The 60,948-nt window shown below is 44.4% G+C and overlaps 1 protein-coding gene across 1 annotated transcript; it reads right to left on the minus strand.

Annotated features, from left to right (window-relative positions):
- Window positions 1-31,691: 31,691 nt before the first annotated feature.
- SPP2 (secreted phosphoprotein 2) lies at window positions 31,692-59,884 on the minus strand. The gene is made up of 8 exons (XM_055403660.1): window positions 59,812-59,884; window positions 59,589-59,713; window positions 51,764-51,886; window positions 50,568-50,675; window positions 43,551-43,605; window positions 42,287-42,337; window positions 39,640-39,732; window positions 31,692-31,796 (listed from the first exon to the last, which is right to left on the minus strand). Exons 1-7 carry the CDS (start codon window positions 59,876-59,878, stop codon window positions 39,650-39,652), a joined length of 612 nt encoding a protein of 203 aa, XP_055259635.1. The 5' UTR covers window positions 59,879-59,884; the 3' UTR covers window positions 31,692-31,796; window positions 39,640-39,649.
- Between the last annotated feature and the right edge of the window lie 1,064 nt (window positions 59,885-60,948).

The raw sequence follows: 60,948 nt of genomic DNA on the forward strand, positions 1-60,948 counted from the left end.
AGTCAGTAGGGTAAGAGAAAATGGAAAACATTCATGGAGAGGGTTGTACCCAAATAGTGGAGGCAACTCAAAACATTTGAAATCAGTACATATTTCAATACAATCAGTACCAATGTTCGGATACTTACTGTAAAACTAAATTTTACATTTTAAGATAACTTTCTGAAAAAAAGAAAAACATTTATAATTATATTTAAACAAAAGCAGCCAATAGATGAGGCAAAAATTTTACAAATTCATTGTGAAATACAGTGCTAGAAATGCAATATACATAGAACTCTCTAATCACTTCTCTGTTGCTGTCTAAGTATTAATAATATTAGCTGTTTGTTATATGGTGTCTTCAAAAGAAAGTTACTCGGTTGTCAGCACTATTAGATTCGAGGTTGACCAAGTCCATCACTGCAGTAAGGACAAAGGGCTCATTTTCAACTCTACTTCCCAAAAATAAATTTACACAACTCATGGAGGAACAGAGGCTAGCAGCTTACTGATCTGACAGATTCCTATGGAGTGGAAATTATAATCAAGTTCATGGAGCTTGAAGGATTCACTGTTGGTGTACAAAACTGAGAAAAGGTGACGGTTTATTAACTTAATTTCCCCATGAGAGCTTTATACTTGAAGTTTAGAAATATAAACTAGAATTCTAAGATTACTCTTGTAGTTGTAATTATGTCTTTATTTCTTTGAAGTAAAATTTTAAAAATTAAAAATTCATTTTATGAAATATTTTTATACTATCCAGAACAATTACTGGACATTTCTAGCCAAGATGGATTAACAGAGACCTTCCTGCCTCAAACAGCTAAAGGATGGTCATAATACATGACATAATGTACTTTTAGAGAGTAGGTAATTGAAACCACAGTTTCCCTGAGTGGAAGAAAACAAATAAAATAAGCCCTAAGATTGTCCCATGGACGGAGAAGCCTGGTAGGCTACAGTCCACGGGGTCGCAAAGAGTCGGACATGACTGAGCGATGGAACGGAACGGAAGATTGTCCCAGTTTATGAGTTGCAAACAGTTTCTAGGCTGCAGGACAGAAGTGAAAGTTACTCAGTCGTGTCTGACTCTTTGCGACCCCATGGACTATACAGTCCATGGAATTTTCCAGGCCAGAATACTGGAGTGGGTAGCCACTCCCTTTCTCCTGAAGATCTTCCCAACCCAGGGATTGAACCAGGGTCTCCTGCATTGCAGGCAGATTCTTTACCAGCTGAGCCATCAGGGAAACACAAGAATACTGGAGTGGGTAGCCTATCCCGTCTCCAGGTGATCTTCCTGACCTAGGAATCGAACTAGGGTCTCTTGCATTATAGGCAGATTCTTTTTCAGCTGAGCAACCAGCAGGATCAAAGGGGGAATCCCAAAGAAGTTCAGTGTCTCCCTGAGTAGAGGAAAAAGACATCGAAGCTTGGAAAGGCAAAAGTGGCTAGAATTTTCCTGGTAAAATACTAGAGGGAAATAGTTACTGAGAGAAAGAGAATTCTGAAGACTGCCAGGGAAGAGCCTTCAAACTGGGCTGAATGTTGACCAGTGGGGGTTTCCCAGGTGGTGCTAGTGGTGAAGAACCTGCCTGATGTGGGAGATGTAAAAGATGTAGGTTTGATCACTGGGTTGGGAAGGTCCCCTGGAGGAGGGCATGGCAACCCACTCCAGTATTCTTGCCTAGAGAATCCCATGGACGGAGGAGCCTGGCGGGCTACAGTCTGTGGGGTGCAAAGAGTTGGACATGACTGAAGTGACTTAGCACACATGCACGTTGACCTGTGAATATGTGAGAAGAAACTGAGTCCAGGATAAGAATCACCAAAGTGGAGGCAGGAGGATTCCCCAAGTCCACAGAGTTGGGACTAGCTTTGTCCCCCCATCTCATGCAGAATGGAAAGACTTTGTGACGTATGGGGCCTTGGTAAAATTCTCAGAGTGTTGCTTTAGTAGTGGGGCTACTAGTCTGGGCATTAGCTCTAAACTTAAAGTTTCCTGGATGACCCCTAACAAAGCTTAAAAGCAGGCTCAGAAACATCTAACCAATCCCAAGTAATCTAACGAACTGATAGAATAAAACGCAGCACTAAGAATGGAATACAGAAAAAAAATCTAGCACTCAAGAACAAAAAAATGATAATGTCCTGTGACCATCAGAAGCTAACAGACAAACAAAGAGTATGAGAAAATGTAGTCCGCATATGAGCCAGAAATGAGAGCCATACTAAAACTAGCAAAAAGGATGATAAAATGGCTATCATCAAAAGTCTACACATGTTCAAGAAGGTATTAGAAAACAAGAGCGTGATGAGGCGAGAGCTATAACACATCAAAAGACCCAAATAGAACATCTGGAGGTGAAAAATAAAATATCTGAAACGAAAAACGCACTAGACAGAATTAATATCAAATAGGTGCTACAGAAGAAAGGATAAATGAAAGTGAATACAAAGCAACAAAAACTATTCAAAGTGAAACAAAAAGGGACAGGAAAAAAAAAGTTCAGGCCAGCATTTACTATGGAACAAAACTAGCTGATTTAATACACAGGCATGGAATCCCAATAGAAAATGGCAGAGGACAGAAAAGATATTTGAAGAAAAAATGGCTATCTATGTTTTCCAAATTTGATGAATATTATAAACCTTGATAAAACCAAGCAAAATTAACTTGAAGAAAACCATAACAAGGTACATAAAGGTGGGAGGGGGGTTCAGGAGGGGGAACTCATGTACACCTGGGGCAGATTCATGTCAATGCATGGCAAAACTAATCAATATAATATTGCAAAATAATTAGCCTCCAATAAAAATTAAAATTAAAAATAAATAAAAAACGAAAAAAAAATTTCTAATGACAAAGAAAAATACATATTAAAAAACTGCCTAAAAGAAAAGATAGGACTTCCTAGGAGGCCCAGTGTTAAAGAATCTGCCTGCTGATGCAGGAGACACAAGAGACACAGGTTCAATCCCTGGGTCAGGAAGATCCTCTGGAGGAGGAAATGGCAACCCACTCTGGTATTCTTGCCTGTAAAATTCCATGGACAGCAGAGCTTGGCAGGCTACAGACCATGGGGTCACAAAGAATCAGACACAACTGAGCAACTGAGCTCTACCACCAAGTGGAAAGATACTTTATGATCAGAGAGAAACAGATAATAATGACATCAGACTTCCCATCTGAAGTTATACAAGCCAGATGACAGTGAGGCAGTATTTTTATAAAGCACTGTAAGAAAAAAACTCTCAACCCAGAATTTTTCACTCAGTAAAAAAAATAAATAAAATAAAGATATTTTCAGAAAAACAAATGCTTAGTGAATATATTTCTATCAGAATTCTATTGCAAGAAATATTAAAGGAAGTTGTTTGTACAGAAGGTACCAGGTGAACACTTGGTTTTATTGAAAGGAGAACAGAGCACTGAATATGATCATTACTTGAGTAAGCATAAAAGACATTTTTCTATCTTTAAAATATAATTACCCATTTATTAAAATTAATGACATGCTATTGGCTTGATAGCATATCTGAAAGTAAAATGGATGAAAATGACAACACAAAGTGTAAGAGAGGGACTTCCCTGGTGGTCCAGTGGTTAAGAATCCATCTTCTCATGTAGGGGACATGACTTCTATCCCTGGATGGGGAACTAGGATCCCACGTGCCACTGGGCAACTAAGCCCGCACCCCACAGCTACAGAGAAGCCTGCACACTGCAACTGGAGAAGCCCAGGCCCTGCAACAAGAGCATGCGTAGCAAAACAAAAGATCTCCCACGACACAGCGAGACCCCTCATGCTGCAGCTAAGACCCGACGCAGACAAATAAATCCGTATTTTTAAATGAAAAAAAAAGTGCAAGAGACAATGGAAATACACTGTTGTAAGTTCTTGCTTATATGTAAAGAGTGTGCATGCATGCTAAGTAGCTTCAGTCGTGTCCGACTCTGCGATACCACGGACTGTAGCCTGTCAGGTTCCTCTGTCCATGGGGTTTCTCCCGGCAAGAATAGTGAAATGGGTTGTCATGCCCTCCTCCAGGGGATCTTCCTGACCCAGGGATTGGACCCAGGTCTCCCGCACTGGCAGGCAGGTTCTTTAACACTAGCGCCATCTGGGAAGTCTCATATGTAAAGAGTATAATATTACACATGTTTACTCATATTGCATATTTTTATACGTGTATAAATGTATACACGTGTATTTTTACTTAAGAGAGTGGGCATGTGTGTCAGTTCATTTGAAAGGCAGAACCACTGCAGGTCTATATATCTGCATGTCTGTATTTGTCTCCATGTATTTCTAAGATGCTGTCTTCGTGTTTGATATGAAGGTTGAGTCAGAAAGGCAGACTGACTTAAAACGGAAGTGATCAAGGCTGCAACCCCACAAAGGTAGACATGGAGAGTCTTCAGAGAGCAGCGGAGGTCTGCAAGTCATAGACTCACAACATTCTCGATGTGCTAACTTGTGAGAAGCTGGAGTCCTGCAAAAGCCAGAGCCCCACCTAACTGAACACGCACCCAGCCCAGGGGTTGGAGAAGCTGAAGGAGGATCTCAGGGAAGGTGAAGGGCTTGCAGCCCAGCATCCCTCATGCCAACAAAGTGAGAGGTGAGCCTGATGCTCAGGGAGGACACGCAGGACCTACAGCATGACTGCTGCATCCTTCCACCTTCAGAGCCTCCAAGAATGTCCTCTGTGGTCTCCCCTAGCCAGAAACCTAGGAAAGGGAATTCTGGGAAGCACAGATCAACTGAGCCAAGTTGACACATTACAAAGCCCCCACTTCAAATTATTTTTAAATGTTTACCTCTAAATACTTCAACTTCCAAATTCCATTCTTTTTTTCTTTTAATAGAGATCTCCTGATAACTAGTTATCTCTTTTTATTTGTCTAGATATACATTTAATTTGCCTCCATTTCTGAAGTACATTTTTGCTAGGTATAGAATTCGAGGTAGACAGTTACTTTTTTTCAGTATATCACAGATGCCTTACTGTCTTCTGGTTTCCATTTTCCTACTGAGGTTCATTTGTAAGCCTTATTGTCATTCTTTTTTTTTTTTCTATTTTAAATATTTTAATTGGAGGCTAACTACTTTACAATATTGTGGTGGTTTTTGCATACATTGACATGAATCAGCCATGGGTGTACATGTGTTCCCCATCCTGACCCTCCCTCCCACCTCCCTCCCCATCCCATCTCTCAGGGTCATCAAAGAAAACAGCCATATGAGGAATTATGAAGACAAATGCTCAGCTTCCCTGTGTCATATGGATTTAAAAGTCTGAAACAAGCCCCATGAACTGATACAGTCTGATTTTACTCTTATTTAATCAAATATCTGTGCTTTAAAAAAAGTTTGTTCAATTTATCTGGCCTAGTCTAGCATTGATTTTTATTTTGCTCCATCTAACAGAGATTAAGATTATCAGGACCACTTTGACAACAGCTAACCTTGTTTTCTTCAGGAAAAAAAACAACATAAAATTTCTAATGGGGAGACTGCTGCCCAGCTAACAGCTTGAGTTTTAAAAATGAGTCCATTGACAAATGGCTTTTTCTTTCACTCTCAAGCTGTTACAACAAAAATTTCCATCCCTCACAGAGAAAGCATTCCAAATCATTCTTCTTAAAGATCTGTGTTGGTGCACTTACGAGATAGCTCTGTTTCCAGTTTTGTTTTCATCTCTTGGCACTCCTTGGATAGGCTTTGCTATAGTGAAGATTAAAACCATTAAAAAAAATTTCGTATGGTCGCCTTGTCTCTCAGTAGAGTCAGAATGTCCCTTCAGTCACTGAAACTTCAGCTGAACTAGGAGCAGCAGATGAAGAATTTGGAAGCAAGCAAAACTTCATAGCAACAAGTAATTAAAGTTGATTATAATTGTAAGACATTTACTTGGTTGTTGTTGTTGTTATTCTTAAGAAAAATACAGCATGAAAGAATGTCTCAGAGTTTGGAGGCAGTTGGTGATGGACAGGGAGGCCTGGTGTGCTGTGGTTCAAGTGGTCGCAAAGAGTCGGACACGACTGAGCGACTGAACTGAACCGAACTGAAGGTGGCAATAAGACACATTCACATTACAGTCAGTCATTCAAAAAGTGGGTGCATGTGTTACATTTTATTGAAAACTTTGCTTTGAGAATGACAGCAGAATCAGCTCTTCAGTTAAGCCTCGGTTGAACTCCACACGTGTGCATCTAGTCTGCATGCACCCCGGGTGGATTCTCCCCTAATGATCCTCTCCTCTATCCCTGGTGGCATGGTTTCCGGAATAGATCACAAAAGCTTCTTTTACCCCCAAACATCCAAATTATAGCTGTAATCATACTATTTCAACTACATTTAGCTGTGTTGTTTTGCAGAAAGTGAATTCTGAATTCCACGTTTGATGCCAAGAGCACATCTTCCCCAAACCCAAAAGCCAAACAGGCAACTGTAGAGGGTTTAAATTTTACTTAGTAAAATATGACTCTAGGTCAGCACTTCCCAAAGCTTCCTCTATGAAGCCTCCCAAATGAGTGGGGGAAGGTGAAGACTGACCAGATAAACTTGGGAAAATGCAGAGAAGGAAAAATCACTTGCCCTCTACTCATCTGAGTTGAGACCCCTGTAATAAAAGACAGATCAACAAGGGAAGAACAAACTGAAGTCTATTAATACATCTATCTCATATATATTGTGTTGGCCAAAAAGTTGGGGTTTTCCATCAGTTCAGTTCACTCGCTCAGTCGTGTCTGACTCTTTTTGACCCCAAGGACTGCAGCACACCTGGCCTCCCTGTCCGTCACCAACTACCAGAGCTTACTCAAACTCATGTGCCTTGAGTCAGTGATGCCATCCAACCATCTTATCCTCTGTCATCCCCTTCTCCTCCTGCCTTCAATCTTTCCCAGCGTCAGGGTCTTTTCAAATGAGTCAATTCTTCACATCAGGTGACCAAAGTATTAGAGCTTCAGCATCAGTCCTTCCAGTGAATATTCAAGACTGATTTCCTTTAGGATGGACTGGTTGGATCTTCTTGCAGTCCAAGGGACTCTCCAGAGTCTTCTCAAACACCACAGTTCAAAAACATCAATTCTTCAGCACTCAGCTTTCTTTAGAGTCCAACTCTCCCATCCATACATGACTACAGGAAAAACCACAGCTTTGACTATACGGACCTTTGTCAGCAAAATAATGTCTCTGCTTTTTAACATACTATCTGGGTTGGTCATAACTTCTTCCAAGGTGCAATCATCTTTTAATTTCATGGCTGCAGTCACCATCTGCAGTGATTTTGGAGCCCAAAAAAATAAAGTCTTTCACTCTTTCTATTATTTCCCCATCTATTTGCCATGAAGTGATGGGATCGGATGCCATGATCTTTGTTTTCTGAATGTGGAGTTTTAAGCCAACTTTTTCACTCTCCTCTTTCACTTTCATCAAGAGGCCCTTTAGTTCCTCTTCACTTTCTGCCAAAAGGGTGGTGTCATCTTCATATCTGAGGTTACTGATATTTCTCCTGGAAATCTTGATTTCAGCTTGTGCTTCCTCCAGCCCAGCGTTTCTCATGATGTACTCTGCATATAAGTCAAATAAGCAGGTTGACAATACACAGCCTCAACGTACTCCTTTCCCAATTTGGAACCAGTCTGTTGTTCCATGTCTGGTTCTAGCTGTTGCTTCTTGACCTGCATACAGATTTCTCAGAAGCCAGGTAAGGTGGTATGGTATTCCTGTCTCTTTAAGAATTGTCCAGTTTGTTGTGATCCACACAGCCAAAGACTTTAGTGTAGTCAATGAAGCAGAAGTAGATGTTTTTCTGGAATTCTCTTGCTTTTCCTATGATCCAACGGATGTTGGGAATTTGATCTCTGGTTCCTCTGCCTTTTCTAAATCCAGCTTGAACATCTGCAAGTTCTCAGTTCATGTACTGTTGAAGCCTAGTTTGGAGAATTTTGAGCATTACTTTGCTAGCGTGTGAAATGAGTGTAATTGTGTGGTAGGTTGAACATTCTTTGGCATTGTCTTTGGGACTGGAATGAAAACTGACCTTTTCCAGTCCTGTGGCCACTGCTGAGTTTTCCAAATTTGCTGGCATACTGAGTGTAGCACTTTCACAGCATAAGCTGTTGAAGAAATATAGATGTATATATGAGTTGTGCGTGTGCTCGGTTGCTCAGCCGTGTCCAACTCTTTGCAACCCCATGGTCTCTAGCCCACCAGACTCCTCTGTCCATGAGATTTTTCAGGCAAGAATATTGGAGTAGGTTGCTGTTTGCTCCTGCAGGGGATCTTCCCAAACCAGAGATCAAACCCCCATCTCCTCCATCTTCTGCATTGGCAGGTGGATTCTTGACCTCTGAGCCACCTGGGAAGCCTCAGATGTGAGATATTTGCTGTCGTTGTTCAGTCTCAAAGTCGTGTCCGACTCTCTGCAGCCCCACGTACTACACCAGGCCTCCTTGTCCCTCACTATCTCCTGGAGTTTGCTCAGTGTTCAGTGGGTCGGTGATGCTATCTAACCACCTCATCCTCCGGCACCTTCTTCCCCCTCTGCCCTCAATCTTTCTCAGCATCAGGGTCTTTTTCAATAAGTCAGCTGTTCACATCAGGTTGCCAAATATTGGAGCTTCAGCTTCAGCATCAGTCCTTCCAATGGGGTTGATTTCATTTAGGAATATGAAATACACATGTTACATTTACACACCCAGGGAAAAGTAATTTCTCAAGGTGGCCTAAGCCACTAGCTTAAATACCATCTGTAGTTAAAGAAAGGGTGTGTGGGGTGGGGAAGGCTAGTTACAGAGAAGGTCCTAGTTATTTTGACTATTCAGCTCAGAGCCTTCTCCACTGATAGAAGTTTCCTGTGAAAGGTTTAAAGCCATCTCTCTCTTCCTGGTAGAAAAAGCGAGACAAATTTATAAGTAGCAATTTCCTTTATACATGGAAATTTCCCTTTCAAAAGGATAACTTCCATTCCATTTTCAGAACTTCTGCTGTATCTGCTCTTTCTCAAAATACTCAACTCAAAATAATCCTTATGCCAAAGAGAAATATTTTGGGGTAGAATATTTTGCTACTCTTCAAAATGCTGCATACCCTCTCTCAGGAAATTTCAGTTCATATTAGTAAGTGGTAAAAAGTGATTAAAGAAGACAGTTACATGATACAAGCAAACTTTATTCATGATGCAGACAGTTTCCTTTTGGAGAACTGAAAAATGAGCAGAGGGCAGGAAGCTTTCATGGGATAAAGGATGAAGAACAAGAAAGAGGAAATTAGATAATATCTGATTGACAAAGGCCGTATAGTAACCTTGTTTGAGGTGAGAAGGTACAGGAAAATTAGAGCTAAGAATGCGCTTGGCTTTGGGAGTTGACTGACCAGATACATTGCTCTTTGGTCCAGTGGGGTGCTTACAGAGACATTAAACTTATCAAAATTTCGGTTTGCTGATGTGGCACCCTGTACTGGAGTGGCTGCATCTTGGGCCTAGAAATTTATTTCAGCAAATATCAGTTCTCCCAGGCATCCCACAGTAAAGGAAACTGCTTTACTTTTTTTTTTTTTATGTTTCCCAAATATATTTGACTCCAGAATCCCTTTTTTCTAAGGAAGATCTTTCAACGAGCCTTGGCAGGGTCAAAGTTGTGAGGAACCAGGGCTCCGTGGAGTGAACCCTGTGAAACAAGGTCCTATAGTCACTCCCTGGGGGGGAACTGAAGCATTGGGTCTCAAACTTGGCTGCACCTTGGAATCATGAAGGGAATTTTCAACACCCAGCTGATGTCATGAGTCCTGGTTGCCCGGGCATGGGTATGGTCTGGACATTAGGACTTGTTCTGGCTCCCAGGGCATTCTTAGGAACAGCAAGCTTTCTAACTTGCTCCATGGGGCAGATGTGAGGCCAGAGTCATTGACTTTGGTTCTGACCATCAGTGTTAACAGCCCACGGGCTGTTCCTAAGTCTGTCCAGGCTGCATGAGATGCCCGTCAGGGTTACAAGCAACACGTGGAAGGTGATGATTTGTAAACCAAGTCTTTGCTGTTGTTTAGTCACTAAATCTTGTCGGACTCTTTGAGACTCCATGGACTGTAAACCACCAGGCTCCTCTGTCCATGGGATTCTCCAGGCAAGAATACTGGAATGAGTTGCCATTTCCTTCTCCAGGGGATCTTCCCGACCCAGGGATCACACCACATCTTCAGCATCAGCAGGCAGTTTCTTTACTACTGAGCCCCCAGGAAGCCCAAAACCAACTCTGTCAACCAACAAAGTTTTAAATCTCACAAAAAGTACCACCGTTTTGCTTTCCATGATGTCATCTACTAACTCATGACCTTTAGATTGTAACCAAGGCCACATTATGATTTTCATTGGCCCTTACTCCATTAAAGTATTAAAATTCATATTTTACAGCTCCACTGAAATGTGTTAGTCACTCAGTTGTATCCGACTCTGTGACCCCATGGACTGTAGTCCGCAAGGCTCCTCTGTCCTTGGGGTTTCCTCCAGGCAAGAATACTGGAGTGGGTAGCCATTCCCTTCTCCAGGGGATCTTCCCAACCCAGGCATCGAACCCAGGTCTCCTGTATTTCAGGTGGGTTCTTTACCATCTGAGCTACCAGGGAAGCCCCCAATATATTTGAAGTGTTTATTTAATGCTGATAGGGGACAGAAGGATGGGAAAGGAAAAGGCACTGCAATTAAGCCATCCTTGGAAATGATGAGGTTTCTGTTTTTTTCCCTCTCTCTCAAATACCTTTACTTTAATGTAACTGAACAGTCTGGTAGCCATGAAGGACGAGAGGCAGGATGCGCCCAGGAGGAGCGGGGCCCTGGGCTCTGGTCACTGCACTGACTCTATAGCAAGGCCTCCAACACGAGAGCCCCAAGCAGCTAGAAGGCAAAGGTATCCTGAGGTTCCTGCTGCTGCTGCTGCTGCTAAGTCACTTCAGTCCCTACATGAAGGCAAAGTGTGAGTCACTAAAGGGCTCCCCTGAGAGCATCTCTGAACAGGGCTGGGTAGAGCCACTCCAGAGTCTGGCTCAAGACAGTGAACCAGAGGAGCAGTGGAGCAGTGCCCAGGTCTCGAGGCCACAGGGGTCCCTCTTGACCAGCCCAGCATCTGACACCACACAAATAAGTCACATGGTCGGTCTCAGAGAAAGAAGATTTGCCACCGAAATAAAGACAACTTACAATCCTGGCTGAATTAAAAACTGAAACATTTTGTCCAACACTGAAAGTTATTTCTAAATATTTTTTTCCTTCTGATTTTAACAGAAATGTAAACATTTTCCTGGGCTGCTAAAGTGTCATGTGCCCTATGCCCTCTATTGTCTAATGAAGAAATCAAGCCTGATACATCTTCACTGAAGGAATGGGGAAACCACATGTTAGATTATGCGCGGTACATCAGTAACTTGAAACCAGGTACATAATAGCTTACCATTGGGTTTGAGAAAGCAGGACTCAAAGTCACCATCAATCTGAATTGCAGACTCATCCACTGACCCAAAGGAGGGGCAGAAGACCAGAGCAATAAGAACTGGTGTTTTACATACTAAGAAGTAGAGGCCTTGTTTTGTTCAAGGTGAAGTCATTTAATGAGGTTTTTGCTACTGTAGTAGCAGTAGTTTTAGTCCCTCTGTCGTGTCCGACTCTCTGTGACCCCATGCACTGCAGCCCACCAGGCTCCTCTGTCCAAGGGACTCTCCAGGCAAGAATACTGGAGTGGGTTGCCATTGCCTTCTCCAGGGTATCTTCCTGACCCAGGGATTGAAACTGCCTCTCTTGTGTCTTCTGCACTGGCAGATGGATTCTTTACCACAAGTGCCACCTGGTGGAATGGAAGAGATTCCTGCCACTCAAAGTGTGGTTTTCCTCCCAGGAGTACCTGGAATCATCGTTTGGAAACTTGTCAAAAGTGCAGATTGATGGGTGAGGGACACACTACCCTAAAATATGGAACCTTGGCATATTGAGTTTTTTTTTAGCTGGAAGAGCTTGAGAAAGCAGCAGAAAAAGCAAGGCCACTTTGACCTTCCCTCTCACCCTCTGCCCTGGACACAGAACCCTCATGTGAGAGATGATTTCCCTGTGCCTGGAGCAAAGAGCATACTTGTCTCCAAAGACACAGAATCACTGAGAAGAATCTGAACCAACAGACTTTGCCAAGTTTCTCTTAGTTTGTGTTGTGGTCTGTGCGTGGCTTGGAAAAGAATTTCCAGACAAGAGACAAAAAGAAAGGAGAATAAAGCTTATTAGAGTGGAGGAGGGGAGAGTCACTGCCAGTACTGTGGGCCAGCTTCCTGACAGTCAGGCAGAACTGACCTTGGACATGGATTCTTGGTTTGTTTCTATAGCCAGGGGACAAGGAGTGGGGTCGGAGTCTTGCAAGTCATTTGCTGATTGGAGGAGGTATGTGTACTGGGCAGGAAAAGAATAAAGCAAATACCTTTTCCTTATGGGGATCTTGGGTAGAAGGGGAGACAGGCCATACTACTCAGGAGAGTCCTCAAATTCTTCAATAGTTACAACATGGCGTTGTTTGGGGGGAGGGCGATAGAAACTGGTTTTCTCTATTCCTACATTCCAAGACCCTTCTCATTCACCTTGTTCTTTCTTCCTTGGGACACCACAGTTTGTACACTTGCCTCACACTTTTTGACTTATATTGATTTCTACACAACTGTCCACTCTTCTCCAAACCCAGAAAAAAAAAAAAGATTCAGGTTTAACTGTCTCTTCGGGTCTTTGCTTCCCCATGAAATTTCCCATGTTACGTAAAATTTATAATAAATATACTTGTGCGCTTCCCTCCTGGTCATCCGTCTTTTTCAGACCCAGTCAAGAACCCCAAGAGGGTCAACATTTTCCTCCCCACAAAAGAATCTCAAGTACAAGCTCAGACCTAAATGAAATAGGTTTTACATTTTAATAAGAACCCTGGGGTGATTTGTATGCACATCAAAGTTTGAGATGCACCCTGTGAATGAAAAACATTGCTTGCCACATCAGTAAACAAAGGATGTTGTAGCCATCAAGTCATCCCATTATGGCCACCCCAATGGTGAGCCCTAAGGGAGCTCAGGATGCAGGCAGTATGCCTCCCTCCATCTAGAAATTAGCAGCTGCAGCCATGCCGCACCCCTCCCTTGGTGCATCTGAAGAAATTCAGGGTGAGAAAACACAGGATGCTGGCCCCAGATAGCTGAGGTACATATCAATGAAATGATTTCAAAGAGACCAGACTCTTGCCTCTTCACATACACAGAAAAGCACTAAGTACCTTAACCTGGATGTCTGGTTTTCCTTAATTAATAGTAACCGTTTGATGTTCCAACTGCCTGGTCTTTGTTGCAAAAGCTTCTATGTATCCTGGCTCCTCACTTACCTCTTCAGAGGAGTCCCTTAGAGCTGAGATGCTATGTCCAGGCTTAAGCCCTCAGTTTTGTCCGCCAAATGAAAGATAATTCTCCACTTTTATGTTGGGCATATTTTTAGTCAACAACTCTATGAATAAACCATTTAATGAGGCATAAGAACTGGTGATTTCTTGTTCCAACAGAAAGCAAGGGAAGAGGAGAGGGAATTTCAGAGACAGAAAACCTATTCATTCAAGTCAGAAGGCTGCAAGGTTAACTTGGCTCATGGAGGCACTTTGGGTGGTCAAGGGAGTTTTCAAACAGTATCAACCAGAAACATAATGTGAAATTAGCACAAAAATTGTAAAAGAAGGTTGAGGTGTCCCAGTAGGGGATTTTGACCTAATGAGGGGCAAGACATCCTCTCTTCCAAAGGTCTTGACCTCCAGGCTGGGATTCCAAGAGGAGGCCATGATTTCTTGGTTGAGGGGCTGGAAGGAGTCAGAGCAAAACAAACAACACAGAAGCCCCAGGCAGGGAGCTGAGGGCACAGACATCAACAAGGCTGCAGCACAGGACACGGCAGACTCCAAGGGCGGAGAAGACTTATAGGGCTGAGTCACTGCAGGTCCTCCACGAGGCTCAGATGCTATCTGAGATACCCAGAACCAGGACTAGGGCAAAACTATCAGAAAATGGGCAAGGAAGTCTGGCATGCTGCAGTCCACGGGGTCACAGAGAGTTGGACACAACAGAGCGATTGAACAGCAACAACTTCTACTTGGTTTTCAGAGTTTTTTCTATGTCTGTTGTTTCCGAGAAAATAACCACATTTTGGGGAGACAAACTCTGCTCCCCTTCACCGGCCATGAGGATACACAGGAGACAGGGGTAAAAACCACAAGTCCATAATAGATGTCACTTGGACCTGAGAAGTCTCCTTAGTCACCACTTCCTCTTAAAAAACAAACAAACAAACAAAAAACACTACACATCAACATAGTATGCTGAACTTGTAAAAGGATCTTTTGAAAGTTTGCCACAAGAAAAATACCAGGCTGATAGTTAAGCCCAATACAAAATTTTACACTTCCTTTGCTTTTCCTTCTCTGCCTCCTTTTCTGGTTTTGTGAGCGATTAGATGCCTTCTCTCCACCCCCATAGATTGTGGCCGAGATGGTACAAAACTCTGTCTCATCGTTTGGCTTCTAGTTGACAGAATAGTAAAGTCTAAAATGTCGGCCCATCTTATTTCATGCTATTTTTTTAAATGCATTATTTATTTTTTGTGTATGTCAATGCACCTGGGATGAAATTAAAAGAAAAACAGAAAATGTTATGTATTGAAGAGTAGACCCCTCCTTCACTTTCTCCAGCTACACAGTTCCTCTCTTTGTCTCCTGGTTTTCACTGATTCTATAATTTCTAATGCCCGTAACCAAGTGCTTTGGTCTTAGCCCCAGAGTGTAATGAATTCAGCCCTCATGGGTGGTCCTTTTGCTGTATTTTTTTCCCATTGACCTTTCAACTAGCTGAATGTCATCTAGTAGTTTCTTTAAAAGCAACTCATGGGAACGCTATTCTCTAAGCTCTTGCAGTTCAAAGATGCTTCTCTGCTGCTTTCATTTGTGACATAAGGCACAGGAGGCTATAAATTCTTGTGTCATGGGGTTTTTCTTTATGACTTTGTAGGCTTTGCTCTGTCACTTCAAGGATTGATTGAGGCTGTGAGCTCTCTGAGCAAGACTGATTTTCCCCACCAAGAGGTCATTTGATCTCTTGGTCTAAGTGTCCAAAGGGTTCTTTCTTTCTAAAGTTCAGTAACTTCACTAAGATGAGCCTCCACATTGATGGTCCAATGTAAATGTTTTCCTCTAGGACAAATGCTGTGATCTTTTGACCTGAAGAGTCACTTCTTTCTTTAATTCTGGAAATTGGGCTTGAATTGCAACTTTAAGTATCTTTCCTGTCCATTATTTTGTTATCTTCTTTTGAAGCATCAGTTACGTGTGTGTTTGATCTCCTTTGTCTGTCTTGCTTATTTCTCACTTCTCTCCAATTCTTTACAACTCTTGGCTCATGTTGGCTTCATTTTCCCTGTCTTTCTCAATCCTGTTACCATAAGCTTTGGTCTGCTTTCATTGGCAGTGCTTTCTTTCTGTGCTGCTCCCAGTTTGCTTTTCTTTTCTATTGCCAGATAGGAAAGCTTTCCTTTCTTTTCTTCTAGGTTCTTTGGTTGGTCTAATAATTAAATTGATGTGAGACAGAGTAATGGGAGAAAAAGCAAATTTAATTTCATACATACAGGTTCTAAACATATAAGAACCAAGGTAATGTGCCATCCGGAGCTAATGAAACAGAACAGAGCCCTTCCCCCACCGCCTGTCCCATGTCTTCAGCCTGCCTTTGTTTCTGGAGAAACTTTAACCAAAGAGCAAGTGTGATCAGAGAAGTGAGAAAATGCAGAAACAAAGGGAAACAGTCAAAGGAGACCAAATAATAAGAGCTCAGTCTTTAAGGATAGTCAAAGACCTCCTCAAGGACTGTAGATAAGATTCTGAGCCATATTCTGTGAGCTCTCTTGCAGGTACTGAAACCCCCACCAGATGAAAGAAGTTAACTACATAATGACCAGACTGTAGCCATAATAGAAGCTGCCACAATTCCAAGAACTGGCCTCATGGAAACGAGAACAAACCAAGTCTGGAACTGAAGATGGATTGTACTTAAAGCAATCAAGATGACATTGGTCAGACCACCAATGATCAATTTCAAGATGACTGTCAGAGCTGACTGTGCTGTTTCTGCATATAGCCCCCTCCCTCTGTCTGTAAAGGTTCTTTCCCACTGATTGTCAGTTGAGGGAAGGGGTGTCAGCCTTTGGATAGGACTCTACTCCTGCCTCTTCACTCCAGTCACTGGCATCCAAAATTAACCAAACTTTCCTTTCCACCACCCTGGCCTCTCTATTGGCTTTTGGGCAGTGAGCAGCCAGACCCCACTTTCAGTTACACTAAGGAATGGGATCTGGGCCTGGGCGTCCGAAGGGGAGGAAGGCCATTCACAGGAGAGGAGCAGACGTAATTAGATGTTGCCCTGCTGTACAGGCAGGCCATTCAGATTAGAGAAATGTTCCCATCAACAAGCAGGAGGCCCTCTCCTCCAATGTGCCCCACAGAGACCCACAGCTCTGATGCAGGATTAACCAGGAGCCAAACCTGCAACAACCACCCAACTGGGCCCTGCCCACCTCACTGGCCCCCTGGAAGGCAGGAGGGCATGGTCTCCAAGTAAGACGCCCTCGCTGTGTTCCTCTGTCTCTCCCTCTCCCTCCCCCTCCCTCTCCCTTCCTTCTCCTGCACGTGGACCACAAAGATTCTCCCGTCTGTTGCTGTTCTGGGCAGAAATGTTCTCCACGGTCTCCACCACAGTTTTGTGGACAACTAGGAAGATAATTTTTCCAATCTGTCGGCAACAAGACAGGAATTTGATTCCTAGTCGATACTTTTGTTTCTAGGTGAAACCATTCTGAACTCAGAGCACAGGGCGCTGGGTCACCCGTGCCATTTAAAGCTCAACCGAAGACTGGTTTCCCACTTTCTTTGTATCCCCAGTGCCAAGCGCAGCACCTGACGCATAGTGGACGTCCAATAGGCATCTGAAAGGCTGTCTAAACATATGCATGAGTAAGTTTTTTCTGGAACAGTAATGGAGTAGGTCACACAGGTAAGTCGTGTGAGAAATTCGTCCTAAATGTCAGGCCTGCTGTTGTTTTCCTTTTTCCTTCGGTTCCAGGATTTGAGAGGACAGAGATCTCAGCACTGATTTCCCCAAGATACTGCAAAAGGAAGTCGTGCAGCTGCCGCTGCTGCTAAGTCGCTTCAGTCGTGTTCGACTCTGTGCGACCCCATAGACGGCAGCCCAGCAGGCTCCCTGTCTCTGGGATTCTCCAGGCAAGAACACTGGAGTGGGTTGCCATTGCCTTCTCCAATGCATAAAAGTGAAAAGAGAAAGTGAAGTCGCTCAGTCTCCTAGCAACCCCACGGACTGCAGCCTACCAGGCTCCTCTGTTCATGGGATTTTCCAGGCAAGAGTACTGGAGTGGGTTGCCATTGCCTTCTCTGAAAGGAAGTCATAAGATAGCTTAATTTCTTTAATCTTTCATCAAACCTATTTTGGCATAGTTAAAAAAATCACATTTCCAAAAATACAGGTGCTCCAGAAAAAGATAACCAAACATGTAGTCTTTATATATATATATATATATATATATATATATATAACTTCTTATTTTGTATTGGGGCATAGCCAATTAACAATGTTGTGATAATTATCCAGGCTGCCACATAGCATTGAGTAGAGTTCCATGTGCTATACAATAGGTCCTTGTCAGTTATCCATTTTAAATACTGCCATGTGTACATGCCCATCCCAAACTCCCTGTCTCTTGCCCTCATCTTTCCCCCCGCAACCATGAATTTGTTCTCTGTGAGTGTCTTTCTGTTTCGTAAGCTCACTTGGATCATTTCCTTTTAGATCCCACAGATAAGGGAGGTCATGATATTTCTCCTTCTCTGTCCGACTTACTTCACTCGGTAAGACAATCTCCAGGTCCACCCATGTTGCAGCAAACGGCATTATTTCATTCTTTTTAACAACTGACTAATATTCCATTGTACCAAACATGCAGTCTTAATGGAGGCAACAGCTGGTATCAAGAAATAGGTTTTTCAGTGTCCTAGTGGCGCGGTTTTTCCTGTTGTGGCAAAACGCACGTCTCAAAAGACCAGAAGGTGGGAGTTGTGAGAATATTCACACAGTGTAGTAAGAAAGATTCCATGTTATCAGTGTCTTTCTTAGGGAAGACAGGCATTCCCTGCTTCCCAAGGATTTCCCCTGGAAATGATATGGAATATACTGAGGAATTCAGCACGATGATGATACGCGGCATTTAACTCTGAGAAGAGAAAAAGTGACTGAGATGAGAACATTTTAAGCTGTGTTCAAGTGCAGTTTCATCATGTAAGTAAACTGTACCCAGCCCATATTTGGTTCAAAACAGTAGTTCTTTTAAGAAAATGAGAATTCTTGATATATAATTGTATTTTTAAGACTCTGGTAACTCAATGGTCAAAGCTCTTTTCCTTTACCAAATAAAGGTCAATACCTGTAGTTGAAAAAAAAAATACACTTTTCATTGTTTGTCTCTGAAAAATTCACTTGTTTTATCGTGATGAGTTCTCTCTCCTTTTTGAGTACCCGAGGCCAGCATCACTGTTCTCTGGAGCTTTCCTGAGACCCATCTGCTGCCCACACACTACCCGCAGCTGGGACCTTGAACCACAATCAGTTCATGATGGACCCTGCCTCAGGTGAGACCCCAGCCCCAGCTGACACCCTGAGCGCAGCCTGTGCAGGACAAGTCAAGCCACACTAGGGTTCCTGACTCACAGAAACTATGAGATGACAAAGGTGTATTATTTTAAGTTGCCAAGCTTAGGTAGTTTATTACCCAGAAATAGATAACAATGCAGCATCATTTGGAAGCTCTCTTTTCCCCGAATGTCTTATATACTATATTCATTTTCTAAGATTGTCCTAAGTTTCACAAACTGGATGGCTCCAAATAGCAACAGCGTATCCTCTCACAGTTCTGGGGGCTGGAAGTCTGAGAGCAGTGTGTCAGTAGGGCCAGGATCTCTCTGAAATGTGTTAGGACATCCTTTTTCCTTCTGCCTGCCTCCTGGCAGTTGCTGCGAGGCTCGGTGTTCTCTGGCTCGAAGCTGCGTTACCTAGTCTGGGTTCTGTGGTCACATGGCTTCCTCCCCGCGTGTCTCTGCCTTCACATGGGAATCTTCTTATAAGGACCCCGATCAGGCTGGACTCGAGCCCACTCTTCTCCCGGATGATCTCACCTCATCTTAACTAATCACATCTGCTGTGACCCTCTTTCCCAAACCACACTACATTCTGAGTCACTAGGGCTTCAGACCTCATATATCTTTTTTTTTGGAGAGGGGGAAACAGACAAAATTCAACTCATAACCTGGAAAAGGATATTTCTAACTAGCATGATGCCATTTTCAGAGTTAAACAACTCAGAAGCAGCTTAATATCTTTTGACTACCACCTTTTACAGAAAGTAAAGGTTTGTTTTTTTCTGATCTGTGTCTGACTTATTAAATAGAAAACAAAAACTGAGAATTATTGGGGACATCAATCCCTTATAATATTAGCTGACACTCAAAAAAAAAAAAAAAAAACCCAGTGATGCAGGACTGCAGAATAAATGTTTCAGCCACTGACCTTTCTAATATTTCCGGTTGACACGGTTATTGCTCAGTGAGGAAGGTGACAGGGCATGAAAGGATGGCATTTTGTCTTTACCACTAATGTGGGTAATAGAAGAGCTGGGGGGTTTATGGATGTGGAAGATGACAGTAGTCGAAGAAGAAATAAAATGTTTGATGTAGTTTCCAGATGAGTGTTTTTATAATGGTACCAAGACCTGACATTTAGATAATGCTCTACAATTTACATTTGTAACTCCCCCCTGGCATTGTGCTTTTTAGTGGGCACTCAACTAATCTAACTGGTCCCCCATAACAAGCTGGGGTGCAGCTCAGGCAGAAAATGTGCTGGGTGGGGGTTATTACCTTCATTTTCAGATGAGTGAGCAAAGGCCTGGGGATACTAAGTTTTTCAGAGTGACATTGAAATGACCTGTTCAAACTTGTATAGATAATATGGATAAACAACAAAGTTCTACTGTATAGCACAGGAAGCTCTATTCAATATACTGTGATAAACCATAGTGGAAAATAATATGAAAAAGAATATATACATGTATAACTGAAATACTTTGCTGTACAGCAGAAACTAACACAACATTGTAAATCAATGCTACAATAAAATAAGGGAAAAAGAAAAAGAAATGACCTGCTCAGAATCATCTACAGGTGTTAAAACCAGGTTGTCTGATTCATAACCTAGTACCTTTGTTCTTTAAGGTCCAGAAAAACAACAAAAAGAGTGTGTTAGTGTAGGAAAGAATCACGGGTTTCCTGAAAGTGAGACAAAGAAGAGTGGGTCTAGGCATGTGGCGGGGAGGGGAGGGGAGAGAGCACAGCTTTCTCTCAGCTCTTTCTTTTCTTCCCTACAATGCACAGGATGGGTTTCCCAAGTAGCTCTAGAGGTAAAGAAACTGCCTCCTAATGCAGGAGATGCAGGTTTGGATCCTAGGTTGAAAAGACCCCCTGGAGAAGGAAACGGCAACCCACTCTAGTGTTCTTGCTTGGAGAATTCCATAGACTGAAGAGGCTGGTGGGATACAGTTGGCGGGGTCACAAAGAGTTGGACACGATTGAAGCGACTTAACAATGCACAGGATAGCGTGGGTGTTTGTCCAAAGTATGTGAAAGATCTCGAAGTCCTTTCTGAGTGTTAAAACAGCAGTAGGCAGAAATTTTCTAATCAAAAGGCAAGGCCGCTTGAGGAACAGGAATCTCAGCCTGCCTTTCTATATCAAAACTCTAAAATGTCATCTGTTAGGCAAGCACATTAGCGCTTGAGCAAAGATCAAGAAGGATCTCAGTAAGTTGAGTCATAAGATACAGTCTCCCAAACAAACACTGCTTCCTTGAATTTATCCAATTTTTTCTGAATATTAAAGATTCCCCCTCCCCTCCTGAGCCCAGCTCAAAGAGGTCCACTGATCCACCAAAGTATCACGTGCGTGGAAAGACATGTGGAAGTTCAGCTCAGACATAACGCACGCTGTGAGATGGGAAGACCTGTAGACTGGTCATCGGGACACTGGGTCCAGTTTCTGGTCTGTCCCTAGGTAACAGATGATGGTGGGCAAGCCCTTTCTGTGTGTGCTGTCGTGCCCAACTCCCTGTAAGCCCATGGACTGTAGCCCACCAGGCTCCTCTGTCCATGGGATTTTTCAGGCAATAATCCTGGAGTGGATTGCCATTTCCTAGCTATGGCCTAAGGAGCTGTGGTTTCTTGTCTGAAACGAGATGAACTGAACTTGTTAGTCAATCATACTTAGGATCTTTTTCATAAGAGCCAGCCCCAAATGACTTAAGCAATGAAGAAAGGTTCTACTCTGGAAGTGCAGGTTTGGGGCTCAATTGAACCTACTGGCTCTGGAATCATACCTCAGCTTTTCTCATTTTTGCATTATGCCGTGTGTCAACTTTATCTTTGCAGAAGGAAGATAGACCAGAAAAGCAAGAAAATGTGTTCAGTAACCTCCAGCAAACTTTTGGTTGTTTGTCCGCAGCCTGCATAGATTCATACATCCATTTCAGAACCAGTCACTGGAAGGAGCTGATATCCTCATGATGGGCTCCAACCTCATGGACCCAGATTTCCAAGGAGACAGACGACTTCTGGACTTTCACTGCAGATGCTCTCCAAAGTCTCATCTGACTCTAAAAACTCAACAACTTTTGCGTGTGTGTGCTAAGTCGCTCAGTCGTGCCTGACTCTCTGCAACCCCATGAATCACAGCACGCCAGGCCTCCCTGTCCATCACCAACTCCCGGAGTTCACTCAAACTTATGTCTATCGAGTCGGTGATGCCATCCAGCCATCTCATTCTCTGTCGTCGCCTTCTCCTCCTGCCCCTAATCCCTCCCAGCATCAGAGTCTTTTCCAGTGAGTCAACTCATCGCATGAGGTGGCCAAAGTACTGGAGTTTCAGCTTTAGCATCAGTCCTTCCAATGAACACCCAGGATTGATCTCCCCCAGAATGGACTGGTTGGATCTCCTTGCAGTCCAAGGGACTCTCAAGAGTCTTCTCCAGCACCACAGTTCAAAAGCATCAATTCTTCAGCGATCAGCTTTCTTCACAGTCCAACTCTCACATCCAGTCGTGCCCAACTCTTTGAGACGCTCTGGACCATAGCCCTCCAGACTCTTGTCCATGAGATTCTCCAGGCAAGAATACTGGAGTGGTTTGCCATGCCCTCCTCCAGGGAATCTTCCCTACCCAGGGATCAAACCCACGCCTCTTATGTCTCCTGAATTGGCAGATGGGTTCTTTACCACAAGCGCCAACAACACCTTTTATGAAATAGCAAAAATAAATGCCAAGTTATGAAATATTAAGGAAGCCCAAACAGTAACATGGGCTTCCCAGTGGCTCAGCAGTAAAGAATTTGCGTGCTATGCAGGAGACACACATTGGATCCATAGATTGGGAAGATCCCCTGAAGAAAGAATTGGCAACCCACTCCAGTGTTCTTGACTGGGAAATCCCATGGGCAGAGGAGCCTGGTGGACTCCAGTCCAAGGGGTCACCAAGAGTAGGATAAGACTTAGTGACTAAATGACTAAATAGTAACATAATATTAAGGAAAAATAAATTTAAATAATTCAAGTAAATTGCCCCTGGGTCTTAGGATTACAGTGGGCAACTTGAGGACCAATGTATACTGGCTGTTCATTAACTTCAAAAGGATGCTATGTGGAAATGTCATCTTTCTTGATGATAGTTTTAGTACAGGGGAACTTTCCTCCCGATATTCAGTGTTGTTAACTTTTCCCAAAAGGGGGACGGCGGCACAAAGATGCCAAGAGGAAGCAAGTGGGGATTTTACGCTGCATCCATCATAGTTTCTGGTGTGTGTGCCTGCGTGTGCTTATGCGTTGTGTTGTACATGTGTGTTTACACGTACATATGTTTGTGTTTCTCTCTTAGAATCATTTTCCAATTATTCAATAGCTAATAACAAACTGATAGAAAACTTCTAATGGATCTCCTACTTGATTGTGCTAATCAGTTTCCTTCTACACTAAATTTTCAGTCATTTTCAGATCCCAAGGCAGAATTATATAGACCTGTTTTGTAAGCTTACAGCAGGCCACAGTCTCTCATAAACTCACATATGATGCACCACAGCTAGTCAGATAATGATTCCATGATTTATTTTATTGTCTGTAATTATAATCTTGTGTATCAAGATAGAAGTTCAAATAAAAATCAAATGTTTTAGTCAACTGAAGAAAAACATTAGATTTCTGGTATGATTGCATCAGTTTAATTTGGTTGTGATCTTTGTGGTTGTTATTCTGGCAAGGCCTTGACTCCAAAGACCATCTCCAAATGATGCATGGAGGCTTCATGTGGTTCAGACACGTCTGCCTCAATCCTTAGAAATAAACATGCAAATGTGCTTCAAATGTGTCATTTAATGGGTCACAGCATGAGGGTAGAGTCTTGGCAATCTTAGGCTTTGTTTAGTGCACTATCCTCATGGGAAAGACTAGAGATCTCTTCAAGAAAATTAGAGATACCAAGGAAACATTTCATGCAAAGATGGGCTCAAAGAGGGACCTAACAGAAGCAGAAGATATTAAGAAGAGGTGGCAAGAATACACAGAAGAACTGTACTAAAAAGATCTTCATGACCCAGATAATCACGATAACGTGATCACTGACCTAGAGCCAGACAGCCTGGAATGTGAAGTCAAGTGGCCCTTAGAAAACATCACTATGAACAAAGCTAGTGGAGGTGATGGAATTCCAATTGAGCTATTTCAAATCCTGAAAGATGACGCTGTGAAAGTGCTGCACTCAATATGCCAGCAAATTTGGAAAACTCAGCAGTGGCCACAGGACTGGAAAAGGTCAGTCTTCATTCCAATCCCAAATAAAGGTAATGCCAAAGAATGCTCAAACTACCACACAATTGCACTCATCTCACATGCTAGTAAAGTCATGCTCAAAATTCTCCAAGCCAGGCTTCAGCAATAGGTGAACCATGAAATTCCAGAAGTTCAAGCTGGTTTTAGAAAAGGCAGAGGAACCAAAGGTCAAATTGCCAACATCTGATGGATCATCAAATAAGCAAGAAAGTTTCAGAAAAACATCTATCTCTGCTTATTGACTATGCCAAAGCCTTTGACTGTGTGGATCACGATAAACTGTGGAAAATTCTGAAAGACATGGGAATACCAGACCACCTGACCTGCCTCTTGAGAAACCTGTATGCAGGTCAAGAAACAGCAGTTAGAACTGGCCATGGAACAACAGACTGGTTGCAAATAGGAAAAGGAGGACGTCAAGGCTGTATATTGTCACCCTGCTTATTTAACTTCTGTGCAGAGTACATCATGAGGAACGCTGGGCTGGAAGAAGCACAAGCTGGAATCAAGATTGCTGGGAGGAATATCAATAACCTCAGATATGCAGATGACACCACCCTTATGGCAGAAAGTGAAGAAGAACTAAAGAGCCTCTTGATGAAAGTGAAAGAGGAGAGTAAGAAAGTTGGCTTAAGCTCAACATTCAGAAAACTAAGATCATGGCATCTGGTCCCATTGCTTCATGGCAAATAGATGGGGAAACAGTAGACATAGGGGCTGACTTTATTTTTCTGGGCTCCAAAATCACTGCAGATGCTGATTGTAGCCATGAAATTAAAAGATGCTTACTCCTTGGAAGGAAAGTTATGACCAACCTAGACAGCATATTGAAAAGCAGAGACATTACTTTGCCAACAAAGGTCCGTCTAGTCAAGGCTGTGGTTTGTCCAGTGGTCATGTATGAATGTGAGAGCTGGATCTAAGGAAAGCTGAGTCCCGAAGAATTGATGCTTTTGAACTATGGTGCTGCAGAAGACTCTTGAGAGTCCCTTGGACTGCAAGGAAATCCAACCAGTCCATCCTAAAGGAGATCAGTCCTGGGTGTTCATTGGAAGGACTGATGTTGAAGCTGAAACTCCAATCCTTGGGCCACCTGATGCGAAGAGCTGACTCATTTGAAAAGACCCTGATGCTGGGAAAGATTGAAGGCAGGAGAAGGGGACAACGGAGGACGAGATGGTTGGATGGCATCACCAACTCGATGGACATGGGTTTGGGTGGACTCCGGGAGTTAGTGATGGACAGGGAGGCCTGGCGTGCTGCGGTTCATGGGGTCACAAAGAGTCGGACACAACTGAGGGACTGAACTGAACCGAACTCATGGTTCAGAATGTGTCACCAAGGTTAAGTGATACAAACATTCCTAAGGTAAAAATAATTATTGTTGTTTAGTCACTAAGTCATGTCTGCCTCTTTTGCAACCCCTTGACTCAGCCTGCCAGGCTCCTCTGTCCATGGGATTCTCCAGGCAAGAATACTAGAGTAGGTTGCCATTTCCTTCTCCAGGGGATCTTCGCAACCCAGGGATCAAACCTGAGTCTCCTGCATTGGCAGGCAGGTTCTTTACCACTGTAACACCAGGGAAGCAACCAAAAAATAATAATAATTATATGCTAGCAAAATGTAAGTTGTATCCCAGATCCTTTGAGCCTAGATAAATATAGTTTTCAGTGATCTTTATTTTTCTCTGCTGATCTCCTCAGGGCAATCAGGATGGAGCAGGAAACTGACCCAAGGCACATTTGTTCTGGATGCTTAAGGATGACTCGCTATGTCTCAGGGTTTGCTTTTAGAGTTGAGACCAATAAAAGACAAGGCACAAACAAACACATTTTGATATATATCTGGTGCCAAAACTGAGGGATGTGTACTAATTATGACTAAAATATATCAGATGGGTGACCCAGAGAGGTAAGTACTAGGTGGTGGCTTGTTTATAGAAGGTTCTGTTTCAAGCTCACAAGGACAGCATTTGTGAGTATTGTTATACAAGTGAGTCACAGGGTTATTGCAAGTTTTGTACCAACTAGCATAAAATAATATTTGCAGAAATTACAGGCCTTGAGTGACATTCTTCCTGCAAACCAGGCTTATGCAGACTGAAAGATGTATGCAGTACAACCCCCAGAAGTCCCACCCCCTGTAGTCCCATCCCTAGGAAACCCTCCTACAGAAATGATCACACACTCAAAATGAATGTGCTTGTAATCCTTTTTATTTAGTTAGCTCAATTTTCAAATATTAAATATTTTACAACAGAGAATTGATTGGCTTCCTTATACTACAGAATAGTGTGCTGTCATCAAAAACAACCTTATCACATTATCTAATAGTGTGGGGAAATGTTTATAATATAATTAGTGTCAGTTTTCTCAGGCTGTCGTAACAAATTACCCCAACTGGGCAGCTTAAAATCACAGACATTTATCCTCGCACACTCGTGGAGGCTGGAAAGAAGGGGGTCATCCAATCCTTTGGCAGGGCCGGCTCCCACCCAAGGCTTTAAAGGAGAACCACTCCCAGCAGCTGGAGGTTCAACGCATTTACTGGCTTGGGACTATATGGCTCCAATCTCAGCCTTGTCTCCGCATCACCTGCACCTCTGTTTCACCTCATCCTTCTTATAAGGCCACCTGTCACCAGGATTAGTTGTTGTTTAGTCACTAAATCATATTCAACTCTTTGCGACCCCATGGACTGCAGCACCCCAGGCTTCCCTGTCCTCCACTATCTCTCAGAGTTTGCTCAAACTCATGTCCATTGAGTAGGTGACGCCATCCAACCATCTCATCCTCTGACACCCTCTCCTCCTCCTGCCTTCAATCTTTCCCAGTATCAGGGTCTTTTTCAATGAGTTGGTTCTTCACATCAGGTGGCCAAAGTATTGGAGCTTCAGCTTCAGCATCAGTCCTTCCAATGAATATTCAGGGTTGATTTCCTTTAGGATTGACTGGTTTGATCTCCTTGTAGTCCATCGGGTTTAGGCCCCATCCTCAATTTATGGAGATCTCATTTTGAGATACTTAAAAGAATAATGCCAGCAAAGATTTTTTTTTCCAAATAAAATTATATTCATGGGTTCTGGGAGGACATGTCTTTTGCAGGGTGGGTGGGAGCATAATTCAACCTATTACAATTAGAAAAGCAGTATATAAACTTTATACGGGCTTCCCCTGTGGCTCAGGGGTAAAGAATCCATCTACTAATGCAAAAGATGCAGGTTTGATCCCTAGGTCTGGAAGATCCCCTGGAGGAGGAAATGGCAATCCATATCAGTATTCTTGTCTGGGAAATCCCATGGACAGAGTGAGCTACAGTCCATGGGGTTGCAGAGTTGAACACGACTAAACAACTAAACAACAACAACAAATATAAACTTTATACAGTACCACCTGAACAACAGAAAAATATTTATATACATATATATATATATATCTGTAATAAGATGTTAGAAGGGAACTGGGGAACCAAATGACCATGGAAAACCCCCAAACTGCCCCCAGATGCATAACTTCAAAGGGATTGAAGGAACCTGTGGCCCAACACCTGGTCCTTTTAGCAAAGCGGGGTTTTTAGGCATCAGAGAGAGGCCTTGTGGAGGAGACTGGTGGAGAGGTCTCTTTGGAGAAAAGGGACCCACCCTTGGGTGAGGGGAGAGAGGATGCTAATTCTCAGCCCAGAGTCCAGGGAGAGAATCAAGCTGAGGCCCGAAGAGAAGAGAAGGAACCAGACTTCAGACTGGGTCCAATTGCCCCCAGGAGACGGAGAGAACAAGAGAAGAGCTGACCAAAGGCTTCGGAGGCAGGGTCAGGGGAGGGCTGCCCTGGGGGTCATCCTGCCCTGCAGGGTTGATGGGGACAAACAACGTGTGGGTGTTTCCTGGGCCCTGATATAGACTAAGGGGGGAAGCCGGGGCTGCCGCCACAAAGCTCCCCACATGGGTGGCTTCACACAGCAGAGGTTTACTCGCTCACAGTCTGGAAGCGTCTGCAGGGCGGTTCCCTCTGCAGGCTCTGAAGGGGACTCTGTCCATCCGCCCTCCTGCCTCCTGGACTCCAGTGATCCTTGGAGCTCCTTGGAGATCCTCGGGGATGGATCACCGCGATCTCTGCTGCATCGTCGCGTGGACGCCTCCCCTCTGTCTCTGTGTCTTCTCTTCTTATAAGGACACCAGTCACTGGACTAGGACTGTTACTGAGCAAGAGCTCAGTCTGCTCGCCGCAAGGTAAGTCAGTGAGTCCAAGACAAGGGGCTGGGATCAGGAAGGGACTTTATTCTGGAGCAGACTACTGAGAAGACGGCAGGTTAGCGCCTCAAAAGCACGCTCTTGTAGGGGGCCTGGTTGCCAGTTTCTTTTATGGATTAGAGATGGGGGGAGGTGAGGAAACAAAGGGAAAAGACTATTCATTCTTCCAAATGTCCCCTAGAGAACGGCAGGCCGCAGGCAGGGGATGTGTTAGTTTCACTTCCTTACTGTCCTTCAGAGGTGGGCTCAGGTTGTCTCCCTGAGGCAGGCCATTATGTATGTTTATAATAACAAAAAAGAGTTCAAGTCACAGAAGCTCAGTTCAGTTCAGTCTCTCAGTGTGTCCAACTCTTCATGACCCCAGGGCCCACAGCACCCCAGGCCTGCCTGTCCATCACCAACCCCCAGAGTCCACTCAAACTCCTCTCCATTGAGGCGGTGATGCCATCCAACCACCTCATCCTCTGCCGTCCCCTTCTCCTGCCTTCAATCTTTCCCAGCATCAGCGTCTTTTCAAAAGAGTCAGCTCTTTGCATCAGGTGGCCCAAGGATTGGAGCTTCAGCTTCAACATCAGTCTTTCCAATGAACAGCCAGGACTGATCTCCTTTGGGATGGACTACTTGGATCTCCTTGCAGTCCAAGGGACTCTCAAGAGTCTTCTCCAACACCACAGTTCAAAAGCATCAATTCTTCGTCGCTCAACTTTCTTTCTGTATACACAGAAGCTGATCCATCATAAATTCAAAATTAACCCTTCCTGGTTACAAGAGACCACCCTAACCCTGAACATCATAGGAAAGACTGATGCAAAAGCTGAAGCTCCAATACTTTGGCCACCTGATGCGAAGAGCCAATTCACTGGAAAAGACCCTGATGCTGGGAAAGATTGAGGGCAGGAGGGGAAGGGGGAGAGAGAGGATGAGATGGTTAGATCGCATAACAGATACAATGAACATGAGTTTGAGCTAACTCTCAGAGATAGCAAAGGACAGGGAAGCCTGGCATGCTGCAGTTGGTTGTGTCGCAAAGAGCTGGACACGACTTAGCGATTGAACAACAACAATTCCAGCATGACTTCATCTTAACTGTTTGTGTCTGCAAAGACCTTGCGTCAGAGTCTAATCCATTCCAAGGTTCTTTTGTGTCAGAGTAGAATCCATTCTGAGGTTCTGTGTGGACATGTATTTTCAGGGGACATGATTTCAACCCAGCACAGCTGGCCCAGGGCTCACTTGGTTCCTTCTCTGTGTCTGTGAGTCTGTTTGTTTGGTGAGTCCATTCACATCATTTCTTCTGGATCCCTGTATAAGGGACGGCATACAGTATTTCCCCTTCTCTGTCTGACTTACTTCACTCAGTACGACAGTCTCTAGATCCATCTACGTTGCATTATTTCATCTTGTTTTATTTTTTAAAGTGATGCTTCTTTTAACAAAGCTATGCACTTTCTTGAAAATGTGAATTCTGCTACCACAAAAGCTGTTTTAAAGCAGAGTGTGCATACATTGGAATGGGAGGCAGGAACCACACCATCTGAGCCACCAGTGTTGAACTGGGTGACGACCCAGCAGGTCCTGGCCCAGCAGGAGACAGAGGAGAGAAACGAGAACCCTCATGACACAGCAGAGCAGAGAAAACTATGAAGGAAGGGGGACAGCAGGCCGCCTGCAGCAGCTGTCGGCCGTGCACAGCCCTGCCTTTGAAGAAGCAGGAACAGCCCCTGAGCTTCTGTCCACAGGACAACACACGTTTCCCAATTTAACTGTGACCTAGTTACGGGCCCGGACAACAACACCAAACCAGTCCCAGCTGGTGGCCTGAAGAGCTGTGCTGAGCAAATTCTGCCACCTAGTGCTTCGGGGAGCCTAGAGAGATGGCTTGTTTTTCTTTCCTTTCTCCTCTGCTTTATTCAGGCTTCACTTGTGGCTCAGCTGGTAAAGAATCCGCCCCAAATGCGGGAGACTTGGGCTCGATCCCTGGGTTGGGAAGATCTCCTGGAGAAGGAAAAGATTACCCACTCCAGTATTCTGGCCTGGAGAATTCCATGGGGCTGCAAAGAGGTGGACACAACTGAGCAACTACTTTATTCACCAAACTGTGACCTCCCCAGCACCCTGTGTGTATGTGTGTGTGTGTGCACACGCTCCATCGTGTCCAACTCTTTGCGAGGCCATGAACTGTAGCCCACCAGGTTCCGCTGTCCATGGGATTTCCCAGGCAAGAATATTGGAGTGGGTTGCCATTTCCTTTTTCAGGGGATCTTCCTGAGCCAGGAGTCGAACCTGTGTATCCTGAGATTGCCAAGAATACTCCAGAATTCTTGCCTAGAAAATTCCATGGACAGAGGAGCCTGGAGGGCTACAGTCCATGGAGTTGCAAAGAGTCAGACACGACTGAGCGACTGATATCACACACACAGGTGTGATTTTGTTAAGATCTCTAGATGGGGTATCCTGAAATATCTGTTTCACAATGTGTGTGGAAGTGGCACATGATATTTTGACTGACCGGTTGGTCTTGTACCAGGTTCCAGCAGAGGTCAGCGCTGGGAGGGAGGCTAGTGGTGGCCACATCCCTCCACCCACAGTTGAGGACAGGGCCATGTCAAAGGAAAGCCATGAGGTCACTCTGTTCTCAGGAACAGCCTTGGCGAGCGAGCAGAGTGTGTGGGTCCCACACCCAGCCCCCATCTTTTGTGAAGTCCCCATTGCTGCCAAGAGCTAGTGAGCCCTCTTGCCCGCTGAGCAAAGTGAGCTTTCTGCCAACACAGGAATCACCAAGAAAGAACCCAAGGGACTGAGGTCTTTGTCCCACAAGCTGCTTACTTACAAACAGGCCCCAGTTTGGTGCCTTTCCTGGAGCCAGGCTTCTTTGCAACCAGCATGCTGTAGTTTTAAACAAACACTACACCTGAAATGTCCATTCCTTGCCTAGCAGCAGTCACTCCTCCCTGAGGCAGGAGTCTGTCAGGTTGTGTCTCCAGCACCAGAATCACTCTGATTCGTGCTGTCAGTATGCATGTGGGAATGGTTCCAGCCATCCCCCTGCTTGAGCACAGCCACACGTGCTAGCTCAGCCCAGGTGGTCTCCAAGTATCGCCTTTCTTTGGGGGTCGTCAGGCCCGTGGGAAGAGACACCTACTGAGTGAACTGTCCTCACGGCATTGGCTTCTCCTCTAAACACACGATGACAGATGGTGTTAGTCGCTCAGTCATGTCCCACCCTTTGTGACCCCGTGACCTGTAGCTCACCAGGCTCCTCTGTCCTTGGGATTCTCCAGGCAGGCAAAAATACTACAGTGGTTTGCCGTTCCCTTCTCCAGGGGATCAAACCCAGTTCTCTCACATGGCAGGCAGAGTCCTTACCATCTGAGCCACCAGGGAAGCAAATACATGATAGTTACTTTAAAAAAAAGCAATGAAAGAGGGAAAGTAAGCCATTTATTAGGGACTGAAATTGATCAAAAGAAAATTACACAATTCATAAGGTATCTTTCTTCGTTGGAACGTCTATTCCTTCCAATGCATTTTGCTGTTAAAAGAGAGAAGAAGGAGAGGGTTAGACCCTGTGGCACACATTTCACACTCTTATGGAGGCACAGGACCCAGCATTCCTAGGCACTATTTGAAAAGGGATCCAAGATGGACCAGAGACTAGAGAAACTATGCAAAGCAGCCAGTTCACTGAACAAAAAAAAATGGGGGGGGATAGGGTGTGGTGAGAGATTCCTGCAGGGAGAAGAGGACGTCATGGAGTCCATGGGACAGAAATGCAGTCCCAGAAAGGAAGATCAAGTCCAGAGAGGTAAGGGTCCCCAGGGAAAGGCTGCAACCAGATCCTGGACTCAGTCTGAACTAAGGAGGTGCCGGTGATGAGAGAGGGAGGGGACCAGTCAAGTCAGGTAAGGAGTAGACTGGCTGAAGCCGTGGCCTGTGAGGGCCTGGGTCATCTGAGGCGGGACATTCATTCATTCTTCCATCATTCATCCATTCAATAAACAAGTGCGCACTGAGCATCCACGGGGGCCAAGGAGGCCACTGCTCAGGAGCCAGAGGGTTTCAGGGAAGAAGGCAGCACTCGTCAGCATGAAATTCAGCCGTGAGGCTCAGCAGGAAACGGATGGACAACGGCCAGATGGAGCCAAAGAGTGGATACAGAGCCAACGCCTGAGGAAGGTGCTGGGGACAGCAGGCGCAGATACCAGGTGGGAAGGAACAAGAGAGATTACAGAGAAATTAGGGATGAACTGGGGTGGGGAACCCACTGTACAGTAGAGCCTCATTACCCACAGAGATTTGTCTATTGGCTTGTATTTACTTGTAAAGTGAAAAGTGTTAGTTTCTTAGTCATGTCCGACTCATTGTGACCCCATGGACTGTAGCCCACCAGGCTCCTCTGTCCTTGGGACTCTCCAGGCGAGAATTCTGGAGTGGGTAGCCACTCCCTTCTCTAGGGATCTTCCCAACCCAGGGATCGAACCAGGTCTCCTGAATTACAGGTAGATTCTTTACCTTCTGAACCACTTTTTGAGTCCTTCTAGAATGTTCAGTGGAGAAGGAAATGGCAACCCACTCCAGTGTTCTTGCCTGGAGAATCCCAGGGACGGGGGAGCCTGGTGGGCTTCTGTCTATGGGGTCGCACAGAGTCGGACACGACTGAAGTGACTTAGCAGCAGCAGCAGAATGTTCAGGGAGAAGGCAATGGCACCCCACTCCAGTACTTTTGCCTGGAAAAGCCCATGGGCAGAGGAGCCTGGTAGGCTGCAGCTCATGGGGTCGCTAGGAGTCGAACACAACTGCGTGACTTCACTTTCATTTTTCCCTTTCGTGCACTGGAGAAGGCAATGGCAACCCACTCCAGTGTTCTTGCCTGGAGAATCCCACGGACAGGGGAGCCTGGTGGGCTGCTGTCTGTGGGGTCGCACAGAGTTGGACACGACTGAAGTAACTTAGCAGCAGCAGCTACAGCAGAATGTTCAGAGTGAGAAAAATTGCACACATTCCCAAGTGAGCTCATACAAGGCCATTTGCCCAGTTTTGGCTCTCGTGCTGTAAACAAGTGTCCTCTTGGGTCTATTTGGTGCCATGTTTTTTGTTTTTCTGTGATTTTTGTTGGCGATTTTGCTATTTAAAATGGCCCCCACACATAGTCCTGAAGTGCTGTCTAGTACCCTGAGCATGAGAAGACTGGCTGTGCCTGGTGGAGAAAATACATACATGAGATAAGCTTCCTTCAGGCAGGAGTAACAGTGCCATGGCTGTTACTCCCATATTAATAAATCAACCATATATATTAAATAAGACACCTTTCAACAGAAACACACATGAAGGACGCATACAGATTACTGGACAAAATGTGACCAAAGGCTCATAGGAACTTAACCCTGTATTTCCCGCAGGAGAGCTGGTTCAGGGTTCACTGATGCGACTTTTGCAGCATCTTTGTAACACAACACTACTGCAAGTAGTCAGAACACACTGTGCCTGGTGGGGCAGCCAGCAAGCACGTGCAGGGGCTGCGTGTTATAGCTGAGGGTGAGGAAATCTGGGTTTCTGCCTCCAGACACTGATGGGGCTCTTCTATCTTATACGGGAGTCTGGCGCTCCCGAAGGGTAGGCTATCTGGGAAGATCATGGCAAGAGGCTATGACTAATAAGCCTGACTCCTGAACACGGAAATCACTCAGCAGGCTCACCGTGGTGGCTCAGGTTTTTCGGTCATCCTCCATATGTGCTTCACCCAGCACATCACAAGTATTTCTTAAACAAACGATCCTCGAGGTTTTGCTCCCTCATGTTATTTTCTGAGAGTGGAGATATTGACACGAGGTCGACTATCGCAGGAAGAAAAGGAGGCACTTTGGAGACAGGCAGACAGACAGACATTGGGAACTAAATCTCAACTCAGCACCAGTGAGAGGAGGGGCCTCCATGGCCCCAGTCTTGTCATCTACAAAATGGAGGTAATAACGATGACACTTCACTTGGACAGTCGCAGAATTTAAATAAGGCAGCATAGGTGCAAAGGTACAAACACAGACCCAGGCACCCTTGAGAGTTCTGATCATTGTTGTAGGGCCAGGCACAAAGTGGGCATTTGAGGAATATTTGCTGGACAAAAGTCAGGAGACTGATTCTTCTCACCATGCAGTTATTGACAGAAGATCCCACCAATAGCTGCCTCCTCTGCTGCTCCTGCCATATAGGGTAGGTGGTGGTGGTGGTGGTGGGTTAGTCACTTAGTCTTGTCCATCTCTTTACACTCTCACAAATTGTAGCCCACCAGGCTCCTCTGTGCACGGGATTTCCCAGGCAAGAATACTGGAGTGGGTTGCCATTTCCTCCTCCAGTGGATCTTCCTGACCCAGGGATTGAACCCAGGACTCTTGCATTGCAGGAGTATTCTTTTACCTCTGAGCTATCAAGGAAGCCACAGGGTAGGAATTTCACGCTAATCCACATTGCAATCTTGAGAAACACACATCGCTCATGCGACCATGGTTTGGGTGCAGACAGTGTGGTCTGTAGTCTTCAGACCACTGTCTCGTGCAGAAGCAGAACTAGGCCAGCTATGGCGATCAAGAAAGAGTGAGCCTCTTAAACAGATTCCTTTCAACATGAAACCTGGGACCTGCTTTCCCCCATTCGTATTGCAAAGTAGCAAACAAGAAAAAGAATCTCAGACCTCTTTGTTGAAACGCTTTCACTAGCCACTCCCACATATTAAATAAATCTTCCAGCAGTCTGAAAGAATCCTAGAACAGTGGTTATGAAATTACAAAAATACTTTCTCAGCTCCTCATTTGTTCCAGAAAATAAGCCAGGCTCCAAGCATTCTGATTCTAGATAAACCAAAGGCTCTGCCTCCAGAGACCTTTCCCCACTGGAAGCATGTCATTCACAATTTGAAAAGAGTCCTATTTTTGGTCCTGCATTGGTTCATTCCTTTCTTTCAACCTGAGGGAACTCACTGTATTAAAGACATTATTTTTAGCATTAGGAACTAGACAAAGGATATTGTTATTAGTAACCGTACAGACGTATTATTAATCATATTTTCCTGTTGCTAAACTAAATAATAAGGATAACACGGTAACACATCCTCAAGGAGCTCATGGTCTAACAGGAACGAAAGTAAAAATAACAATCATCATAAATCTTTGAAAAACTGAGCCCAAGGGATTGAAGGACCGTGTCATCCTCACCCCTCCTAAATCAGCAGAGAAAGCTCAGAACCGGACTCCAGATACAGTGGACTGGCCTCCTCACTGGGTCCCCTAGGCAGGACTTATCTTAAGACTGTAGGCATCCTGCCCTGCTGAGGGTCATAGGAGTGCAGGGTTATAACTGGGATAGGCAAGGTCAATGTCCAGGCCAGGACAGCAGCATTTGCCCTTTGGTGTGTATTGCCTTTAAAGAGACATTCCTTAAGTGATCAATTTCTTTACAGAAATCAAATCATTATATATATGGCTCCCAGGTGGCACAGTGGTAAACAATCTCCCTGCCAGTGCAGGAGATGTAAGAGACCCGGGTTTAATCCCTGGGTTGGGAAGATCCCCAGGAGTAGAAAATGTCAACCCTCTCCAGTATTCTTGCCTGGAGAATGTCATGGACAGAAGAGCCTGGCAGACTACAGTCCATGGGGTCGTTCAAAGAACTGGACGTAACCGAGCACACACACACACATACACACACACATATATATACATCCAGTATAATCATTATTAACCATTATATATATAATATAATCATTATATATATTATATAATATGTATAATATATAATCGTTATATATATATATATATACATCCAGTATAATCATTAATAAATAACATACAGTCAATCCATTGAGAATTGTATTTTCTCCCCTTGAGAATGTTCTGCAAAGCAATTGATATGATTTAAGTTTATAAAAAATGGATCTGATGAGTCTGTTTCTTTGTAATGAGTACTCTCTTGATCTCAGCCTGAAGTTAGTTGTTATTTTTAGGGTGCTCATAGATTCAAAAGAAAATCTACCATTTGCATCTTTCATCCTATACAGCTTCGCTGGTAAATTTCTCTTCGATTTTAGTTAAAATGTCAGTTGACCTCTTTCCAATTCCAGTGGTTAAAAATTAATCACACTAAGCTCAGCTGACTTTTTTGATAACAGAAGCTCAATATCCAAAATGAAAGATTCTGTCATCCACTCAAAAAAAAAAGTACTTTCTGCTGCTTGCTGGGTGCTTGGCTCTGTGTGGGGCCCTGGGAGATGCTGGCAACAGAAGTTATCTCAGCCCTTCCCTGGGGGACCTGGGGGAGTCAGATGAAGCAGAGAAGAAATGGGTAATTGCAGCACCCTGTCATGGGGACTTCAGTTCAGTTCAGTTGCTCAGTCGTGTCCAACTCTTTGCGAACCCATGGACTGCAGCACACCAGGCTTCCCTGTCCATTACCAACTCCCAGAGGTTACTCAAACTCATGTCCATTGAGTCGGTGATGCCATCCAACCATCTCATCCTCTGTCATCCCCTTCTCCTTCCACCTTCAATCTTTCCCAGCATCAAGGTCTTTTCCAATGAGTCAGTTCTTCGCATAAGGTGGCCACAGTATTGGAACTTCAGCTTTAGCATCAGTCCTTCCAATGAACATTCAGGATTGATCTCCCTTAGGATGGACTGGTTGGATCTCCTTGCAGTCCAAGGGACTCTCAAGAGTCTTCTGCAACACCACAGTTCAAAAGCATCAATTCTTCTTCACTCAGCTTTCTATATGGTCCATCTCTCACATTCATACGTGACTACTGGAAAAACCATAGCTTTGACTAGACAGACCTTTGTTGGCAAAGTGATGTCTCTGCTTTTTAATATGCGGTCTAGGTTTCTTATGAGCAAGCTATGGCTTTTCTTCCAAGGAGCAAGCATCTTTTAATTTCATGGCTGCAGTCACCATCTGCAGTGATTTTGGAGCTCAAGAAAATAAAGTCTCTCACTGTTTCCATTGTTTCCCCATCTATTTTCCATGATGTGATGGGGCCGGATGCCATGATCTTTCTTTCTTGAATATTGAGTTTTCAGCCAGCTTTTACACTCTCCTCTTTCATTTTCATCAAGAGGCTCTTTAGTTCCTCTTCACTTTCTGTCATAAGAATGGTGTCATCTGCGTACCTAAGGTTATTGGTAATTCTCTCAGCAATAGTAGAGCCCATAAAGGGATATTACTCTGACTTGGGGAGACCCTTAAGGGGACGTAATGCTGAGCTGAGCTGAGATGTAAGTGAGGAGGAGGAATTAGCCAGGTGGATGTTCCAGGTAGGTCTTCCCTGGCAGCTCAGATGGTAAAGAATCTGCCTGCAATTCATGAGACCCGGGTTCGATCCTTGGGTTGGGAAGATCCCCTGGAGAAGGGAATGGCAACCCACTCTAGTATTCTTGCCTGGAGAACCCAGTGGACAGAGGAGCCTGGTGGGCTACAGTCCATGGAGTCGCAAAAGAGTAGGACACGGCTGAGCGACTAACACTTTCACTTCACTTTTTCATGATCCAGATAGAGGTTTCAGCAGAAGAAACTGCAGGTATTTCAGTGTCATAGGAGCTTCAGGGCTGGTAGCCTTGGGAGCGAGAGGCTAGAGAAGTGGGCAAGGGACGGACCACAAAGGCCTTTGCGGGCCACACTAGGGAATTTGGACTTTATCCTGAAAGCATACAGAGTTATGTAAACTTAAAACCTGTGAGGGCCCAGGCTTCATGATTAACTTATGTGTGTCTGTGTGTGAGGATGAATGTTCTCTGAGTCTACAGGTATAATTTTATCCAAAAATTCCTTTTAAGTGTGCCTTCGTCACATTCCTTTAGTACTTGGGAGGCTTTAAAAAGGCAAAATTGCCTTTGCTCCGGTCCCTGGCAACGGGGAGTTTATTACACACATGCATGAGACAGTCTGCAAAACCAGGGCTCAGTCTCCAGCACAAGGGCCAACGGGCTGTCCTTCCCCTTGGCTCACGGTCTGTCTCTACTTTGTCCTACAAGCGAACTGAGGGCATGGGGTTTGCATGGAGAAGGGTCAGAGTCTCTGCACTTCCAGATGAACCTGAGGGCCAGGTGCAAGGTGGTCAGAGTGGAAACAGGAGCTGAGGCAAGATGGCATGATGTGAGTGGTGATGGTGACGCGATGATGGGCTAAAGCCAGAGAAAATGTGCGAGCAAAATCCATAAGATCAGACCTCTGTGGATGCTGGGGAGATGAAGGGTAAAGAAGAGCCAAGGTTGTATAACCTTTGATGGGAAAGAGTCTTTTAAAAGATAGATACGTATGTATATAACTGAATTACCTTGCTATACATCTGAAACTGTAAAAACACACACTGTAAACTGACTATACTTCAACATAAATTTTAAAGAGCAAATGACATTATACAATTTTGAACAGGAGAAAATGCAGTGGGTGGTGATGCCTCTACTAAGGCTAAAGAGGAGGCCATTTGAGTGTCAAGGGCTCAAGGATGCTTACCACAACTGCATGCAGTGGGCAGCTGATGTAAGAGCTTGGGTCTCAGGATACAGCGAGGTGAGCAGTGTGTGTTTGGAAAGCAGGCACATGGAAGAGGTAACATAGAAGGGAAGAACTGGATGAAGGAGATCAAAAGAACGGGCGTAAGGATTTAAACGACTGATCGAGAAAAGGAAGGCAGATTAGACATCAGAGATTTGAAGGGCTAATATTCAGTTGGCAAAAGCCAAAAAGTGAATGGAAGGTGGGCAGGTAATGGCAGCAGCCTTGGACCACAATTTTGTCAAGAAGTTTAGGGCTTTCCCAAAGGCTCAGCAGGTAAAGAATCCGCTGCAGTGCAGGAGACAGAGGCAACACCTCACAAGTTCCATCCCTGGGTCAGGAGAATTCCGTGGAGAAGGAAATGGCAACCCACTCCAGTATTCCTGCCTGGGAAATCCCATGGACACAGGAGCCTGGTGGGCTACAGTCCACGGTGGGGGTCGCAAAGAGCCTGATACGGCTGAGTGACTAAGTACACACACACGTAATCAAAAAACTTATCTGACGAGGAAGGAGGGAGAGAAGGAGGCGGCTGTTAGGGTGAAGAGGCTGGGTCGGAGAAAGGCGCTGTGCTGTTTGTTCGCTTTGCTGTTTAATTTCTGCTCTTAAAGTGGAGAAATTTGAACACGTTGACAGCAGCACATGCAAAAGCCACAGGGAGAAGAGTGAAGAGACAGTTAAGGCTCGGGATCCGGGAGAAGAGACGAGAAGGTGGGAGGGGAGATGGGAGCTGACGAGAGGACTGCAGACATTTGGAGGTGCAGGGGCAGCAGCTATAAGGCATTCCTTCCAGTAGCTTCTATTTCTAATTACACACGTTTTTAACCATGTTCCCTTACCTCAAGGCTGTCACTCAAAGCCAGGGTTTACTCTTGCTCTGGGCCACGGGTTCGAGTACCTTCTATTTCCAAGAGGAAAGTTTCTTCTCATCTCTGAAGACAGAAAGGGAATATACAGGCTCTGTCATTGGCATCTAGACCTCAGACAACGCAGACTGCGTGACTCTGCGTTAATGAGAAGGACTGTGACGAGCACCACCTGAGCCCCCACTGCCAAGAGGCTCCCCAGGAGCACGATGACCTCGTCCTCCTTGTCAAGCCTCCCTCACTCTCGTCCGCCTGGTGCTACAGCTGAACGTGTCTCTGTAAGCCCTCGAGGGCAGGGACTGTCACATCGATCCCTCAGTCCTCTGTGGGATCTGCCCAGGGCCTGTCACACACATTTGTTGAATTAAATTGAATTGTCGTGTTTAAAGCAATCTCTGAGATGGCTGCACACACGAGTCAATGATGGTCCCAAAGCCCAAAATGGTTTTAGAATTCAGCTCTGGGATTATATTCCAAGGAATATAAAAAGGATCCATCACATTAATTTATATCTATATCTATATATATCTATATATTTGTCCCAAATGACATTTTCCCAGTGTGGTAGCCAGCCCCCAAGATGGACACGTGGTGGTATTCACAGTCTTGAGTTTTATCCCACATCGGACCAGGGTCAGTGTGTGTGGTTAATAAACTATGAAGAAGTGATGCTATATCACTTGCAAAACCAGGAAATAAAAGACTGTGTGTCTTGGATGCTCTGTTGCTTGTTCATTCCTCCATCTCCCTCTGTTTCTCATCATGTTCTCTGGCAGAAGTCAGTTTTCACGCTTTGAGGACACTCAGACAGCCCTGTGAAAAGGCCCGTATGCCAAGAAACCAAAGCCCTCAGCCCAATAGCCCCAAAGAACTGAGCCCTGCCAACCACCACCTGAGTAACCTTGGCAGTGGGTCCCTCAGGCCCAGTCAAGCCTTCAGATGAGGTCTCAGCCATGATCAATATTTTCCCTGCCACCTCCTAGAGACTCTGAGCCAGAAACACCCAGCTAAGCTACTGCTGGGTTCTCGACCCAGAAACTATCAGACAATAAACGTTTGCTGTTTTAGGTTGCTAGGCTGTATGGTCATCCGACACACCGCAATGGATGGACATGAATTTGAGCAAAACTCCAGGAGTTCGTGGAGGACAGAGGAGCCTGGCGTGTTGCAGCCCGTGGTGTCACAGAGAGTTAGACACGACTTAGCGACTGAACCACAATAGACAACCAATGCAGCCAAGCTGGTTATTAATCTAACTAACTGAATTTATTTCCAAAATTAAATCCAAGAGCACATGCTTTCCACCACCGCTGCTGCTGCTGCTAAGTCAATTCAGTCGTGTCTGACTCTGTGCGACCCCATAGACGGCAGCCCACCAGGCTTCCCCATCCCTGGGATTCTCCAGGCAAGAACACTGGAGTGGGTTGCCATTTCCTTCTCCAATGTGTGAAAGTGAAAAGTGAAAGTGAAGTCGCTCAGTCGTGTCTGACTCGTAGCGACCCCATGGGCTGCAGCCTACCAGGCTCCTCCATCTATGGGATTTTCTAGGCAAGAGTACTAGAGTGGCTTGCCATTGCCTTTCCACCACTACAGATACTCAAAAGAACGGGCCCTAGAATCTGCAGGTAATTCCAAAAACAAGTGTTCAAAACTGTCCTCAGTAGTGGTCATGTAGTTCAAATAACTGTTTCTTTCAAAATGGCACACTGAAGGAAGTCTAAACTTAGGCACTTCTTGTAAGCAAGCCTCATATTGTAAGCTTTAGTACTTCAGACAAATTGGTATTTTGTAGTACCAATTTAGTATTTCAGACATTGAGTGCAATGAAACATTAATACCTGTGTTATTGTAATAGAGAACTCTGATCTGAGAGTAAATCTCACAATTTTTTCTGGCAAGTGGCCTGGAAAAAACAGACGCTTCCGAGTCTGACAGATCTCTCTCTAGGTCCTGTGTCTGCCATTCCCCACCAGAATCAAAGTTCTACATTGGCCGTGAAGCCTTGAACAAGTTACAGAAGCTCATTAAGCCTCAGTTTGCTCATCTACAAAATGGGAGGTGACACAGTGCTCCCTGTCGAGATGGTTGTGAAGCTGAAGGAGAAAATTGTCAAGCAATTAGTGGAGGGTGAATATTTTGTGTCACAACAAACATCATGAGTTGTTACTCGCTTCTTCTGTGTAAACAGATAATACTCCTGGTTTATAGAGCCATCATGATAGTTAAATGAGAAAACTTATTATAAAAGGGAGAAACTAAGTAACTGATAGCTCTGTCTGCTTCCTGAAAAGTACAGTTGAAGGTGGAGGGTAAAGAGGAGCTCATAAGAGCTTGGGATTTTTAGAAAATGTGGCAGACTAAGATAGGAGGGAGGTCAGTGCTAATTTTCTCAGCCAGATTTGATACTTTGAATCCTGATAAATGTCAAGTGAGTTTTAATGCCTCAAAGTCAGCTTTTCAGTGATGTGCAAAACAAGTTTATACAGGACTGTTGTTCTCATTTTCCTTTAAAATATTTTGTCTTTCAGGGGTTTATCTCCTATGACATGGCTTCAGTGCATTCTGGCTTGATCAGAAGAGGATGTGTTGGTATCTGGCAGAAGAAAACGGGACCACTTACCACGTGATCGTTCATAAAGCGGCTCACCTCTGGATCTGTCAGGAGTGAGGCCTATAACACAGTAATAGTCGTAAGGCAATTATGACTGCCCACTTCTGGAATGTTCTGTGATTTTATTACTGATGCCACAAATACACCTTTCCCACAAGGAAGCGATGGAAGATCACAGAGTTTCACTGCCATCAGCTCCAATAGGGAAAATCCTCCCATTTACCTATTTTATCAATAGGTAAAAATGGTTTCTGCTTCCCTGATGGCTCAGCGGTAAAGAATCTGCCTGCAATGCAAGAAATGCAGGAGATTTAGGAGGCTCTGGGTAGATCCCTGGGTCAGGAAGCTCCCCTGGAGGAAGAAATGGCAGCCCACGCCCGTATTCTTGCCTGGAAAATTCCATGGACAGAGTTACCTGGCAAGTTACAGTCCATGAGGTCACAAAGAGTTGGACGCAGCTGAGCATACATGCAAAAATGTTTGCTAAGCCATGGAACACTAATCTGACCCTCCTTCAAATGATAGGCTGCTTATGAAGGGGAAACGGAGAGGCCTCCCTCTCCCAAGCAAGATTCTTAAAGGGATGGTCCGCTCTGGTGACATGGCTGGAGGGTTACAGCCCCAACCAGTCAGATGAGGCCTAATCCAGATCTTTCCAGATATGCATCGCTGCATGTACGCACGTGCTCAGTCGTGTCCAATGGTTTGTGACTCCACGTGGTGTAGCCCACCAGGCACCTCTGCCCATGGGATTTTCCAGGCAAGAACACTGGAGTGGGTTGCCATTTCCTCCTCCAAGAGATCTTCCCAACCCAAGGATCAAACCTGCATTTCTTGCATCCCATATTGGCAGGCGGGTTCTTTACCACTAAGCCATCTGGGAAGCCCATGAGTCATTGCATACCTGAGTCCTAAAACTGGTCTTTACCCAGGAAGGAACAAGTGTGTTCAAGTTGGGGGACCCTCTTAGGGTGAGAACCAGCAACTGCCCTGCCTAACTGGCAGAGATGTTAGAGCCACGAAATGGAAATATGTCTGGAAAATCTCTGCATAAATGAAAAGAGTTGTTTACATGAAGAGCTGTGTCATTTTTGCCTACTGTTAAGAAAGGAGCAAAGGCAAATGTTTATTTTCCATGATTTATGTCATTGAACAAAGCTTATACAGAGCTATTTCCAGTTTTAAATGATTCCCTGATAGAGAGCTTCAATATGAAGTTAATTCATGAAAAAAATATTAAAAAGATCTTAATATTAAGAAAGTCTCAACTTACCAAGCAGGTAACTGTTTCTTGATGTAGAGGATCCCAAGATATCCCCAAAAAACATCTGATTCAGGCATCGGTATATATCAGCACATGAAAGAGAAAAAGGAAAGACACTGTAAAATATGCAGCTGTTAACTGGAAGACTCATATAACTTTTTAATGAAATAAGGCAATAAGCTATATTAAATAACTTAAATTAATATATGGTTTTGAACGTATTGACGTTTAGTCACTGAGTCATATCTGAGCCTCAGTGACCCCACGAACTGTAGGCCTCCAAGCTCCTCTGTCCTTGGGATTTCCCAGGCAAGAACACTGGACTGTGTTTGCCATTTCCTTATCCAGGGGGGTTCTTCCCATCCAGGGTTTGAACCCACGTCTCCTTCATTGGGAGTGCTGAGTCTTAACCACACTGGGCCACCAGGGAAGTCTGATGAACCACTGGGCTTATGAAGCAAACACAGGGATACAAATAGAGGCCTGTCCCCCTCTCCCTAACTCCACTGAACTCCACCCCAAACCTCCTGCATTGGCAGGCAGGTTCTTTACCCTTGAGCCACCAGGGAAGCCATGTGTGTCTAACTAAGTACATGGGGAAGAGCAACTTATATGAAGTTTAAATCATCTAAAAAGGTTTCCACTAGACTCAAAATGACTCCCAGATGCGAACCAGAAAGAACTCTGTTGCATGGACTTGCAGATAGACTGTGTTCAGGTCAAATTTGGGAGTTTTCTTTCTATGAAGTCCCCATATGTGTTCAATAGGAAAAGGTGTGCACGAGAAGTCTTCATGAAGCCACTGAAAGCCCAGTGAAGTGAAAGTTGCTCAGTCATGTCTGACTCGTTGCAACCCCATGGACTTAGTCCATGGAATTCTCCAGACCAGAATACTGGAATGGGTAGCTTTTCCCTTCTGCAGGGGTTCTTCCTGACCCAGGGATCGAACCCAGGTCTCCTGCACTGTAGGTGGATTCTTTCCTAGCTGACCCACAAGAAGCCCATGAAAGCCCAGAGTCATAAAGTAAGGTGGCCGCTGGGCTCACAACTTTTCTTCCAGTTGTCTGGGCCACCTACCTGTCACCCTCTCCATCCTTACCAGCCAGTAAGCCTGCCGGCTTTGTCAGAGTGACTGGTCTAGGAGGGGCCACAGTTCAGTGGGAGAAAGAATAACTTTTCAATAAATGGTGCTGAGACAGCTGGATATCCACATTCAAAAGAATGAAGCTGGATCCCTTCCTAATCAAAGTGGGCCATGAATCTCAATGAAAGACTCATACAAACAACAAGAGAAAAAAATAGATCAATTTGACTTCATTAAACTTTAAAACTTTTGTTCTTCAAAGGGCTCCATCAATAAAGAAAAAAACCTTACATATGGGAGAAAACATTTACAATTTTTTGGGAACTTATATGCGAAATATACAAAGAACTCTTCCTATTCAACAACAAGAAGACAAATAACCCAATTTAAAATTGAAAACGGATTCAAGTAGACATTTCTCCAAAAAAGATATACAAATAGCTGCTGCTGCTGCTAAGTCGCTTCAGTCGTGTCCAACTCTGTGCGACCCCATAGACAGCAGCCAACCAGGCTCCGCCGTCCCTGGGACTCTCCAGGCAAGAACACTGGAGTGGGTTGCCATTTCCTTCTCCAATGTGTTAAAGTGAAAAGTGAAAGTGAAGTCGCTCAGTCGTGTCCAACTAGTAGCGACCCCATGGACTGCAGCCCACCAGGCTCCTCTGTCCATGCGATTTTCTAGGCAAGAGTACTGGAGTGGCTTGCCATTGCCTTCTCCGATACAAATAGCTAATCATTACTTATTAGTGAAGTGAAGTCGGTCAGTCGTGTTCGACTATTTGCGACCCCATGGACTGCAGCCCACCAGGCTCCTCCATCCATGGGATTTTCCAGGCAAGAGGACTGGAGTGGGTGGCCATTGCCTTCTCCAGGGCATTACTCACTCAGTTCAGTTCAGTTCAGTCGCTCAGTCGTCTCCGACTCTCCGCGACCCCATGAACTGCACCACGCCAGGCCTCCCTGTCCATCACCAACTCCCGGAGTTCACCCAAACTCATATGCGACAAGTCGGAGATGCCATCCAACCATCTGATCCTCTGTTGTCCCCTTCTCCTCCTGCCCCCAATCCCTCCCAGCATCAAATCAAAATCTTAATGAGATACCACTTCACATCCACTAGAATGATTCAAATAAAAAGACAGACAATAACAAGTGTCGATAAGGATTCAAATAAAAAGACAGACAATAACAAGTGTCGATAAGGATGTAGAGAAATTGGAACTCTCATATATTGCTGGTGGAAATATAACATGGTATAGCTATTATGGAAAACTGCTTGGCAGTTTCTCAAAAATTGACACATAAAGTTAGTTTATGATCCAGAAATTGCACTTGCAGGTGAATACCCAAGATAGATAAAAATGCACGCCTGCACAAAAACTTGTACATGAATGCTCACAGAATCATTATTTAAAACAGCCAAAGAGTGGAAACAACCCCAATTTTGATCAACCAACGAATGGATAGATCAAATGTGGTTTATCCATACGATGGATTGCTATTCCACCGCAGAAGTAGTACTGATACATGCTACAACATGGATGAGCCGCCAAACATGCTGAGAGAAACCAGTCACAAAAGAACGCATATTGTATTCTTCTATTTATATTAAATGGCCAGGAAAGTAACTTCACAGACCAAGGAAGCATCAGTGGTTAGTGGTTACTCAGTGCTGGAAAGATTAGGGCGAGAGGGAGGGGCTCTGGGATTCCTTTTGGAGGTGGGAGAGCGTTCAGGGTTCAGACGGCAATGACAGTTGTGAGATCTTCCGAATATACTCAAAACCACTGGGTGAACCGTACACGTTGAAGTGTATGGTCTGCGAATTGTATTTCAGCAACAGCACTATTTCTTTTCAATGAGACACATGACCCAAGCCAGGTTAATAGGAGGGATGCCAAGAGGTCAGAGAGAAGGGCTCGGTTTCCTCCTCAGTTTGGAGGATGTGAATCTGGAGTGGCTTGGAGTCTCGCCTCCTGCTGCAAGGAGAAAACTCCTGAGCAGTAAGAGGAGGGGGGAGAAGGAAAAGAGGAATGTGGCACCGGTCGTGTTGACGGTCCCTGAATTGAGCCATCCGCGAACACAGCTCCTCGCATTTGTTCTGAGAATGTGAGTCAGGGAATCCTCTCATTTTGGCTTAGACCACTTCCAGTTGAAGTTCTATCATTTGAAATGGACGAGAGTAAACAAATGAAATACTCGTAACTCTGCTCCCCCAAGTTCAGAATTCCTGCTCATTCTTTCTGCTTCTCCTTTTGGACTGTTTCGGGTCTCAAGGCTGAACTCTACTCAGACTTCATCCCACCCACTCCAAATCAGAAAGATTTGCCTAAAGTCAACTCCCTCACCAGGTTACGGATGTAGGCATTGCCACCGTGTGGCTGACTGATGTGCCATATAGAGACTGTTCACCCTCGACACTCTTCACCCTCTACACTCTTCCCTTACAAATTTAAACACTAATATATTTAAATATAAAAATAATATTGAAATATTTTAATTACTTAAAACCACCCATAAATTAAATATTTATTTTAAATATTAAAATATAACAACATAAAATATATTTAAATATTAAAATATTTTATAAAGTACTAAAACTATAAAAATAATTAAAACTACCCATAATTTAAATATTTATTTGGTTAAGAGAGAATATTAACCATTTTAGAAATTTATTTTTTCAAACCTTTTAACAAAGTTTTTATACTTATTATAACTATGTAGTGGTAAACCCAAGTTTTTTCTATTAGAGACACTTTCTCTTACTGTATTCTTGCCAGATAATTTCCATTTGAGCTAAGTCTTATTTCATAATAAAAACTTATTTATTATATTAAATAAGTTATTTACTTATATAAATAAGACATTTCATAACAATATTTCATAATAATTGGGATTTTTGGTCTTATTCTCTCTTTTTGGCTTCCATCTTTCTTTACATTATGTTCCTTTCTCTGGAAATTCTCCTACTATTTATGTATGTTTTCAAGTGGTCTTTATATTCATTACTCTGAGGATTTTTTTTCAGTTTTCTTTTATTCCCTACTTCCAACAATGATCTATTTGTCCTTTGTCTAAATTCATCCCAGTCAATTGTCTTTCGTGTTTGTAGTACCACCATTTATTTCACTGAAAATGGTTAACAGCTGTCATCTAATTTTTCTTTCTGTTTCATATAAGAAACCTATTTTAGAGTTTCCAGGAATTACTTTAAACCTCCATCTGCTTTCTCCTCTTTCTTTCAAGTTGCAGAATCCTTTAAGGAATTTTTTACTTGCTCATAATTTTTTACAGTTTCCTAACCTTTGAGGGAAAGCAACCTGGGAGTTTATTTTAAAAATTGTGTTTGTTTCAGGCACTAGCTTTCTATCAGAGCCTTCACCAAAAAGTTGGGATTGGAAGAAACGTGAGTAGCTTTCAGTCTGCGATGAGAAAGTTGCAACAGGTTTGTGGGCTGTGCAAGAATCAACTTCCCAAATCAGAGATGGAAGAGGGATTAAACTGGGGCCCACGTGTCAATTTCTACTGTGTTAAAGGTCACAGAAGAACTGGCATCCCTTTCTGGGGACATTCACCACTAACTCCCAGTTCTGCTTAGCATCTTGTCTCACCTGCCCTGCCAGCCTCCCATCCCTGCATTCTTACCTAGCTCCAATCTGTTCTCCATCTGTTCCGTCACCTCCCTACTTAACAATTCTCAAGTAGCCCCAAGCCAAGGATCCTGACAAGACCCATGAGGTCCTCCTTGACCAGGCTCGGGTCCTCTCCAGCCCCACCTTCTGCCTCTCTTCTCACATTCCACTCCCAGTTACAATGGATTTCTGTCCATTTCAACCCATCAGCTTAGCTTCTCTCACACTCAGAGAACTCCGTTGTGCTCTCCCCTGTGCTTGAAATCGCTCCCTCCCACCCCTCCACACCCTGTGCCCTTCATCCTGAGGTCACCCACCCTCTAGTTTCCCTGGAAAACCTGCTCTGCCCCTCGTGCACCCATCCTCCCACTGTGTGTTCCCAAAAGCCTGTCTGGTAGTCAGGGTAAACCCTGCATAACGGATACCCCAGAACTGGTCTACAGACTCCACAAGGGCCAGAGATGTGTTTTTCTTGCTCTTGGCTGTCTCCTGTCTTCCCCCACATAAACCACAAAGTCAACACAAACTGCTTGTGACATGATGCTTGGTCCTTGTCACTTCTGGCTTAGCTTGGCCAGGCGTGAACCAGTGTATCAGCCATGAAGCTGACCTCACTTCCTGAATTCTTTACTGGAGTCAAACAGGAGGCCCTGGGTACCTGAACTAGCAGCAGGGAGACAGGAAATTACCCAGAAATCACCCGGAGATTGACCCCCAAATATTGCCAGTGAGAACGAGATCGATCAACAAGGTTATGCTCAACTGAACATTATTGCACAATTCTCCTTCTAACAGTAAAACCACCCCTGTGGTGTTGGAGAAAACTCTTGAGTCCCTTGGACTGCAAGGAGATCCAAGCAGTCCATCCTAAAGGAAATCAGTCCTGAATATTCATTGGAAGAACTGACGCTGAAGCTGAAACATCAATACTTGGCCAGCTGATGCGAAGAACTGACTCATTTGAAAAAACCCTGTTGCTGAGAAAGATTAAAGGCAGGAGGAGAAGGGGACGACAGAGGATCAGATGGCTGGATGACATCACCGACTCAATGGACATGAGTTTGAGTAAGCTCCAGGAGTTGGTGATGGACAGGGAAGCCTGGTGTGCTGCAGTCCTTGAGGTCACAACAAGTCGGACATGACTGAGTGACTGAACTGAACTGTAACAGGAGTTCCTCAGTCATGAGTGTCACTCCTTTCTTACTCTAAAATGGACTTCCATATAAAATATGTAAGGCCCAGGTCTTCCCTGGCAGTCCAGTGGCTAAGACTCCATGCTCCCAATGCTGAGGTCATGGGTTCATTCTCTGGTCTGGGAATTAAGATCCCACATGCCAAACTATGAGGCAATAAATAAATAAACAAACAAATATGTAGGGCCTGGATATGTTCATAATATAGGAACATTACTTTTATGTGCAATTCTTGAAGTTGAAATTGTATACTTTTCTCATGTAATTTTCACTACAGATTTAAACCTTGAAAAATGAATAAAAGTATAAGCAGAGAAAGACATTGTTCAGATTTGGCTTTGTAATGGTAGAAACATTTTTAAATAGCAGTGAAGGACAGATTATCCCATTATGAATAAACAAACATATACCAGTTATGCTTTTACTCCTCATATCATATGTATCATAACTCTATAATTTCTTCCTCGGTTTTATTGTATGTGTTTAATTATTGACCAAACTTCTACCCTGTATCAAACATTGTCCTAGGCAATAAAACAAACATTCCCTGCCCTCATGAGATATATACTTCAGTAAGAAAATCAGACAGTAAGTAATATAATTCCAAGTCAGAATTTTGCATGTTATTGATTTCTCAGTATTATTGCAGATGATTATCAATGCAATTGAGGGAACAAAGATGTGTTCTGTCATTTACTGAGCATCTGTTATGTGCTAAACTCTGGACCAGATCTTTTACATCCATGCACTTACTTGATTTCCTCAACATCCTTTTGGGTGGTCTTTATCACTGACTGGTATGTAACAGATGGAGAAGCCTCAGATTCACAGAGAGTAAATATCCTGACCCAAGTTGCAGAGCTGGTAAATGAACACTGATCTATCAAAAATGGCCCCCTTCATTTCACTAAGTCAGAGAGGCAGTGAACTGCACACTTAAATCTAGAACTTTTGCTCACTGCTTTCTTAAGCTCATGTTCAAAATCTTAGAGAGGTGGGATCGGAAGACATAAGGAACAATGAATGTGAGTTTGCAGGTCTAGACACTTGCCCAAGCACCTAGGTGATGGTCCAGCTACTCTATCAACCTCGAAGGATGCCAAGCCCCTGTGCATACCTCTTCACTGCTGCTGGATCCAGAGCTGGAGGACCAGTGGCAGCGAACCCACACGTTCTGCACGTGTTCAGCAGACATCCGCACGGTGCTTCTGCAAATGGCCACAGGCTGGAAAAGAAGAAATGGTGAGTTCTATGCCCAGCAGCTTGCATAAACAGGTGGGACCTCCCTAAGAAATCAAGCAACATCATAGGGCTTGGCACAGTGGTACAAACAGAAAGGAAGAATTCAGTCATTTCATTTTCATTTCTCAAAACCTAAGCAGAAGCAAACGATGACTGAAACATCTCTTAGCTTTTGCTACGTTAAAAGTCCCCTGGAAAGCAAACATTCCCTTCCTGAGCACTGAGCTGGTTACCTTGCATGGTTTCCCATGAGAACAAGAATTGGGAAGATCCCCAAAGGCCTCTGCTCTGCTCTCCCTTGGTCTCAGATTTCCTTCAGATGCTGGTGACACTCGGGTTTGGGGTGTTTGTGAAACAATCATGGTGAAAATTTCCACGGAACAACAAATCGAAGGGTCTTCTTTTCAGAATAGATATTGCTACGTAGCAACACAGATGTCATCACACCAGTAAAATGAAAAAACCCTGACACCCATGGAACAACACCTCAGAGGGTGAGTCTGGGGTGGTGGTGCTGGCCTGTGCAGATGGGCTCCCACCCTGGGGATAACCAAGCATGGGGCCATGTGCTGGTCACTGGAGAAACAGAACTGACCAGGCTACAGTCCTGACCCCTGTGGACCGCAAGCTGGGGGAGAGGGATTTTTGCATGCAATCAACTATAAAACACGCACCTCACCCCAGGAACACAGCTCTGGCATTTTGAATTCATTTAAGATAGAATTTGAAATGTCTCAGGGATTTTTCTTTGTTATCGGCCCCTTTGTATTCACTTTGCCTGGCACCATCACTATGCCCATTTTAAAGAGCAGAAAACTGAGGCAACAGGGGTTAAATGACTTGCCAGGATTACTCAGGATGGCAGACTCCAGAGTTTAAGTCCTTGACCACAGAGTCACACTGCCCCCTCCCAGGGAACAGCATGGATACAGTTATTGGTGCCTCTGAGGGTGGCTGGACAGCAGACATGGCCAAGACTTCGGTGTGACTTTGAATTGGCTCCAGGTGATGGAGGAAGGCAGAGCTCTCTCACGTTTGTTTCCAGGCTGGTGGCCTTTGCCCCATACTTACCACGTGGTAACCCCTCTGGAAGTCACAGGTGGCGGGGTCTGCCTCAGATTCCCTCCTGCACGTCGTCTCTTGAATCCTGAACTCTAAATCCATGGTCAAGCTGTCCTCGTCCAGGGCGTTGACCTTCACAAAAACAAAGCAGCAGCTTGCTTCACATGTGCTTCTGAAGGTCATATGCTAGAAATGTTTCTCCCTGCACAAGAAGAAAAGGTGCCAGAATCTCCCACCACTAACACTTTATTTGTCACGGCGATCGCCCCGTTCTGCACCCTCATTCTGAAGACCAGGGGAGGAAGCGCTCTACGAAGGTTCACACGACTTCACTGAGACAACGGACCCCGGACGTGGGTGTCCTGACTCCAAGCTTATTCTAATGACTTCTCTTCACAGTGGATCCTCATTATTTACCAATTCCACACTTGCAAATTTCCTTAAGTGTGTAGTCAACCCCAAGCCAGTCCTGGGTGCTGTCACAGCTGCTCGTGGACATACACTGAGCAGCAAAGAACTTGAGTGGCCCGACGCACATGCTACTGCCCAGGGTCAGACAAGGTGATGCTCTGCTCCTTGTCCTGGCTCCCAGACTGTGTGCAAGTCATTTTTATGGTCCATTTTGTGGCATATTTTTCTCATTTTTGTGCTTTTCCTGGGTGATCTTGCTATTGAAATTGGCCCCCAAGCCTAGTGCTGACAAGCTGTCTGGTTTCCCAAGTGCAGGAAAGCTGTGATGTGCCTGCCGGAGAAAATATGTGTGTTAACTGAGCTCCGTTCAGGCCTGAGCTACAGCGCTGTTACAATGTGTGTGTGTGTGTGTGTGTGTGAGCGCCTGCACCTGTGCTCAGTCCTGTCCGACTCTTTGCGACTCCATGAACTGTAGCCCACCAGGCTCCTCTGTCCATGGAATTTCCCAGGCAAGAATACTGGAGTGGGTTGCCATTTCCTCCTCCAGGGGATCTTCCTGATCAGGAACCGAACCTGCGGCTCTTGCATTGGCAGGCAGATTCTTTACCACTAACGCCACCTGGGTAGCCCCTACAGACCATTCACAGATGGAGAATAAAGGGATGTTTTGCTCTGGAAACAGGTAACAGGCTCCAAGCCTGGGATGGGGCTGGGGCTCCTAGTGTCTCTTTCTGACCCAGAACGAGGAAGGCTGACACAAGCAGAGTTCTCTGAAATCAAGTGGGACTAAAACCTCGGTCTTGCCATTATTTCCCATCTTGCTCATTGATAACTTTTAAATGTTAGATACTAAATATGAATCTCATTAAACAAGAGAAAGCTCATCTATCAGCTGGAGCGCAGTGTTCAGGTCCTCTGCTCCCCGTGCCGCACCTGCCCCCTGCTCCCCCCATCGTCCCCTCCCCCATTATGCTTCCACAATTTTCCTTAAAGCAATCTGATGAAAGCAAACTGGCAGGACAGAAGCATAGTTTAAAAGATGCAAATGTGGGGGGCTTGAATACTGATCATTTTGTTGAACTGTGAGATCATTTTGCAACCTTTTTTGCATCTCTAAGCACAACTCCAGAATATGGAGAAAAGCCTAATAGCTCTGCTTTTTCATTTGAATTCACTTTCAGCCAATTTCTTCTCTGTGTTTTTTGAAAAAGGTAGGACAACCCAAATACTCAACCAAAAGAAATCAATTGGAGAAAATCCCAAACCCAGCATTATGGCTAAAATAAAAATGCAGTACTTTATAATCAGTGTTACACTGTGGTCCTGTTTTTCTTTAAAAATGTATTTTATACCCACATATGAAGAGAAAAAGATCCAAAAACCATCCGGCCATGTGTCTGTAGTGGATGTCTCAGAGGACTGAATAGTAGATGCTACTTTTAGTTTTTTCCTTCTTGTTGAGACTTGTAATTCTTTATACTAAGTGTATTCTGATCTTTTTATTCTTGAAAAAGAAATAAAAATATATAAACCATAAAAGGCCCATAACAATTCCTTTGGAGATTATAATGTTTAATGTTATGTGTCCTCTTAGTTGGGTCACAGTGTCCAGTTTTGTGGTCAAATATTAGTCTGGATGTTTCTGTGAAGGTGTTTTTGGATGAAATTAAAGTGGTGGGCTTTGAGAAAAGCAGATTACCCTTCTTCCTGTGGCTGAGCCTCGTCCAATCAGTTGAAGGCCCAAGTAGAACAAAGACTGACCTTTTCCTCAGCAGGAAGGAATTCTGCCAGCAGACAGCCTTCAGACTTTACCCACAGCGTCAGTTCTTCCCTGGGTCTCCAACCTGCTAGCCCACCCTGCAGACTTTGGCAGCACCAAGCCTCCACAACAGTGTGGGCCAATTCTTTTAAATCAAACTCCCCATCTGTCTGTCTCTCTCTCTCAGTTCTGTTTCTCTGGAGAAGCCCAACTAACACAGAGATCACTTGGGCTTTTCAAACATAAGCCCTTAAGATTGGACAAAGAGTAAATCTTGGGTATATCTGCCTAGAATAATGTATGAAGACAAAAAGCAAAAAAATGCAAAGGAAAGGAAAGGTAAAAGTGGACAGGAATGGGCACAGACACAGAAAGGACCCCAAAACTTCTGTGGCTTTGCCCCGAATGTCCCAGAATCCATCCACTCCCTACCCTCCTGGCGCCAAGCGGCTCAGTGTAATCATTGGTCATTGCCTGCTTCCCAGAGTCACTCTCTGGGCCTCCTCCCTCTCATCCCACTTCAGAGATCTTTGAAGATCTTCTCTCACTTTATTTAAAGCACCCCCCCTACCCCCTGTAGGGGGTAGTTCCACAGCTGGAGGTTCTCCTCCCTGAGTCTTAGCTCAAATATGGCTTCTCTGTGGCTACGTCTGACCATCTGACAGCTGCCCCAGAACAGATCCATCCATCCATCCTTCTGTTTTATTTTCTCTACAGGACTCTCCACTCTCTGGGACTTCCTTTACTTTTTCATGCAATTTCACCCCGTTCTCCTTCATCACCTTCTTCCCTCTCCCTCCCCTTTCTGTTTCTCTGCAATGGACTCTGAGCTCCATGGAAGTGTCAACTACAAACTGGCACTTTCCATCTACCTGTGGACTCTAGCCCACCAGGCTCCTCTGTCCACGGGATTCTCCAGGCAAGAATACTAGAGTGAGTTGCCATACCCTTCACCAGGGGGTCTTCCCAACCCAAGGATGAACCTGCATCTCTTAAGTCTCCTGCATTGGCAGGCAGGTTCTTTGCCACTAGCGCCACCTGGGAAGCCCATTATCCACCTCTACAAAGATTAAATCAAGTGCTGCTGCAGCTGCTGACCTTCAACACCTCTTGAAGGAGTTCAGGGTGGAGAACAGAAAGGAGGCACTCTGTACTCAGGATAAAACTGGCAGGACACGTCTTCAGAGAGTTAAATATTCTCAGGAGCTGATTTTACGAGCCCAATTCTTGTATCTCCTCGTTTCTAGAAAAGCACTAAAATTCTTCATGATTCTCATGAGAAAATCCTGTTTCTCCTGACTAGAAGAAGCTTCATGAGACCAGCAGAAACTTTCTAAAAAATAAATGTGCTTAACTGCATGTATTCCCCCTTTACCAAAATCACACGTATACTGTCCTTCCCTGCTATCTCTTTGGAGCAGTTTCTCAAAGCTTCCAAGGTACTGTCTCCAGGGCTGCAGTCCTCTTTTTGCCCCAAATAAAACTTCACTCTCACTTTGTGCATCTTTTCAAGTCAACACAAGCCCAGTCCGGTCCAGCCTCTGTCTTCCTCGTCCCCAGTACAGGGGCCGTGTCCACCTTGTCTTGCTCTGCTTGTGTCCACTGAGGGAACAGTCTGAATGAGCCTGGTGTCGAGGAGCAAGGAAATCTTCGTGACTGAAGTCCCATTTTCCCACGTTTCCCCATTCTTTTCTAAACTTGGAGCGCAAGGGTAAGTTATTCAAAATCAGTTGCAAGAGTATCTAATCCAGGTCTGCTGGGAAAACCCAATGGTTCTTAACCCTGACTACACATCAGAATGACCAGGAAACATGTGAGAACCACCCTCAGAGACTGGGGCTTAATTAGTAACCTTCCCTCTTGGACGTCAAGTATATTTTTTTCTTTTTTTTAATTTAGCTTCTTTTCCCATATAAGCCATTACCAAGAGGCATCAGGAATATTTCAGTCTCTCAGGTGATGCTGACATGTAGCCAGATCAAAAATCACTGGGCTTTTGAGATATTTTGTTTTTAAGCCACACCATGTGTCAAGCAGGATTAGTCCCCCCACCAGGGATTGAAAAAGTGCCCCATGCATTGGGGGTATGGAATCTTAACCACTGGACCACCAGGGAAATCTCATAAAGCACTGGACTTACGAAGCAAACTCAGGGATAAATATCGAGGCCTGACCCTTTTCCATAAGTCCACTGAACTCTACCCCAAACCTCCCACATATACACAAACATGACAAAACCACTTATCTCCTTTGGATATATTCCTAGAAATGAAACTACGAAATCAAAAGTTATATTTGCTATTTTTAATGTTTAACATGTTTATAAATATGCTTAATGCATATTTCCAAATTGCTTCCCACTTATTTCCTTTAGACGTAGTTCTAGAAATGAAACTATAAGATCAAAAATTGCATTCACTATTTTTAATGTTTAACGTGTTTATAAACATTCTTAACACTTATTTCCAAATTGCTTCCCAAAGATAATCTTACCAAATTACCCTCTCTCTAGCGATGTTTGAGATTTCCCTTTTTCTCTTCTCCTTCCTTTTCACCTTGGTATTTTAATTCTGATTTTGTTTGCTGTTAGAGAGGTGACGTATTTTCTCCAATGCTTCAGGTGTGTTTGTATTCCTTCTTTTGTAAGTTGTTTTGTACCCTCAGTGCCAGAGATCTGTTCCTTCATCTCTTTCTTGAGCTCTTTGCTTGACTCTGAGTGGATCTCTCAAGTCTACTGTTATGGGGGCAGGGCGGGGGGGACTGGCATATTTGGCACCATCTTTAGGTCATTTGTAGAAGGCACGACTAACACATACTCCTTTCCATATTTGGAACCAGACATGCAGATGACACCACCCTTATGGCAGAAACTGAAGAAGAACTAGAGAGCCTCTTGATGAAAGTGAAAGAGGAGAGTGAAAAAGTTGGCTTAAAGCTCAACATTCAGAAAACTAAGATCAAGGCATCCAGTCCCATCACTTCATGGCAAATAGATGGGGAAACAGTGGAAACAGTGGCAAACTTTATTGGGGGGGGGAGCTCCAAAATCACTGCAGATGGTGACTGCAGCCATGAAATTAAAAGACACTTACTCCTTGGAAGAAAAGTTATGACCAACCTGGATAGCATATTAAAAAGCAGAGACATTACTTTGCCAAAAAAGGTCCATCTAGTCAAGGCTATGGTTTTTCCAGTAGTCATGTATGGATGTGAGAGTTGGACTATAAAGAAAGCAGAGTCCCAAAGAATTGATGCTTTTGAACTGTGATGTTGGAGAAGACTCTTGAGAGTCCCTTGGACTGCAAGGAAATCCAACCAGTCCATCCTAAAGGAAATCAGTCCTGAACATTCATTGGAAAGACTGATGCTGAAGCTGAAACTCTAATACTTTGTCTTTGTGAAGAACTGACTCATTTGAAAAGACCCTGATGCTGGGAAAGATTGAAGGCGGGAAGAGAAGGGGATGACAGAGGATGAGATGGTTGGATGGCATTACCGTCTCAATGGACATGAGTTTGAGTAAACTCTGGAAGTTGGTGATGCACAGGGAGGCCTGGTGTGCTGTAGTTCATGGTGTCGCAAAGCTGGACACAACTGAGCAGCTGAACTGAACTGAACACGTACAATAAAAAGCAAAATGTGAATCACTTCTAAAAAGAAAGAAGCATCACCAGGACAGATCAAAAGGGGAGAGTTTTCCTCCCACTGGGAGAAGAAGGGAAGTTTTCACGGCAGAGACATGGTTATGGGACTTGGCCAGTGAATTTGAATAATGAGAACAGGCTGGAAAGAAACAAAATTAGGCAGGACTCCAGAGAAGGCAGCTTACTGGAAGTGGAGGAGCGTCTCCTGCTTGTGTTCTCATTAAGGATCCCACACATAGGTGTGTTTATTTGCAGGTGCCTGTGTGTCTGGGCTCAAATGTCTGATACCAAGATGGCCCCGTGTGCTGGAATGTGCTCTGGATGATGAGCACATTCATGCTAGCTCATCTCCACTGGCCAGATTTCTGTGGTGTCAGTAACTTGTTCTCTCGGGAGCTGTCCTCAGGCTCTTATTCACTTAATTAACTACTAACTTTCTTCTGTAGCAAGCACTAGCTAAATTACAAGCAAATCTAAACTGTCCATTTGCAAGTTTGGCAAAAGGACACCAGTACCCAACCCCCAGCATATGGATTTCATTAAATGCGAAAGATAGAAGCCAATACAGCCAGTGTGGGAGGGAGAGGTTCTTTATTCCGTCCAATACCCCTCCAGAAGGAAATCTCCCTTTGGCTTGGCAACCGACCACATGTATCTTTCAGGGCCTCTGCACTGTGACAGCCAGGCTAAGTGACTGACTCTGTCTACAGCAGCCCAGTTCTGGGCAGGGTGCCTTGCTAAAGCATCATCTTTGTGACCTATGACTCAATTAGAAAAGACAACTGGGACAATTCTATAAATTTCCTGGGAATATGGAATGAGAAACTGAGCCGTTTTCTGAAGAAGCAAGGTCAAGATGAATGTATTGATGTTTTATTTGGAGACTCGCGCTATGGAGCCAGCAGCTGTGTGCCCTTCACAGGAGGATAGGGGACAAACAAGGTGAGAGCTACGGTGGTACCCAGGGTTTCCCCAATAGCTCGGTGGTAAAGAATCCGCCTGCAATGCAGGAAACACAAGAGATGCTGGTTCGATTTCTAGATTGGGAAGATCCCCTGGAGGAGGAAATGGCAAACCACTCCAGTATTCTTGCCTGAAAAATCCTATGGACAGAGGTACATAGCCCAGAGAGTCACAAAGAGTTGTACACGACTGAGCACACATGCATACAAGGTGGTACCCCACAGGGACGGGAGACGTGAGCAAGAAGGTGGAGAGGAAGCAATGGCCCTCTGACCTCCGGGAGGAAGCAGTCATTGCTTGGACCCCTGGTCATTTCTCTTTGGTTCCCAATTTCCCGGGTGGCCTGGCTGCAATGAGTTCTCACTCTTAAGACCTGGAACATTGTAGAAGCTCCCCACCTCTCATCTTAATCTTCACTCTGCTGGAGGATATTTCTGCTCCCCCCTGCAGAAGACAATGTGCAGGCCGTAAAATCACCCGGGGCCCAGCGAGGGAATAGACCACTGCTGTCTAGTTACTCATTTCCTTTGAAAGATAATTCTTTGCTTCTTTCTTTGCCAATCATGGTCTTAGTCATTGAAAGCCCATGAAAATTCATCTTTTCCCCATTTCCCCAAGCTAACAGGAAACAGACGATTACCAAATTGACAAAGGAAAGTGGATTTCTTTGGCTCAAAAGCCAGAATTTATTTCCTATAAGTATTAGGAGCAGAACTGCTGAACATGAAAAGGCCTCGTTTCTAATAAACAAGCAGTTTTTAATAAACGTCTCAGAAAGAACCATGGGGACTTTCGGTCTAGAAGCAGAGGGTAACATCTGGAAACAGGAAATGAGGCCAGAGGGTAGAAAACTGCAAGAAGAATCAGGCATCCGAGGTAGATTTGAGAGCTTTATGACAATTGTAATTAAATCCTTTCTCTCTCTTAAAAAAAGAATGTGAAAGAGATGAGTAGCTGTTATCTTTTTAAACTGGAAAATTTTTAATGTGTACCCCCAAAAAATGACAAGAGAAAAAAAGAAACAAAATAGTATAGAGAAGATGTAACAGGCACTTACTCTTCTAATTGAGCTTCTGAATGCCCGAAACAGATAGGGGCTCACGGACTGGGAGTTCACTTTTGCCACGGAGGCGCTGAGAGCCTCCTTCAGGGAAGCCGGGTCATAGTCATACACGGGGAAACCTGGGCACACAAGCACACAGGGGCACAGCGAGTCAGGATGCAGGGTCCAACAGAGCTGTGTCATCAAGGGCAGGCAGCCCTGTCCCCAGGCTCCTTACCTGTGCAGGTCCAGCGGCTCATTCCAAGGACAAATATCACCAACATCTTCACCACCATCCTCTCCATTCTGGGAAGAACAATTTCAGTGCAGAGACAGGGAGATTGTCTCCGTGCCTTTGGGGTTGACCAGTTGTCGTGAAAGCAGCTGTTTATCAGTGTGACCTAGCTTGGTCTCTCCAACTGGAGCAGACGGCGGCTTCGACAGAGACTCCAATTGATCCTGGGATCAATATTTACTTCTGGCTTTTCCAATGGACAAGGTCCAGTTGGAGGCCACTTTTGAAGTTTGGACCTCAACATGGAACTTCAGCCCACATCAAAAGCCATCAAGAGGCGGGGACTCCGCATGCATTTTTTGTTTTTCTCTATTTTAATTTCACCCAGATGGACTGTCTATTTCTCTTTATTTCATTTCATTTTTAGAGGGAGAGATGTAATCTTACTTTCAACAAAACGGTTAGTTTTTTTTTAATTTATTTATTTGTAATTGAAGGATAATTGCTTTACAATATTGTGCCGGTTTTTTTGCCATACGTCACTGTAAATCCGCCATAGGTATACATATGAAACGCTCCCTCTTGAAACTTCCTCCCACTTCCGATTCCATCCCACACCTCTAGGTTGTTACAGAGCCCCAGTTTGTGTTCCCTGAGCCATGCAGCAAATTCCCATTGGCTCTGTTTTCCATATGGTAGTATATATGTTTCCATGCCACTCTCTCCATTCACCCCACCCTCTCCTTCCCCCCTACCATGTCCATAAGTCTGTTCTCTATGTTTGCATCTCCACAAAGTGGTTAATTTTAAAATGTTATCTGTTTCGTTCCCTCTCATATTCCTAAAGATGACTGTTCATAAAAAATGTGTGGTTATTTCACAATCTCACTGGAAATTATGACTTTAAAGGAGAGAATTTAACCTGCAGAATTTAAATATGCCAAGAAAGTTCACATGGAATCAAAAGCAGTGATGTGCCTTCATGTCCATCAAACTTCTCCGCTAACGGTTGTTTTTGCATCTCACCCAGATGACAAGGTATTTGCATGCTGATGAGTCTCATGCTCTATAAGATTCCAAGGTAGTTTGCGAATCATTAAAAAGAAGAGACTTTTTACAGTAAATACATGTTGTGTTACT

The sequence above is a fragment of the Moschus berezovskii genome, chromosome 4, assembly GCF_049115385.1.
Source record: "Moschus berezovskii isolate FMDL1 chromosome 4, NW_MosBer_1.0, whole genome shotgun sequence".
Taxonomy (NCBI): Eukaryota; Metazoa; Chordata; class Mammalia; order Artiodactyla; family Moschidae; genus Moschus; species Moschus berezovskii.

Bases quoted from the DNA above. Each gene is read 5' to 3' on its own strand.
- SPP2 (XM_055403660.1), bottom strand. From the start codon at position 59,878: ATGGAGAGGATGGTGGTGAAGATGTTGGTGATATTTGTCCTTGGAATG. The intron at 51,887-59,588 runs GTAAGTGCCTGT...GTTTTTGTGAAG, and splicing joins TCAGAAGCTCAATTAGAAGA to GTCAACGCCCTGGACGAGGA. The intron at 42,338-43,550 runs GTAAGTTGAGAC...ACTGTGTTATAG, and splicing joins AAGAAACAGTTACCTGCTTG to GCCTCACTCCTGACAGATCC.